General features: G+C 39.8%; 4 protein-coding genes across 5 annotated transcripts; 2 read left to right on the forward strand and 2 right to left on the reverse strand.

Annotated features, from left to right (window-relative positions):
- Nucleotides 1-21,027: 21,027 nt before the first annotated feature.
- noxo1b (NADPH oxidase organizer 1b) lies at nt 21,028-24,588 on the reverse strand. The gene is made up of 8 exons (XM_006801087.3): nt 24,443-24,588; nt 24,259-24,339; nt 24,047-24,119; nt 23,618-23,801; nt 23,323-23,534; nt 23,106-23,216; nt 22,698-22,815; nt 21,028-22,550 (listed from the first exon to the last, which is right to left on the reverse strand). Exons 1-8 carry the CDS (start codon nt 24,515-24,517, stop codon nt 21,872-21,874), a joined length of 1,533 nt encoding a protein of 510 aa, XP_006801150.2. The 5' UTR covers nt 24,518-24,588; the 3' UTR covers nt 21,028-21,871.
- Nucleotides 24,589-32,533: 7,945 nt separating this feature from the next.
- LOC102781195 (glucose-induced degradation protein 4 homolog) lies at nt 32,534-37,636 on the reverse strand. The gene is made up of 6 exons (XM_006800926.3): nt 37,248-37,636; nt 36,800-36,859; nt 35,221-35,328; nt 35,024-35,125; nt 34,804-34,934; nt 32,534-34,068 (listed from the first exon to the last, which is right to left on the reverse strand). Exons 1-6 carry the CDS (start codon nt 37,437-37,439, stop codon nt 34,005-34,007), a joined length of 657 nt encoding a protein of 218 aa, XP_006800989.1. The 5' UTR covers nt 37,440-37,636; the 3' UTR covers nt 32,534-34,004.
- A 93-nt stretch (nt 37,637-37,729) lies between these two features.
- atpaf2 (ATP synthase mitochondrial F1 complex assembly factor 2) lies at nt 37,730-45,053 on the forward strand. Its single transcript, XM_006800927.3, has 8 exons — nt 37,730-38,171; nt 38,264-38,308; nt 38,428-38,576; nt 38,815-38,912; nt 39,680-39,760; nt 43,467-43,579; nt 43,815-43,930; nt 44,271-45,053. The coding sequence occupies exons 1-8, from the start codon at nt 38,054-38,056 to the stop codon at nt 44,406-44,408; spliced, it is 858 nt and encodes a 285-aa protein (XP_006800990.2). The 5' UTR covers nt 37,730-38,053; the 3' UTR covers nt 44,409-45,053.
- A 452-nt stretch (nt 45,054-45,505) lies between these two features.
- On the forward strand, nt 45,506-59,658 carry tom1l2b (target of myb1 like 2 membrane trafficking protein b). 2 transcript variants are annotated; one of them, XM_006800929.3, is made up of 15 exons: nt 45,506-45,608; nt 46,005-46,089; nt 46,815-46,893; nt 47,211-47,360; nt 48,659-48,793; nt 48,923-49,069; nt 49,922-50,038; nt 50,232-50,365; nt 50,534-50,585; nt 52,760-52,928; nt 54,325-54,451; nt 54,561-54,636; nt 55,385-55,444; nt 56,841-56,877; nt 56,975-59,658. In XM_006800929.3, exons 1-15 carry the CDS (start codon nt 45,557-45,559, stop codon nt 57,121-57,123), a joined length of 1,569 nt encoding a protein of 522 aa, XP_006800992.1. In that variant the 5' UTR covers nt 45,506-45,556; the 3' UTR covers nt 57,124-59,658. The 2 variants fall into 2 exon arrangements, with proteins under 2 accessions (XP_006800992.1, XP_087701494.1); XM_087845368.1 differs by lacking the exon at nt 55,385-55,444 and having other exon boundaries at nt 45,509-45,608.
- Nucleotides 59,659-60,948: the final 1,290 nt, after the last annotated feature.

Genomic DNA, 60,948 nt, shown 5'->3' on the forward strand with positions numbered 1-60,948 from the left:
AAGCCAGGAAGTATCAACAACCGGATTTGGTGTGTGGTAGTAACAGGTAAATGAACTTTTTTTTAAAAATTTTTTTGAATAAATATGAGTGCTTGTCTATAAATACACAAACAATACACACATGTTTTCAATTGTGTAATTTAAGTGATCTGGGTAGCTCTGTTTTGGAAGTTCAGTAAACGCTAGAAATGTGTTTTGGAGTTTGTACGTGCTTTTTGGAGTTTGTATATGCTTTAGAGTTTGTACGTGCTTTGTCTCTAGGGGACATATATAAACATATATAAATAAAACCACTTTTTTTACATTAGTAATTCCTTTTCTGCATAATTTTATATTATTGTTAATGATTAAATAATTAAAGCAACAAAACAACCTGAAGAGCTGGTTTGAAGCCGAAAGAGCCGGCTCTTTTTAGTGAGCCGAGCCGAAAGAGCCGGATCTCTAAAAAGAGCCGGAAATCCCATCACTAGTGGGATTATACGGTGTGAAACTTGACAGTACAGCTGTTGAGTTATGTGGGATTTTAACCCTCGATATAGTGGATTGCCCGCCAATGTGTGTATGTGTTTGTGTATTGCCAGGAGCGGAGTGCGTTTTCTCACTGGAGTGGAGTCACGGTGTGGGAAGAGGAGTTTTGGAGTTGCTTTTTCACCTTTTGGACATTCTGCACTGTGTGGGATTCTGGGGAGGAATGACCACATGGTCCACAGTGCCTGGGACTGTACATTGTGTAATTAGGCTTAGCATATGTGACAGTACATGGCACAAAATGAACAAGAGGTTTCCATTTACTGAGTTAGTTTGATCAGCCTCAGAATCACAAAACAACCACAATGGACCAAAGTGCTGAAAAGAAGATTAAATACATAAAAACAGATACAAACGAAAACCACATAAAAGAAGAAGGATTAAAACAACAAAAAACTTTATGAAAATAAATAAATAATAAAATAAAATCTCACATGGTGTCAAAGGCCAATAATCATCATAACAAAACCTGAAAGTTGTCCCTGAAATAATAACATACCATCCATTCATTCTCTAATCTTTTTCAGGGTTGCTTTATTTGCCAAACAACTTAACAAAAGCTGGAGAATTTATTGCTGTACTATGTATATAATGTGCCTCTCAAGTCACGAGTAGAGAACTTGTTTTAGTTACAAGGAAATCATTTCTCTTTTAACACATAAACACAGCGTGGATGCTGAAGAGCTGCATCTGCATTAGGGCTGGGTATCGTCACTGATTTTTAGAATCGATTCAATTCCGATTCACAAGGTCCAGAATCGATTCGATCCACGATTCGATTTAATTCGATTCGATTCGATTCACTTCGATTTGAATATGGGAAATTTTGACAGTCAGAAATATTATAATTCTGATTAGTACGTTTACATATTTTTGTATCTATAAAAAGGAAGCTGACACACGCAAGACTTTATCAGAGGTGTGAGCGTCACAGCAGATGCCTTTGTGTCAAAGTAGCTGAAGATAAAACACAGAAACACATGAAGGTGATTTTTCCTGGCCTGGATTTTATAAAAATATTCTGCAGAACATCAAAAACGAAAGAAAACCATTAATCAACACATGAACATTACCTCTGAAGTTACAGCGGTTTTATTAGAGACACGGCTAAGCATTTTGCATTTTGCATAATTTTAAAAAGTTTAAATTTGTTCAGCATTGAACGGCAGAAATTAGGTTTTCTTTTCGGAAGTATATAAAACAGAAAAAAAAAAAGTCGGCCGATAGCGCTGTAAACAACGGTAGACTTGTGTAACAAGCAAGCGAATGAGAGAGAGAGAGAGAGAGAGAGAGAGAGAGAGAGAGAGAGAAAGTAAGAGTGAATACTTGACGATGTTTTTGTGAAGCTAGTTTGGATCCTCTTTTGCTGCTGGTTCGGTCAATATTGTTTGGAGAGACATCAAACTAACAGCTTTACAATCAGCGCATAAAGGGCGTGAACACAAAGCGCAGACCCGCCGTCAGATCAGAATCAGCGGGCTGTCGGCTTTCAGCCCAAACTGTGAGAAATTCGACATCTAACTGATTCTGATCTGCGGGCTGCGCTGTGTGTTTAAGTCTTTGTGCAGAATCCGTGTTCCTGCTCTCACTTACTGTTTTAGCTGTTTGGTGGTTGTTGAAATTTTGTGAGATTTCACCTGAGATTCTGGCATTTCGGGCAAAATAAATTTATATTAAAAAATCGATTCAGGATTTTAATGAATCGATTTTACGTAATCCAAGCCAGAATCGATTTTAATCGATAAATCGATTATAAAAACCCACCCCTAATCTGCATCACAGCAAAAATTGTAACAGTTCCATTACTGCATGCAAAAGTTGCAGTAGCAGCAGGGGGAGATAACTTTTTAAAGCTAAGAAGTCAGTAGTAAACCAAAAAACTTACATTTCAAGGTCCTTAATCATCAGAAACGATTAAGCTAGACAGCCAATATTTATATATATGCAAATGTATTAGAAATGTCTGTTTAAACACTTATTATTATTATCCATTAACTATTATCATTTTCACTTTGGCTTAAAAAATATCTCCCTCTGCTGTTATTGTAGATTACTGCAACTTCTGCATGAGTGTTCTTTCCACGCTATGGAGAGACTTGAGCTGCGTCCCAATTCAGGGTCTGCACGCTTGAAGTACGCATTTTAAGTGCGATTACGTCACCGCCACGCGACAACAGCTGTCCCAATTCGAAGTGTACTTCAAATGCATACTCCAAATGCGCCGTCGATTTCCCCAAATATCAAGCGTGGTCCGGTGCACGCTTCGTGGTCCCATATATCCCACAATTCATAGCGCTGCGGTGGGTGTGGATAATTTTGCCGCAAACTACGGCAGAAGGGAGCGGCCGAAGAGTGAACTGTCAAAAGTAAGTACTGAATATGATGTCACTTATTTATGTGCGATTGTTTAATAACGAAGAACATTAAAACATTGTTGTTGGCCACATGTCGGCAAAGTTGTGTGACATTAGTGATGTTTGTACTTTCAGTGTTAACTTGGTTTTAAAGCCTCTACATATATATATTATAATAATCATAATAATCTGACAATACTATAATATTGGCCATGTTGTATTTACATTACCACAGTGAGATGATTTTAGTCTCATGAACAACATTAGCTAATTGTTATTTACTAACTAATCTTGAAATGGCTGTTCAGCACAGAAATGAAGCCCAACAATCAAGTTTTACAGTCCTGTGGTCTCAGCCTCAGATACTCAACTAATCAAAGTGATGTCATGATAAAAATGAATGACCAACAAAACATTTTCTCCTTCATTTCTGTCAAACAAAGCTGTATGAAACGTTTCTCGCTGTTAGTATCATGGTTGCTAGGCAACCTGAACAGCGCTACGAAGGCTAGACCGTCCCATTTCACAAGCCTCTCACTTCCGCACTTCTCGTACTTATAGTACGCACCTAGTACGTGTACTTCAAGCGTGCAGACCCTGAATTGGGACACAGCCAAAGAGTGAAATGGACACGGTAGATCAGTATGTCGATTACGCATTTTGCCAATCAAGTTGGAAGGTCCCAGGGAGCACAGTGCATGTGTGTTTTCAAACTGCTCCTCAGATGGGCAGGATATCACTACTGGACTGTCCAACCTGCCAGCTTCAAGAAAGGACAGAGACAAGAACAGAGCAGCATTCAGGGACCACCACACATGAGCCTGTTCCTGCAACATTCAGCATCTGATCCTTGTTCGTCTGTGTGCTTCTGCGTTTGGTAAGTATAGTTACCTAACTACACAAACTATAACGCAGTCCCTCTAAACACATCCTGCCATCCATTTCTAACTACCTGGTTACGTCCTGTCAGTTATTTTACAAACCATGTGGTCACCTGACCTAACTCTGCTTCTTCTTGTTCCCTTTAACGTTAAAGTGTCAAATGTCAAACTACACCAGTGCACTGGGATGTTTCCCCAACTCGTGCCAGACGCTGTTCCTGCCTGTGAAGGTAACATCACCAGAGACAGCCCGCCTACCTCAGGACCTCGCCAAGTCACGTATTGATCACAGTGATTATGAAGATGACAGCGAGCGGAAGACTGTAAAAATCCACCACCAGAATGTTTAGATGCTTTCTAATTATTAATGAATATCGTGTTTGTGTGGTTTGGGTTTTGTTTTTTTGGCCTCATTTGTTACTAACAAAGGTCTCCAAGCTCAGTTTACATTCTGTATGTGTTTTCATCTTTAGCAGCCACACTCTGACTGCAATTAAAAAAACACAAACTTTTAAATATTGAAGGGGTTCAGGTAGAGCCGGCTTATGAATTACTATGAGCACTTACCATACTCTACTTGTACAACATGTTTTTGTATGAGACAGATTTGTAACCGAGGCCTTAGTCTCAGTATGTTTGAAGTCCTTTCCTGATTTATTTGCAATCTCGTCTCTTTCATTGATGATAATTCAGTGCTGCTTCCCTTTGTCCCCTCCCACATCACCTTGTTAAAATTTTCAGTGTCCAGTTTTTTGTTTTTTACTTCTGTTTGAATTCATTGTGTGCTTGAGCCTGCAGACTGTTTGATGGGCTCCTTGTCTTGTAACCGCTGCCTGTTTTTGACCAAAGATTTGGACTTTGGACTTTAATACAGCCTCTGCATGTTCTCCCTTTGTGTCCTCTGTGAATGTGTTCCACATGTCACAGATGTTTTCATTTTAATAACACAGCTTTCCCACAGTGGGTTGCAGCAGCATTTATTCGCAGCACGTTCGAGAAAGTTGATTCAGATGACTACAGTGATATTAAAGATTTATCCTGACAGTTTGTCACTGTGAATTATTATCTTTCACCAGGTCAATTTTTAAACTTCAGTATTTCAAAGCAGGAGCTTTGAAGAATCATATTGGCATTAGGACTGTAACAATATGAGATTTTTACAAAGTCTCATTTTTCTAATTGGGTTCAAAAACTGGAAGAAACATATGCAATCAATAATGCTGTTATAACTTTGAGTGTTTTTTGCATATGAATTATACTCAAATAGTTTGCTTCTGTACTCTTATGGTCACAAACTGTAAGCCACTGACAATAATAATGGATTGGATTTATATAGCGCTTTTCAAGGCACCCAAAGCACTTTACAATGCCATTATTCATTCACTCTTGCATTCACACACTGGTGGAGGCAAGCTACGGTTGTAGCTTGAAGCGAGGCTGCCATATCGCACGTCTGGCGCTCTGGCCAACACCAGTAGGCGGTAGGGTAAAGTGTCTTGCCCAAGGACCGAACCGGCGACCTTCCGGTTACAGATACGCTTCCCAACCCCCTGAGCCACAGTCGCCCCCAATCTAACATACATTATTGGCTCTGAGTTATTCACAGCACGGCTCATTAGACAGACCCCGGGTCTCTGTGTGAAACTGCTGTAAGGTGCAAGAGACTTGTCCCGTGTCTGTTCATTGAAAGCATGAGGCAGGTTGTTGGAATTTGATCCAGTTTAATTAATAGGTTGTGCAATCGTCTCTGTAAGAGAACAGGGTTGAATTTTTGTCATATTAAACTGTGAGTATCGGCACCACGTAGCATCACCTGTGAAGACAATAGAGGGCAGCATTTGTTCATCATTTAGCATCATTTAAAACATGAAACTTAATAGACTGTACAGTGTAAAAATGTTTCAGTGGCCATTATAGATGAGAGAGACAACCACAACGCATGTATTGTGTATACTAGCAAGAGATTATTGTATTAAAAGAACTTGAAAAACTGGAACCAAGCCAGTTGTGTAACATGAGTGTGACACAGTGTGTCTATGTTTGTACAGATATGCTGTACTGTACTTTATTATACTGCACTGTACTCGCATTAGAAATTATTATTGAGTTTAATTGTTTTTAATCATATAAACTGTTTGAGCTTGTTTTGCTGTTGTTGTTTTCTCAGAATAAAACCAATTACATTTCATTTTTCCAGTCACCATCAAATCCTGACAGCACACACTATCCATCGGTCATAGCTCTACAAACCAGTAAGTTTGCAGAGCTACTATCAGAAGAACGACTAGCAGGAAGAATCTTTGTGAATGAAAATACCTTTAAGAAACATTACAAACCACATGAGTTAATAAATGAGCTAATAAATTATTGACTGTTGTTGTTTGTTTTTTCTACAGGGTCCTTGCAGCTTTCTGTATGAGTGTTTTTTAACATGGATATAGGGAGAGTCCTCGGGCATGTCTGTTAGCTGCTAACTCATACATCTGCTCCATCAAAGACACTGAAAGAAAAGTAGGTAAAAGGTTATTGCTGAATTGGCACATTTTATTCATGAGGTTTGATAGGATACTTTTCATTACAGCACTTATAATCGACTTGTTTACTATCAGTTATGCGTTGCGCTCCTTCCATGCAGTTTCATGTGGGCTGGGCATCCCATCGCTCTTACATAACATAGGAAACAGCATAACCAGTTTAACTATATTTGTTATATAAATCTGCTATTCTGGTAAGTAAAAACATTTCCTTAAAAAATTCCCTCAAACAATGATCTCGTTTGGTGTGGCGCTGAGTCATATGCTCAACAGGAGGACAATGCTCCTGATTATGATGCCCAGACAAGTAACAGTGACACACTGCAGTGACCTAACAAGAAGATGAGACAGACTGCAACACAAATGAAAACATCTGAACCTATCACAGACTGAGTCAGAATCGTGGCATACTTTTTGACTTATTATATAATATGTTTCTCATATGACGTGTCAGTTTAAATACCTGCCATTGTTTTGTCAAGAATGTCAGATAGAGATGCTTAGATAAACTGCTGTGAGTAAACTACGTGCAAATACAAGATTAGCATTTTGTTTCTCTGACATGCGAATAGAATTTAAAGGTGGTTTCTGCTGGCGTTTGTTGTCAGTTACTCCAAACCCAGAAGATTAAAAACGTCCCGTCGGAGCTACTCTCTAGTCTGACAGTAACACGAAACATTCTTGAGTTTCTGGGTAAACTCTGTTAAAACCTCCCAATTCTTTTGATCTTTGGGCTGAAGGAAGGACAATACTCGGTGTATAAATGCTCAATCAACATTCTTTTATTCTATACAATTCAACACTTTATGAGCATAAACCATCCGAAGGGGAGATGAGCGTGGGTGGGTGTCCGCCTGTTCTTGAAGTGTCTGAGCATTCCTCCCATTCTTATAGCTTCGGCCCCTCCACCTAGTCATAAAACTCACTTAAGTCACTTAACCTCATCATGTATCCAAACTCAGAGCTTTGACTTTGAAGTGCCAGAACAAGAGATCATTTTAGCAATTCCCTGATAACAAAGAGCTTGTATGAAAAAGCATGAAGTCAGGAACACTGATGAAAATGCTCTGTAGCAGATGCTCAATGCAGAAAAGACAAATATCTAAATGAAGAAATGCATATGAATAACAAAAAAGCTTCCACAAAAACAATGCATGAAATGAAAGAATCACAGTGAGAAAGCAGTGTGATAAATCTGAGAGACTGTGTATGCAGCTGCTGAATTATTCGCAGCACGGCTCATCAGACAGACCCCGGGTCTGTGTGTGAAACTGCTATAAGGTGCAAATTCATTTCTGCAGTGAATGAAATTATAAAATATAATATAGTGAAATTATATAAAATTGTATAAAAGACAACTCCTAATGTCCTTTGTTGAGTTGTCCTGTTTCAGTTCATTGAAAGCACGAGGCAGGCTGTTGGAATTTGATCCAGTTTAATTAATTAGGTTGTGCAATCGTCTCTGTAAGAGAACAGAGTTGAATTTTTATCATATTAAACTGTGAGTATCGGCACCACATCTGTGAAGACAATAGAGGGCAGCATTTGTTCATCATTTAGCAACGAGCACAGAAGCCAGGCAGACTTTTTTTTTTTTTTTTTTTACCATGTCTTATCATCTCACAATTAAAAGATAACCTCTGATTTTGTTATCTTAATACAGGCCAATTAAAAGTATTACAGATTTTTTTATGGTGTACAACTGTGTATCAACACAAAAGCAAACAAAAAAAAAACAGTTAATTGAATAATATGTTATAAAAATGATTATAATTTACCTGAAGCTCACATAGTTTTTTAGTTTGTTTTCATTTATCTAACAACAGCATGGCCTTGATTGTTTCTTTGTATTTCTATTTTAAGTTTTAGTTTGACTGATAGAGAAACAAAGTTCTGTTCTTGGTTTCACTTTTGTTTCTGTTTCAGTCTTTCACCCAAAAATCAAAGAAACAAAAAGAAAAAACAAACAAAACCAAATAAATGAATAAATCATCCTAAAATTATGACTTTAACTAAATATATATATAAATGTAAAATGAAATGTACTTGACTGATATAAATTGAGTTTATCCAAAGCACATTATAATTAATGATGATTTAACTGAGTAATAAATTGATTTAATGAATTTAAGTTGCATTTTACTTTGAATTATTGCTTCCCAGGCACGTGCAGAGGGGGGGGGGGGGGGGGGGGCTAGAGGGGCTTGAGCACCCGCCCCTTTCCTGATGGGTGCCCAAAGAGCCCTTTTGTTGAGGCAACTTTTTTAAAAAAATTGGCTGGCTCAATGTGCCCCTTTTTAACTTTGAGCACCCGCCCCTTTAAACCTCTCTGCACGGCCCTGCAGAGAACAACGCTTTTTAAACAAAACAGGAGGAGAGACAATCAGGAGACACAAAAAGACCCAAAGACAAACACAGAGACTAAACAAGACACTAAACACAAGGCATGAACACACACAGTCTCCGCCCTAAACAAAACAAAAGGTTTTTAAGCCTCAATAAACATGAAGCAACAGGGCCGTGCAGAGAGGTTTATAGGGGCGGGTGCTCAAAGTTAAAAAGGGGCACATTGAGCCAGGCTGAATAACAACAACACACATTCATCAAGAATCTAATATGGGAAGGGCATGGCTGTGTTGATCTGAGACTGTAGACAGTAAAAAGTCCATAGGAGAGATGGTAGCTGATTAAACAAGTGTCATGAGATAATAACAAAATGCAAAGATTGGTGACAGCGCTTGGAACCATAAGGCAACAAAAAACTGAGAAATAATTTAGGCTCTGCCTGTGAATCACTCTTTGCTTCTCTTCTTCCTTCCAACCCATCATTTCATATATCACTCTCCACTTGCTGTCTATCTGAGAACAAGGCACAACTTGCTATTGCAATAAACTACACCCAACAACTCTTGCACTTAATCTATAATAAAATGATGACAGAAAAATGTTATAGCACTGCCTTTAGTAGCCTCACACAGCTCCTACTGTTTCCTCCTCATGTCCTTACCAGGCATGTCTGGACAATGTTATATCATGAGTAATATTTTTTTTAAAAATCCATCTAAATAAAACACACACATGCACGCACACACAGTGACGTTTTAGACCTTTTTCAGAATACTGTATATACTATGGGCATCATGGTGCTGATTCAGAATCCTTACATTATTATTTATTACTAGAGCTACAATAATAAAACAATGAGGAGGGGGAAGTAATAAATATGAAATAATGTATTTATGATGATTCCATTTGTTTCACTATCCACTCTGTGCAGGGGCAAAGCTTATTACATTTTCAAACTGTAGAGATACAATAATTTTACTGCTGTAAAATCCAAATTTTGTCTTATTTAAAATATAAATCTAATATAATCTGCTTCTTAATGTATGTTCTTTAAAATACAGCGTGTGTTTTTTAATATATTATAATTATAATAATGCATAATCATGTGGACATGCATATTAGATCGTTTTTTAGTGAAATATAATCCCTCCAGAAAGGCAGGAAAAGCCCGGAAACTTACTTTAAAACTAAATATGCTCTAAATACTTTAAAACTAAATATGTTCCCTAAAACGGTGACAGAGCTACTGACCCATGGCAGCCTTACACAGGTAGCCAGCAGCTATGACCAGCACTACTTGTGCAGTTAATAAAAGGACAGGTAATGTTTGTCGCGCTGTTAGACACACAACACGCTCGTTTGTTTCAGTTCGTCAGTTGCCACAAGACAGCTTACCAACGTGTACGTAATAAGCTAATACTCCTGTGTGCTATACACTACAGTGTACGCTGTACACCTACTTACTGGTTTTGTCGCATCAGTCTGTGTCTCTGAGTTAACTTGTGTTTCTCCTACAGCTCCGGACCGCTAAAAATGTGCGTGCTCTTTGTGAGCTCGTTTCCGGCTCGTAACCAGCGCGTTCTGCCGTCAAGGGCGATCATTGGTTAAATGTGATCATGTGACTGATGCAAGCCAGATCCTTTTATTTAGCAAAACTGTGATTAATAGTTAAATATTATTGTTGAGGGGCACAGACAGGACTCCGCACGCCCACACACATAAAAAAAAAAAAAAAAAATTTTTTTTTTAAAAAGTTGCCTCAACAAAAGGGCTCTTTGGGCACCCATCAGGAAAGGGGCGGGTGCTCAAGCCCCTCTAGCCCCCCCCCCCTGCACGTGCCTGGTTCTCTGCGTTAAGTTTTATTTCCCCGTCTTTTCGGTTGAGTGCCTTCAGCTGTGTTTCTCACCTGTTCCTACTTCCCTCAGTAGATTTTCTGTACATGGTCTCCGTCTCCTCTCGCCCTTTGTTGAGTTGTCCTGTTTAGGTGTGCGCTCCCTTGCTCTGTAGTCTAATGAGTTCTTCGACTTGTCTGCCTTTTGAATTCCTTTTGAATTGTTTTGGATGATGTGCTTTGGTGAGCAATCAGCATTAAAGCTGCATTGTTGACTTTACATCTTGCTTTCTCAATCCTGCGTTTGGGTCCACAATCCTGCCACACATCAGTTTTGTGACACACACAGACAAATCATCTTCAAAGTTCTGATCTTTTATAACATCTTCATTCTGGACCTTCTGCCGCAGATGAGCAAGTCTTAGACTACACTAATTAATTCTGTATTTGTCACTCAGGAAATGTATACATCAAGGGCGTAGATTTGGCATGGACGGAAGGGACATGTCCCCATCAATATCCAGCAATTATTGAATTGTCCCCACCAATAATTTGATCTCTTTGAGTAAAGAAAAACAAAACTACGGAACCCCGCAGGGAACATGGGAGAAAAAAAAATTAAGACGGACTTTTGCGAGATCTCGCAAAACTAACTCGGGATCTCGCAAAACAAACTCGGGATCTCGCAAAACTTTTGCGAGATCTCGCAAAACAAACTCGGGATCTCGCAAAACTTTTGCCGCCCGAAGAATGCGGCTAAAACGTTCGCGAGATCTCGCAAAACTTTTGCGAGATCTCGCAAACGTTTTGCGAGATCTCGCAAACGTTTTAGCCGCATTCTTCAGACGCTGGCTCGAAGCCGACCGGGCGGTCGAGGCACGATGTCCTGGGAAAGCGGTGTTCCTCCCGGCTGTAGTAGGTCTCGACCTCCCATTAGCTAGAAGCTAACGGGAGGTCTCGCAAAACTTTTGCGAGATCTTGCAAAAGTCCGTCTTAATTTTTTTTTCTCCCATGTCCCCTGCGGGGCTCCGTACAAAACCGATAGAAATTTAAAAAAAAAAAAAAAAAGCGATCTGTCAACGTCTCATTCACCCAGCGGTGCAGAAAGAGTTAAATTACGTTCTCTACTGGAGTCCTATATCATGTGACAAATATGGCCAATGTGATTGGCTGTGCCTTCCAGGGAGCTCTGTTTAGTTTTAGCAGCGGCAAGCCTGCGCTGCGAGGACCTGCAAGGAGGAGAGGAGGACGGCAGCAAAAAGAACCTGGATATAAGAAAGTGTTTTTCAAAGAAACCTGTAAGTCACTTAAAGTCAAGTTCACTCATAAAATCTGTCCATCATAATAACGTTACAGGCTATGCAAGGCAATACATGCCAACCCTCCCGTTTTTTCTCGGACAATCCCGAATTTCAGTGCCCCTCTTATTACTCTTTCTGGGTTGCAAAATAAACTTTTTAAAAAATTTCAGGCGAGAATGTAGCTGTTCAAACTTCAAATATCTGAACCGGGGAGAACAGTAAACTCCCGGCACATCGTTTTAGGCTTTGGCCCACATCAGTCAAAAATTGTATGTAACCATGAATAACGTGTTGCCATGTCTACCAGGAGAGACTGGACAGTATAGATGTAAAACAAATATGCCAGCAGTTTATCTCAGTTAATGAGAGGAGCAGGCATGTGTTTGGCTCCTTCACATAGTGGACATTGAGTTGTTGTGTGGGACACCAGTAGTCCATGTCTGTTGCTGTAACAGTAGTTCAGAGTAAAACATCCCAGCTCACTGATTTGATCGGGGCAGTAGTGCCTAAAATGTTGCATAATGTTGCTGAGAGATCTTTTACTTTGTGGTAATCTTAGATGAGTAGTTTTATGGACAAAAACCACCAGGTCATTCAGTGTTCCCTTAGTGCTAATGTATAACAGATGTTGGTGTACTATAACTGAAATAATGATGTTAAGTCCTTAAAGTCATATTATTTTATTGTCATGACTGTATTTGAAGCTATTTTTATTTTTGTATGATATCTGATTTATATGGATTATGGTTGAAGTAAACTAAAGCCTAAAATACTTAGTCATTTGTTTAATAGTAACTTAACATTATATAATTCACATATAAAACTATGAATTGTAATTTTAAATAGTTTAAAAGCATGTAGAATAGCATATGTAGGCAATTATATTTCTCCTTTTTTTTATCAAGAAGCAAAGACAAAAAGGAAAAAAAAGAAACAAGGCAGGGTTCGATGGTTGAATCATCCGTCCCCACCAATGCCAAAACCAAATCTACGCCCTTGGTATACATGCTTTTCTAATTACTGTGCGTTCACATAGAATAAGCTGTCCTAACATGGTCATCTGAAGTAAAGTAGACTCAGCCAAAGACAACAATATTGCATATTCTTTTAAAACATGAAACTTAATAGACTGTACAGTGTACAAATGTCTCAGTGGCCATTATAGATGAGAGAGACAACCACAACGCATGTATTGTGTATACTAGCAAGAGATTATTGTATTAAAAGAACTTGAAAAACTGGAACTGAGCCAGTTGTTTAACATGCGTGTGACACAGTGTGTCTATGTTTGTACAGATATGCTGTACTGTACTTTATTATACTGCACTGTACTTTTTTTATTATTATTATTGAGTTCAATAGTTTTTGACCTTTTAAACTGTTTGAACTTGTTTTTGTTTTTGTTGGTTTCTCAGAATAAAACAGATTACATTTCATTTTCCAGTCACCATCAAATCCTGACAGCATCACTATCCATCGGTCATAGCTCTACAAACCAGTAAGTTTGCAGAGCTACTATCAGAAGAACGACTAGCAGGAAGAATCTTTGTGAATGAAAATACCTTTAAGAAACATTACAAACCACATGAGTTAATAAATGAGCTAATAAATTATTGACTGTTGTTGTTTGTTTTTTCTACAGGGTCGGGGTGGCTGTAGCTCAGGTGGTAGAGCAGGTCATCTACTGATCGGAAGGTTGGTGGTTCGATTCCTGGCTTCCCCTAGTCTGCATGCCAAATACCCTTGGGCAAGATACTAACCCCAAATTGCTCTCCGATGCATCCATCGGAGTATGAATGTGTGGCACACAAATACATGAGGCATAAAAAGGGGTGTGTGTGAGAAATGCTCAGCTGTCAGAACAAATTTTTTCACCTAAGCAAAATGAAATTTCTCAATAAACTTCAAGTATTTATTTAAAAAAATGTTAAAGTAAAGCTAATCTAAATTTTAATTTAGTCGTCATAATGGAAGGTTTAAATTGCACCTGACTCTCTTAGTGCTTGTAGCTGAGATTATGTTGCACCTCGCACACACAAGATTTATGATGAGGAAGAAGAAGGAATGTTATTTCCCATCCTGGGGAACAAAGAAAAGAACATATAAATCTTTCTGCACTTAGTTGACTCCAAGAACAACAAGATCCGTGTAGCTGTAAGGAAGGAAACCCGATCAACTTAATGAGTGGTCATGGTGAAATTTCAGTGTAAAATAAAACCTGTAAAATACATATTTGCACTATTCTGCGGTTTCATGCGAGGCATACCGCATACTAGAGATTGAAACGCTTGAAGTTAATGATTACCGCTTAACAGTCAGCACATCAAAAACCAACAATACAGCTCAGAAATCAAAGACTCTTTCCAAGATGTTTGGATCTGGCTTGTGAAACAGTGCGTCGGTTGATTAGGCAGTAGACTCTGATCCTTGGCCACCAGTCTAATTTTACACTGCGTGTCTGGAGATAAGAGACAACACTGCACTACCTTCCCTGCAAACGTCATATTATTTCTACACATTAAAGCCAATGCGCATGTCAGATTTGTGCATATCAGAAAAGTCACAAAATCTGTGAAAGCATCCCTGCAAGGATTGGATCACATTGATATATGCATCAAAATATCCATTTGAAAACCTGCACAGATGCAGTACGTGCACCAGATAATGTATTACTAAATGTAGTTCTGAGTCAAAAAGCACATTGAAATTATAGGATTTAATGTAGGCTAGCATGTTATGAGGACACAATAAAAAGTAGGGATTTTATTTTTAATATGCAACATGAGCTTATGATATCCTCTGAGCAGCAAACTGACTTAATTTACTTTGCAAAGTGTCAATGAAAAAACTAATCTACCATAATTAAGTGCTAGGAGTGTGTCTTTTAACAACAGTACTGAGAATTGATTAAAGCAGCTCAACACGGATAATCCTCGTGGCATACTTTTTGACTCATTATATAATCCCGTTCTGTTTCTCATACGACGTCTCAGTTTCAATACCTGCCATTGTTTTGTCAAGAATGTCAGATAGAGATGCTTAGATAAACTGCTGTGAGTAAACTACCTGTAAATACAAGGTCAGCATTTTGTTTCTCTGACATGCGAATAGAATTTAAAGGTGGTTTCTGCTGGCAATTGTTGTCAGTTACTCCAAACCCAGAAGATTAAAAACGTCCCGTCGGAGCTACTCTCAAGTCTGACAGCAACACTAAACATTCTTGAGTTTCTGGGTAAACTCCAAGCCTTGAGACTCATCCTCGTAACATTTTACTGGTCATGGTTCGAAGAGCGTGAAACTGAAGCGTGATGATAAACTGTGATGAAGTCCTGTAAGTTACCTCTGCAAAGCTGCAGTAATGCTGGCATCAAAACTGCAATAGGAAGACAGGCCTGTAGCTGATCGTTGTTGCGATCAGTTAAGTTTTAATTGACTGATCGTGACTGAAGAAGTCACTTGGATGAGTGACGAAACGTTTCTCCCAGAAAACGCTACGTCCAGATGAACAGAATCAACTTTTGGAGATCAGTTAAGTTGTTTCAAATACTTATATTTATATAATTGAATGAAGTCAATAAGTAATAGTGCCCCCAACTGCTGCCTAAGCAAAAACCTGTAGTGTTCCCGTACGTATCGGAACAGCTGAGACGCATTTTTTGTAATGACCACATCTCGGTGCCTTTTAAATGCTGTGCCAAAAATTAGTCCACCACAAGGATCAGGTCCTCCAACACAAACAGAATAATATAGTGTATGTTGTTAAGTTCCAGGAGGATTGCCTGATTGATGATGTATACATTGGGGGAACCAAACAACCTCTGGCTAAGCGGACAACACAGAAGAGCTACTTCGTCAGGCCAGTCTATTCACACCTACAGGCCAGTGGACCCTCCTTCAGTGATGAGGATGTACACATCCTGGATGGGGAGGAGCGGGGTGTGAGCGCGGAGTCAAGGAGGCCATTTACGTGAAAAGAGAAAGACCATCTCTGAATCGAGGAGGGGGCCTAAGGGTACATCTTTAGCCATGTTACAATGCTGTGATTGCAGCCGTTCCCCAACTCTCTGTGAATGGGACTCACGGCCATTGATCAGTGGTCTTTGATCAATGGTCATGAGAATTTGCATATTAATCATCAAGAACTGACCTCACAGCCCATTTTTCATTCAGGGGGCTTGTTTCAGTTTTTGGGGCGACCGTGGCTCAGGGGGTTGGGAATCGCATCTGTAACCGGAAGGTCGCCGGTTCGATCCCTGGGCTGTCTGTCCTGGTCGTTGTGTCCTTGGGCAAGACACTTTACACCGCCTACTGGTGTTGGCCAGATGGTGCGATATGGCAGCCTCGCTTCTGTCAGTCTGTCCCAGGGCAGCTGTGGCTACAATTGTAGCTTGCCTCCACCAGTGTGTGAATGAATAGTGGTATTGTAAAGCGCTTTGGGTGCTTTGAAAAGCGCTATATAAATCCAATCCATTATTATTGTGCAAATGTACTGTTTATAAGGTTGGAGAAACCTGCAGTCAGCTGAGACTGAAGAAGTCACTTGGATGAGGGATGGAACGTTTCTCTCACTGAAAACGCTACGTGTTGGGATTTATTTACCTGGATGATTGAGCGTGCATCAAGACAGCAAGTCATAGTGGTCCACATTTATTTATTCTTTTTTTCTTGATGTACAGCAGTGCCTGCTGCCTCAGCTTCATTACCCAGACAAGCACTGTGTTTGTGTAGGTGTGTGTGTGTGTGTGAGAGAGAGAGAAAGCGAAAGATCCTAGAAGTATTATTTGTAATGGGTACAGATCAAGTTTTACAGGTGTAACAGATCCGACAGATGACTACTAAGTTGAGGTTTTCCATCTGTAACGCCCCCATACAAGCTTTCTTTTTACTATCTGTCAACATTGCCATTAAATCTGAAGTGATCACATTGCCAGACGGTCTGAGGCTTTGTCTTCTACACTGAAACTTGATTATGTTGGACGTGCTGCAGTATATTCTCAGGTTACAGGGTAATGATCAGGAAATGGAGCTCTATAGCTGGGAAACTGCTGTCGTTTGTTATTTGTCAATGACACACAATATTCACACCCATTGTTGCCTCACTGCCAAAGCTGATGGGATGCTTTGTGCATTTGTAAAGTTGGTGCATTGTTGTCAAGTACCAGTCTTTTACGCATTTTACAGGGTTGCTGGCAGCATATCCTTGTGGGAAATGATAACTTGGATACATTTACTACTTTGAATCACAATAAAAAGACACTAAATGAGACTTTGATTTTATAGGAGTCTGCAGGGTTTTACTGTGTTTCTCACAACAAAGCACAAACTGAAAATGAGCATGAATATAAATGAAGATTCATGATTTTGAAAGCACAAATTAAACCCGCAGAATTTACGTTTATTGAAAAGTTGTATAATATTTAATTGAAAAACATGAGTATGTTTTGGGGTGGCTGTAGCTCAGGAGGTAGAGCAGGTCACCTACTGATCGGAAGGTTGGTGGTTCGATCCTTGGCTCCTCCAGTCTGCATGTCAAGTATCCTTGGGCAAGATACTAACCCCAAGTTGCTCTCCGATGCGTCCATCGGAGTTTGAATGTGTGTGAATGTAATTAGATAGCACTAAGTATAGATAAAGTGCTTGTGAAAATGTGTGTGATTGGGTGAATGTGGCATGTTGTATAGAGCGCTTTGAGTGCTCCGAGAGAGTAGAAAAGCGCTATATAAGAATCAGTCCATTTACCATTCAATAAGTGTAATGCAATACACTTCAAATTTCTCTACCGATTTGTTTTTTATCTCATATTTCTGCAAATTATGCAAAGAATTTGCTTTACGTGCAAAAAGATCCCCCAGTTTAAGACCAGGAGGACAGCACAAACGGAACCTGTGAAGGTAAAATCTGTATCAAAATGCTGATCCGTCTGCTGTGGTGACCCACTGGGAACGGTGGAAAGTACCAAGCATCTCAAAATGTGGAAATTCTTTTTTTTTTGCATCACCTTTATCAACACTGTAAGCATTTGGAAAGTGCTCAGAGCATTTACTGGAGCCTTAAAAAGTGAAATGTTTTTCATTCATTTTTAATGTAGGTATAGATTTGAGAAGCTCACCAGCTTAAGGCTTCTTATCATTTGTTTCAGTTGCTTGATAATTCTGGACTGCAATTGGGCCAGTTAAGCCAGTTTAGACTTCAGTTAAGCCAGTTTAGACTGATTACAGATCCGTGCTGGTGCATGCTCAGAATGTGGCTGGATCTCTTTTGTTGCCTTCCTGGAAAATGAAATCATCTGCATGGCAGCACATGTTGCTCCGTGTGCCACACATCATCACAGATGCTGGTTTTTGAGCCGTGCCCTGCTTGTTCCTGAAGGTTATTCAGTTACAAATCGAACACATTGCTCTGGGGTTTCCAAGCTTTCATAAATGATACGCTGTTCTTAAGCAAATGCACCCACATCCAAAAAATGCATCACGTTCACAAGTGGTCACGTAGACTCCTTGTGCAAACTGAACAGCGCAAAATAAATACTCAAGGATGACAATTATTTCTTGAGACTTCCTTTTACTGCGGCTTCATGAGCCGCTTCATTTGCCCCATGAAACAAATGCCATAAAAACACAACGTCGATGCCGTTTTTCATGTAGTGCACTCAAAAGGAAATAGAGCCTTCTGCTGTGTTTACCTTAGAGTCACTTATCAACCAAGGGTTAAGTGTTTACTGACACGGGCAAGGAAACCTGGGGTGAATAATTAGCCGGAAGTGGGCTGCTGATGGGAAGATGTGCCACGTGGTTGACACACTTTTATCGAAAAGATTTTTAGTTTTCTTCTGTCATTGAGGCAGCTTCATGACCAAAATGGCAGTGTGTGTGTGTGTCTGTTAATATGTCTGTGTATGTGTGTGTGTGTGTGCGTGTATGTATGTGTGTGTGTGTGTGTGTGTTTGTTTTGTCTTTACAGGAACCTTAAGGAAGTAACAGCAGTTTTTGTTTAGATTTCCTCTTACGATTGCTCACTTATGTTGAAAATGGTGCAATAGATACCCTATTACATAAAAATCACATTCAGCTGGGGTAAGACTCCCAACACATATGTGGTTCACATTTGAGTGTACTTCCTAGTTCTTGAAATGACTGATAAGTAAAACTTTATCTGTGGCTACAAACCTGAAGGAACTGAAAAAAGAAAAAAAAAGGCAACAAAAGGAGTCAAAAGAGTGAGTCATAAACGGATTCTTCCTTAAAGGAAACCTGTTCACATTGATTAACTTCCAAGAATCAAAGGTGGAAAAGCTGCAGTCTGGGAATGCAACTGATATTGGGGAGAGGTGCAGCTTCACTTTTGTTCTTAAATAAAGAGTCATGTGAGAAGAACTATTTCACTAAGTTAATAAAAAAGAGTAAATAAAAGTAAACAATATTAATTAGATTACAATTAGATAAATACAGTATTTTGCAAAAATCTCGAGCCATTCCTCATTTCTTTATATTTTCATAATAAAACATCAAATAGGAGAAGCAATTTTTGTAAATACAGATTTTAAGGTGAAAACAAAGTCTATGTAATTGTAAGAGCTCTTCTTTGGATGTTGGTTGTTCCTTTTGGTTCCTGTTAAAATGATCCCACATTGCTTTAATAATGCTGAGGCTTCAGCCTTTTCTTATCGTTGTCCTTCCTTAAGAATGGCTTCCTGACAGCCAGCCTTCCACTGAGACATTCCCGATGAGTCTTTAGTGAACAGTGGATGGATCAACTGAAGGGCCCGATCTCAAGTCTCTTCTTCTGTCTGCTGTAGATCATTTTTTGTTTATTAGTTTGTTTGTTTTTACAGCTGCCATTTCTGTTGTGCCAGGTCTTTGGCTAATACCTCTTTGGGAATCAACTTGTTGGTGCCAAAATATATTTTTATGTCTGTTGAATGGTTTGACATTTGGTATTTTTCACAGATTCAGCTTAAGAAATAGGGCCAAATTGTATGTTTTGATCAAAGGCTGCTTAAAATTGGCCATCAGCTAAATTAGCCACTGAACACAACCCTGGTTCATCTCTTGAGTTAAGACCCTTTTTATGCTTGAATGTCCTTCACTCCATATAAAACAAATATGCAGGACTGTTTTTTTTCCATTTGCACAATATTTCTAAAACTAGAAACATCCTGTCTTGGAATGATGCTGAAATGCTACTTGTGAAATGATCAGGACCCACGCAGCGTTTGAGTGTCAGTCGTAGCACCTTTATTTTAAAACAGTGTTTTCCACTGCTTCGACACCTTATGCTCAAACAGGAAGCCAGCTTTCCAGCTCCTTCCCACAACACACACTGCTCCTTCCACACTAAAAAGGGAGAGAGTTCATTAGTTGCAGTCCCTCTCACCTGTCCACCACCCTGTAAGCTTACTGTACCACCCTTCCACTGCAGCAGAGCTAGGGACCGCAATCCCCATCACACAACTTTATAAATGTATTATTTCTAGGCTGGACCATTGCAGTGCATTATTATCAGGCTGTCCTAAAACTCCCTGAAAAGCTTTCAGCTGATCCAAAATGTTGCAGCGTGACTGCTGACAGAGAATAAAATGAGAGAGCAAATTTCTCTTGAGTTTCCTTCATTGACTTGAATTTGAAATCCTTTTCCTCACATACAAGTTCTTGAATAATAAAGCCCCAGCTTATCTTAAAGACCTCATAGTACTATATTACCCCAATAGAGAACTTTACTCAGACTGCTGGTATTTAAAAGTGGAATGTGAGTAAAATTCAGGTCCCTCTTCAGGGGAACCAGCTCCCAGTTTGGCCACCCCTCTCTACTTATAACCCATAAGAGCCCAGAGACATTTTTATTGTCAGGGAAACTAAGTCAATGTTGAAACTTTAACAGGAACTTTCTTCAATATGTAAAGGGGCACCTATTTCACCGTGGGTTCTTAGAAGTTAATATTATGCTTCAAACTTTAGTTAGGACTGGGTCAGGCAACCCTGAATCCTCCCTTAGATAGCAATAGGTCAAGGCAGCTGGGGGCTTCCCATGATGCACTGTATATTTAATCAGTCATCAAAAGAGACTGTGATCTGAGAAGTACAAGCCCGCATGGTTGCCCTTTTTGTTTTTTTGCACTCAGAATCTTTTGACACCCAAATTTGTCAAACACACGAGAAACGAACAGACATTGGTGCACATTCAATTTTATTGACCTATTTTATGCAGGATATAAGGTACATAGTGAAGCAGCAGCACATTCATACAAGAGGCTGCTTTAAAAACAAACAAAAATGAAAAAAAAAAAAAAACACCCACAAAAACAACACATCATGGCAGGAGACCCACAAGCCCCCCGACAGCTTCTTTACCACGCCCATGACGTTTCAGTGCAGTCATTCAAAAGGCCTTTGCGTCAGCATTCAGCCTGTTCACTGATGGTGCCTTGCTGCTCTTTTTTTTTTTTTTTGCAACAGCTGCTTCACATATATTAGTTTTTCAAATCTGTCAAGCACAAGCACTCCAGTAAATAATGAGGAAATAATCATTTAACCATATTCACAATCTTTTACAATATTTTTAAACCCACAGCTGATTTGATTGATTTCTACATGTTAAAACAGCCATAAAGCCCCTGTACATTCACAACCACTTCAAGGCCACCGAAATTTCCCCAAAACACTCTTCAAAGCTAGAAAACAAACTTTATTATTATTCTTTTATTTATTTTTATTGTGACTATAGGTCACATACGTAGTCTTACTTACTGCTCCTCATAATGCTTCACTGAAGCTACATTAGTCTTATACTTACACTGAAATGTTCAAAATTAAGATGCCAAGCTCCATTTGATAAAATGGGAATCAACAGCATTTTATGAAAGTTTAGTCTGCGGCTGCCTTGTCCAAGCTGCTTTCCCTTTAACCTTTCACATAAGAAGGAAGCAAGCAAAAAGTTAAGCAATGCCTCTTAAACTCAACTAAATGTGGCTTTGAACAAGTTACATTTTCTTCTTATAAACACATAATGAGTCTAAAAGGTTTGCAGAAACAAGTGAGTATCATTAAGAATACAACTTATTGTCGGATTTGTAATGTATAGCACTGGTGCCGTGGTTTCCTTAACGGCTGTGAATGGACTCGGGCTGAATCTGGAGCCGAGCCTTGGTGGCCAGGGCTGCCTTGCGCGTCATGGTGGTGCAGCGGGTCAGGATCTCCTCTGTTTTGGGTCGGGGAGGTACCCTGGGGGCGACTGAGGCGTTGCTGCTGCCTTTGGACTTGACAGACCCAGAACTCTCTGAGCCGCTGTTGAAGCTGACGCCGTCTAAGAGGCTGGGATCGGGGCTGCTGCGCGAGCTGTTGGGCTGTTGCGAGGCTGCAGGGTGGTCTGCGTGGCTCTGTGCCTCCTCCCTCAGACTGGAGGCCGAGTCGCTGCTTGAGGAGAATTCAGAGAGAATGGAATCAGAGCTGATTTGGCTCATGATGCTCGGGTGACTGTTTGAGGCTGGGGCTTCCCTCTCCTCCTCCCCCTGAGGCCAGGGATTGGAGAGGACATCAAGAGATCGAGCCTTGTGGAGACGTGCAGGCTCAAACATTTGTCTGGAGGGGCCAGCAGAATTCTGGTGTAGGTCATCTTCTTCGTGGATACTGAGAGGGTAGGGAGCCTGGCGATCCCTGCTGGCTGTTGCCAGATTCAGAGAGGAGCTATGCAGCCTGTTGTGCAGCCCATAAAGGCCTGCCCTTGGGTTGTTGTATGGCTTCAGGTACATGGTTGGGATGTAGCCTACTCTGCCATTGAATCTGTAGAGAACAAAACATGATGTAATTCAAACCTGTTAAAAATAATTTAATTGTCTACAAACTGCTATACTATTAAATCTGGACTTTCTAGTTTTCTAAGTAGAAGATGACAAGTTTATCATTTGCAAACAGACAAGACCGACATACCTAATGAGCCACCAGCCGTTGTCAGACTTCCTCAGCACCTCAACCACAGAGCCAATGGGCACGGAGATCTCATCAACCTTCTTAGACGTGTAACTTCTTACAGCACAGTACAGAGCACCTAAAAGTCACAGGCAAGAGAAAAAAAGCTTGAGCAACAAAGCAGAGCTGAAAAGTGGTCAAATAAGTCGCCTAAAACGCAAAAACAGCATCTGGATTTTTATTAAAAGGAAACATGCACTGATGAAAATGGCTGAAGACAGCTCCCTAGTGTTGGCTATTTGTAACAACAAGGCAAAGCTTCATCAGCACATATGTGGAACCTGCTCACAGGCATGCTCATTCATGTTGTAAATGTGTATCCAGTGCACTCTTTGAAGTGAAACTTTCCAGCGCAACACAAGTACACACCTCTCAGCTGAAGCTCATCTTCATCGTCGTCGTCGTCGCCTTCCGACAGCTCCAGATACGGAGCGGGAAACCAAGCCAGGCGCTTATCTTCATTCTCCACAAGCCACCAGCCTGGAGATGAATTTAAAAAAAAATAGCATGAGACTCTCTTGTTTAGTAGAAAGATAAGAGTCTATAATAATCTTCAATAAAAATGTGTAAATCTGAAAGCACTGACCTGCAGGGTCTTTGATCAGGACGTCCAGCTTCTCGTCCTTGGCCACCTTGAACGGGCGGTTCTTGGTGTCCTTTGTCTCATAGGCAGCCACGCAGTGGTATGTCTGGGTCACAAAAGGGTTAGTGATGCTGCCTCCATGGTGAAAGTGGTGGGCAGATCTGCCTCCTTCACCTGACTCGTCATTCTGATCATCAGAAAGCAGCATCATGACACTGTATAGAAGAAAATTTATGTTACCAAAAATGGTCAGAGCTCTTATTTGCCCCTCACAGTTTCCACTGAGCTGGGAGCATACCTGTTCTTGGTGTAGTCTGGCTGCAGGTCGTGGTCTTTGGGGGTGAAGAAGCGGGTGACCTCGATGCTCCGGGTCACGCTTTGGTCGCACTTCAGCAGTTTTTCGAGGTAGCTTTCCAAGAACTTCATCCGTCGGACTGACTTCTTGGAGCCTTTCTTTTGCACGCTGCTCCTCCTGGCCTTCCCTGGAAAGAAGATGAGACAAAAAAAAAAAAAAAAAAACTATCAAGACATGATTTGCAAAAAGAGCTAAATGACAGCTCCACTAGTGTTTTACTCAAATTCTGAGAGACCGAGCTGCTAAATTAACCCAGTTTTGGAGACATGCTTAACTAACTTTACTCGAACCTTCCTCTAGTTGGAAGAGGGCTTCTGAATTTCATCCGATTAACTCAACACACATCAACAACAGCAGGTGAATCAGTCTCACCTGTGAACTTTGGGATCATTCTGTCGTCTTTCCGCAAAGGGTTCAGATGAGGAAATCTCCTTTTTAGTTGTTTCTGTTGAAAATTTTAAAAAATTAATTAAATACACATTTAGCCTCAATTATTTCAAAAGATCCAATACAAAGCAGCCATATAATAATAATAATAAGAAGAAGAACAGATGAGCTGATATATATATATTTTTGTTCCTTACATGAAATTCCTTGAAATCCTGGAATGATCTGTAGATAATAATTTCATTCTGGTCAGACCAGAGCACAGACAGCATGAACATCTGTGGAGGGGGATTAAAAAATCAAAATCAGCCCAAACTGTCAATTTTTACCCGTTTATTCATTTTATTGTATTTTTAAAGCTAATGTCTGGTCTTAGCTCACCTTGAGTTTCGGTGCGTCCCTGTGAACACCTCCAATGATGCGGGCGCTGAAAACAAAGCGGTGTTCGTCAGCCATCGTTTGGCACTTCGCGTCTCAGATCAAAGGATGAGTAGCTGCTTCTTTTCTGACCTCAGGTATGCCGGTAAACCTCCCTCCGCTACTCTGTCTGCAAGGCGAGCCAACTGCTGCTTAATATACATTCAAGGTGCGGGGACGGGGCGGGGCGGGGGCGTGGTCTGAGAGGAAGGACGCCAGCATCCCAGCGCGTGAACAGAAACAGCTGTAAGAATCACAAACGGTGTAGGAGAATGCAGTGGAACCGGAAGCCCAAATGGAGTACGTGGTGCATGAAATGGGAATGAAAAGAAAGTCAAAACAGCCACTAAAAAAAGTTTATTTTTATTTTATTTTTAAAAAAATGAGATAAGTGAAGAGTCGGTGGATATGAAGGCATGATACAAATAGCTCACATATTTGAACTCTTTTCATGTTTTTGCCCTTGAAGCAGGTTTATTGACAATATTATGATTATTATTACATTTCCAGCTGCTCCGCCCCGTCTTCCTTATTCTTCCTGGAATCCTTTACATCCTCAGCTCTCATAATTACAACATTTTTGCACGTGCAGCTGCTTCACGTTTATCACCTGGCAGTAATATCCCCTTATCAGTAACAAGTGCAGAGAGCTGCAGGGCTAGGTGTGTGTGTGTGTGTGTTTGTTGAGGCTGACTGAACAGGTAAAGGTGTGTGTGTGTGTGTGTGTGTGTGTGTGTGTGTGTGTGTGTGTTGTGGGGAACAGGTGTTTCTTCAAAGTGAAGATAGCATGAAAGGGCTGGAGTCAGAGGGGGTTACCCCGACCAGTCTTGAGACAGTGCAGTACTGGTATGAAGCAATGCCAGTCCTTTGTCTCAAACACACACACACACACACACACACACACACACACACACACACACACACACACACACACACACACACACACACACACACACACTGCTTTATGATCTGAAAGGTCAGGACTGTCCAGCTTTGTGAGTGACCTGTGAGGATGTCAACACCTGAGGGTAAAGCCACATTGGGATTTTCAACAATAAGTATAAACAACCGTGACTCGGATTTTTTCTTGTCTTTCTTTTTTTTTCTTTCATTTTTTTTTGGACTACTCAACCAAGTGCAGGCAATCGCATCCAGTAATTGAGACACGTGTGCAAGTGTGTACAAATGAAATATGTTTGCACAGGAAATCAAGCACACATGCCCGCACCCAAAAGCACACATTAATGCACACTATCACCTAACCGCATCCACAAATCACGTGCACATTGGTTCTTCTCACCTGTCAGTCGAATAGGCAGCACTTTTTTTTTTTTATCTATTTATATTAAAGGCTTGTTTGCTTTCTTAAAGGTTTCTCAGGTATTTCACTTGATTTGAATGCCAAAAAAAGCACCAGTGAAGTCATGTGTGTGTGAGCCGTGCGCTTTTTGCAGTGTTTGCATAGCTGTGCTGAATGCAGTGGAGCGGGTTAGTGTGTCGCCCTGTGTGACAGCTTTAAAACATGGATGTAATAATCAAAACAAAACAGAAAGAAAGAAAAAGGAATACACATTTGAGCTCCGTTCAGCTTTTGAGCATCACGCCCTGCTGCTGGGTGCTGTGACCGTTGGCTATGTTCTATTTTTCTTTATGCACTCTCTGTTTTTATGTTGGCCTTTCTAAAGCTATACAGTCTGTTAAACAATATGCTAAACAGTAGACAGAAGAAAGCTAAGAGAGAGGAGAAAGCTAAAGGCAATGACCTCCAAAGGCTGGTCGCAGAATTGCAAAGAAAAGAGAGTGCATGAAAAAGAGAAAGCTAGGCTCATGTTTGCTTTCTTATTCACATAAATGAGGCATTATGAGCAACAGCAGGACTTCCCTAAAGTGGAATGCAGCACCATTATTGCGGCGAACAAGGAAAAATGTTTGTGTAAGAAAACGGCCTATGATTGAACAATAGCTCTTTGACTGATGATGACATAAAGCGATCACCTATTGTCTTTGGAACCTCCCACTTATCTGGAGGCTTGTAGAAAAACTTCCCACTTTTAATGCATTCCTCAGGACAGAGGCAGAGGTTAGTCATCACCTAATAATACCCATCGGCTTACAGGTGATGAGTATTTTTGCAAGAGTCAGTTCATAGTTCAGCAGTGCCATCATCGTCATTATCAGCAATTATCGGTGTGCCAGGATTCTGAAAATGAGACGAACAGCCCATTCTCAGAAAAAGTGTTTTTTTTTTTTAGCCAGGATTTTCCACACTGCGTCACACATCAGCATTTCCTATGAATTCGATTGGCGTCACAATCCTCTTTTTGTTTGGTTTTACTCTAAAACAGAGAATTGAAAGGAGAGAGCAAATAACCAGGTGCACGGCTCATACCTTTTGCTTTCCCCTAACTTACTGGAAGACGTTTATCACCATGGTTTTTATATGTGTGTGTTTTTAACCTGAGACATTCTTTCAATTTCAAACCTGTCAAATGTATCTTCACTTTAGTTTCAGATAGTTTCCAGAGGGAAACATCTTATTTGAGTTTAGTTTTTATTGTTTGAAAAGTATTTGTTTTGGTTTAGCTTTTATTAGTTTTTTTTAGGTTTGATATGTCAGACGCAAGATTTAAGAAAATAGATACAAGTATTACAGTATAAAAACAAATAATTTTTCTGTAGAAGTTTCATAAAATCTCATGAAACATGTCCATCAAGGCAAGTTAAAATGAAAATCCCCCCCAAAACTAACAAACACTGAATTAAGCACATTTTTATTTCATTTTAGTTCACAAAATCATTTCAGTTGGTTTAAATTTTCCTCAAAAGTCCATTTTTTTATTTTTATTTTTATTCTTATGTTGTTTTTGTTTACCTCTCATTTCAGTTCAGTTTCCATTAACTACAGTACTGTAATAAAATGCAGCACAAACTGAAATGCATGAAGAAATACATCACCTGTCACACAGACAGGAAACAAAGTGTGGACGTGACAGTTGTCATGCTTTTATGACTTGCAGCACAACCGCTAACAAACACTGCCAAATTCTTCACGCAGAATAAACATGTCAGCAGAGCGAGGCATAAGAATGTAAACACAACCTCAGCAAACAGCTCGACCTGAAATCTTTTTCATCAACACTCAGACAGGACTTATCACTGCGTACCGAATCATAATCAGTTCAGTACTCGCTGAGAAGCGATGAGATGTGACTAAATGTGAAAGCTAAATGTGAAAGCTGCTAAATGAAGAGCCTGAAACATGTTCGTGATGTGCAGCAGATGCTTTGTCGCTTACATTCAACATAAGAAGGCAAAGTTGGTTCATAAAAGCTTTTGGAAGTTCCTTACAATTGTTAATAGAGGAAGCTGCGCTACTGTAATTATATACCCACTGCCGAGAAGTCACAGGTACGCCCACATAAGGCACTGTACGTAATATATGCTCTTAGGATAATGACTCCTCAAATGTAAGGCAATGCTGGCATTACCCATGGAACTCACTGCTCCCGCATCATATCTGTCTACGTCTGTCTCCAAGCAGAGTCATTTGTGAACGCAAATCCTCTGGTACAGTAACACATTACTCATCAACCCCACCTTGTTTTTGTTTGACAGGCCAAAGGCTAAACCCTTCTTGTCTCAGGAGGAGTTATTTTAAACCACTTTTATCTCCATTGTTGTAGTCATTTGGTTTAAGCTGAGAGTGCAGATGCTCTATTTATGGTGCATTTATGTCCCTCTGCTAAAAGGAGATCATGCTTACTTGCAAAGCTGCTGCTCTGAATGCAAAAGAGTAACACAGAAATCCATGATATACTAATACATCATGCAGTTTGCCTGCAGACATTTCATTTGAACATTTCATTTGTAAAATTTTAACCATTGTGAGCTCATAAAGGTGACAGGCAATAAAAAAAAGTCCTTCTTTATTTATTGTTAAAGACACCTCCGCTAATCTGGATTGTCAGTGCAAGTAGAGACATTATAACATAATAGGGCTTGTGTCACTTGTGGTTGTGCAAAGCAAAAATCATCAGTTGTCGTTTTATGAGGACGGCAACGTTGCCTCGTATTGTTGACCCAGATGCTGATAATCACAGATGATTGAGTGCTTGGGTGTGGCTGTTGATTTGAATGTTAGATTTGGGAAAAAAAAGAAGTAGAGTTACTTAGACAAAGTTTGGGTTCAAAGCCACAGATTGGAACTTTTGTGGATTAGTATGGAACTGTCCAGACGATGCTCACATTCCTGCCCTAAGACAGTTTTTTTAAAATGCCAGGTAGGTCCAATCAGAGATGTCCTGGACTCTTAATTATACAGAGGAGTGACACTTTTCATAATCATCGTTATCTTCTCCTGCTGCCAACTTTAAGGCAGACTTTATGTCTGAGTGAGTGGGAAAAATCTAAGAATAATAAGCCAGTGTCACTGGCTCACATCCACCTACAGCATTTGTTGTTCCTGTCTTTGTAGGCGCTTCTTTTCCCAGTGTCACAACCACAATTGCGCAAAAGTCATTCAATATTTAGTTTAACAATACGCACAATCCTAAAGCCACTTCTTATCTCTGCATACATCACCTTTAACTTTTTACCCATTCAGTGTTTACATTTTTAATGGTCTTTTTGAAGATACTTTGAAGAGACTTAGCCCTACTGCTTTAAACCAGTGAGGCCTTCCAGGAACAATAAAATCTGAACCTGCTGCTCCCCATGAGAATGTCAGCTGCTAATAAACAACCAGCTACACTTTAAATCATGTCACCATGTACAAAAAGTGGCAAAAATGTGTAATGTGCAACCCGACTTGCAGAATTTTATCTACAGAGCAGAGCAAGATCGTAAGTCACAATTATTCCAGCTAGCAACAGGAATAAAGAAGTATTTATTTATTTTTGCTTCCAAACAACCAGGCATTCATATACATTTTTAAAAATGCACTTATGTGGCAATTCTTGAGGCTTGTTTCCTCATTTTGGATCCAGTTCTTGTACCTAACCTCTTTTTTTTCCATTTAAAATCAATCAAGCATAAAAAAGTCACCTACCTAACTCAGGGGATGAGCCAGTTTTAAATTGTACATTAAGGCACTTTGTTAAAGCAGGCTGTCCATCCATACATCCATACATCCATGCATCCATGCATCCATCCATCCATGCATCCATCCATGCATCCATCCACGCATCCATCCATCCATCCACGCATCCATCCATCCATCCATCCATCCATCCACGCATCCATCCATCCATCCACGCATCCATCCATCCATGCATCCATCCACGCATCCATCCATCCATCCACGCATCCATCCACGCATCCATCCATCCATCCACGCATCCATCCATCCATCCATCCATCCATGCATCCATCCACGCATCCATCCATCCATCCACGCATCCATCCACGCATCCATCCATCCATCCACGCATCCATCCATCCATCCATCCATCCATGCATCCATCCATCCTATCAAAAAATGCACATTTTGTCCTTTAGTTGATTCTGTGCAAAATGCAAAAAAATTGAAAAAAAAAAATTGGCAAAGATAACATAGAGTGACAGCTATAACATTGTATTTTATAGTATTTTTGCACCATCAAATAAAATAATTCCTTGTTGTCTATCTTGGCATAGTTCTGCTTAAAAAACTGGGATGTAGCATGACTAAAAAGTTATCTAAACTATCTACAGCAGAAAACAGTGTCCGAATGTCCTTAAAAAAAGGGGGGGGGGGGGGGGGGGGAATCCACTAAAGACCTGGAACTTTTTATTAATGAATCTAAAGAAGAATTAGCAGGTATCGCGTCTTACAGCGACTGCAATAAAGGCGCAAACAGCAAAATCAAGCTCCCAAACTTCAAATAGGCCCTTTTATTTGGCACTGGTTATGGAAATTTTAATAATCTGTTTTTTTGACCTTGTTATGTAATTAACAGTGGTTTCCATTGTCCATTGTAGTGGCTTTATCCATTGCTGGTGATGCTTAAGGCGAAGGAGCAACAATAACTGTACTGGGTACATAATAAATCACAGAATGTAACGAATGTCATGCCGTGGAAGAAGAAGCAACAAAACTGGATCATCTGAGGTTATGAAAACAAAAAAGGTCCCAGCTTCCGGATGACCAGAATTGGAACATTGCCAAAAAATGTAACATTGTCTACATTATTCTGAAAAACTGAAAGTTCAAAGCAGTGTGTTGTTTGGCAGTAGTTTGTAAGTATCCAAGGGCAATAATTAAAAGGTAATAATGCATTTTTTTTTATTGCTTTTTGCCTATTGACATGTAACAGCGATCGTATTCAGCATTTCTTTTGCATGGCTTTTAGCACCACCCAGTGGTAGCTGTAATTAACAGGATGGGAGAGGAGTCGAGCTGGTGGTAAGGCGGTCAATACAGGGAAGGGTCTCTGAGGAAGCTTTGTTTGTGCTCGTGTGTTGATAGAGGAAGCATCACAGTACAACAATCCTTTGAATCTGTGCTCAAAACACCACAAAAATGGCTTCATCTGTATTCTCAGTTGCATTAACATGTTAGTTTATCCATTTTTTGGGCTTGAGTGCCTCTGATGGTGGTGGTCATTTGTATTATAAATATTTGACTGTTGTAATAACACTTATCTTTTTTCATACTTATGCTTCTGTTGACAGTTTGACAAGTGTTCGTATTTTTCTCATCTATTCTTTGAAGGATGCAATGCTGAAGAATATAATGTTTAAATCAGGTGCACTACATTACCTGTAACAACACCTTTAGCGAAAGCAAATCTTTTAGATTGATGATACTACTCATCAATCTAAAAGAGAACCTAAAACATGGTGTTGGGGGATAACACTACAAAGTGCTGATAGGTTAGCTATCTTTCACCATTTCTAGTTTATTCCAATGAGCACCTGCTTCTCACTACAGTCACGTAGTGAAAATGATTTTGTTTATTCTGGGATGCTGCGGCCTCTAAACTAAACAGAGGATAAACTGGAAAATGCAGTCCAGCCTGAGCTTAACACAACTACTCAGTTTCCCCATTTCTTAACCATCCGTAAGGTTTTCCTCTGTGTGTACTAACTGGATTGTTACATTGCAAGAATTCAGGCCAGCAGACAAGAAAAACAAACAATAATAATAATGAAAGGTGGGTAAATGATAGCTAACAAATATATGTAATTAAAGCAGCTGCTTGATTCTCCTTAGGTGAGTAGAGCATCTCTTTCTTACTTTTCAAACAATACTTTAATTTCTTTTTCAATAAAGGATGTGTGTTTGTGTCTCAGTCGTCTGAAAGCTGGTTTCTTTGCTGGGAAAATAAGAAATGAATACAGAAATGCATTCAAACATTTGCAAACATACAAGGAATTCTTCAACATGGTGTGAACTCACTGAGACAGGTTTTCTGGTACTTTCTTTACTAATCTTGAGGAACAGTTCTCCAGGCTGTGTGTTCTTCATCCAGATGATCTCACACTGTTTCTCAAATGTTGAAGTACACACACTGAGGAGGCCCATCCACAACCGACAGTGTTTGTTCTATTGTGTGTTTTTCTATCCAAGCATGATTATACTGTGGAAAAGTTTGGGATCATTGTCACGCTAAAATCTATCATTCCTCCGTTTTTCCTACCTGCTTTCCTTTCATTGAGAATGGCTTCTTCCACTGAGACCATTTCTGATGAGGCTTCGGTAGATCTCTCAGGTCCTGCATCAGGTCTTTGCTGGATTGTTTTTTCCTGTTACTTACAGACATGACATTCAGATACTGTTCATCATCTGCAGATCTTTAACTTAAGTGCCTTCTTTGTGCTTATGATTCATAGGCCAGTGGCTAAACAAACAAAAACAACCTTCTCTTAAAAATGTGTTAAAAGTACAAGGACCGGCCTTTGAAAAAGCAGCCAATGCCCCCCCCCAAAAAAAAAAAAACTTTAAAAGACCTTTGCAAGTGGGTCAAAACCTTTGCACAATGCTGCAAAACAAAGTCATGGTCAATAAATCCTCAGGAAGGCTGCAACAAGTGTTTAGCGACACTAGAGGGCACCAGAGGGCAAGATGATCTTCCAGTTTATCACACCTTTCATCAGTCTTTGAAATGAACACATACCACAGCTTATTGTAAAGAGGTCAAACACATAAGACAGAACAAAGGGTGTTTTGAAATGATTTTTTTAAAATCCATATTCCACTCTTTATAGTCACACCACCAATCAAATCCAATGTTAGTCTCAAACAAACACGTTTTGTTATAATACAACTCTAATAAGCTTTAAAAAGATGGCACCATCAAATAGAAGGGGAACATGATTAGGCAGGAGAGTGTTGTCACATATATTTATAACAAAAATATTTCCTTTTAATTAAGATAGTTCTATTTCATATACTCTAAGGATAGAATCAAATTTTCCCTCTCACATATCAGGGCCTTACTTTTGGGGAGTGCTATCTTGAAAGTGTTGCATAGTTGAGGAGACAAATGTAGGGTGGTGGGAGGGGGGGGGTCTTAATTTAAAACGACACACGGGGAGTAAAAAGCTTTTCGTTTGATGCAGAGTGCGGGATAAAAAAATACTCTCTTCTGAATACTGTTATGGGATTGTAGTGGCTCTAAAGCCACATGTAGTAAAGAAAATGAAAAGTGTGAAACCTGCGGCCTTGAAGCTTGTGTACTGGGATGTAGGTGTAGAACGCTAACTGCAAGCATTTTAGTAACAAAAACAAAACCTGTGCAAACATAACTCAAAAGAATAAGATCCACAGCAATCCTATGTGATGATCTCCCACGCGGTTTTATAAACACAGGGGAAAAGCTTGTGTCTCTCAGATTGTATCCATTTTTAAAAAAAGAAAGAAAGAAAAAGTGCCGCTCAGTGACCATCATTCAGAGTAAAACAACAACATATACTCTTGGCAGGCAAACGAAGAACCAGCTTAGCTTAAAAATACTGACTTTCTAGCTTATGAGCTTATTAAAGCTCCAATTGTAAAACCTGATAAACCTAACCTTCTGTGTTGGCTTTCCTCCACCGACATGGTGATTTACTTCTTTAGAGATTGTGTTTATAAGAACAGAGTCCTGCAAGGAATCCTTGTCCGACGGTCGCCGAACCTGTTTATTCTGCTCATTCCGAGTGAATGAAAGCTGGATACGTTTTGATTTGCAAAATAAGAAGGGGAATTCCCAACTCAGCTTAAAGTGTCTCAAGATATTGTGCCAAGCATTTTTAAAGCCAGACATTAAAAGAAATGAAGAAAGGGGCACACTATATGAACCGCACCCAGTCTTTGCTGCTGGTTCTGACTTTACAAGCTCCAACCAGGGAGCACACCTGCACTTTCTTCCTTTCCAGCGTTTCCATGCGTACATTCATTTGTCCCTTATATCCTGTATACTCATCTTCATCTGTCCACCCACTGGTTGAGAACATGTAAAAGTTTGTACTGCTCCAAGTCCAAATCCCTAGTAGCGTCTGCAGACCTCTGCTTTGCTTTTAAGTCTTAGTCCAACAAAAGAAAGATCCACAACGCCGACCAGGGTCACCGGAACTCGTAGATTGCTGCACTGTGCTCAGGAACATGGGTGAGGTTCAAAGACTGGTACCTGGTAGGAGATAGTATATGTCAGCATGTATATACATTAGCACCATGTGAGAAATACAGACATAAGAGTGAGAAGGCACATTTTTGTAGGTACAGGCTACAGAGCAGTGCTGCACTTCTGCGACTGCAATATTACAGCCAGACCTATATCAATCACCTATCTGATATTGGCTGGTCGCAAATATATTGGTATTGGCTTCAATTCTGTATAATATTAGGCAATATGAACATTTTTGTATAGGTACAACATACAGAAAGACTGTAAGGCAATGGTGCCAACAACCACACCTCAAAGACTTGGATGTTAGTTTAATTGGTGGCTGTAAATTGACTGTAGGTGTGAATTTGGTGAGATAAAAATGGCTTTGAGACTATTTTGAACAGCAACAGTTAAACTACCACAGAATGCACAAAAACACTAGAGATGGAGTAAAAGTGGGGCTAAGTTTGCTTATAACCAGGCAGCATAACCACATAAATTAAACAGACCAAACTGGGGGTTGGACTGTTCTGCTTTGTGTATATAAAATTACACATTTTAAACTGGAGCTGTCTGCTAATTATCTGAGGAGCCACAATTGAGAAAACTTGAGAGAAGCTGACTGAATGAGTTTTCCCCAACCGTTCATTTTCAGCTAGTCTAGGATAAAGCAACTTTTCAGAGGCGAGCCAGCTGGTTAAAGCTCCTAATGCAAGTCAACCTTCAATCACAATAACTTTTAGTGTGCTGCATCACCATTCGGAGCTCCTGTGGTAGTAGTAGCCCTCAATTGTTGCTGTGGATTTCTGGAAGCAGATGTAGTAGAATCCCGCAAAGGAAGCGCCGCTGATGTCCTTAATTGTGTGGTCAGGGACTAAAAACTGTTCCTAAGGCAGACAGGTGAGAAAAACCAACAAAAAATATAAGAGGCAACCTACTGCAGAATATAGTTAAGTTCACTGTTCGGTAATCGTACCTTCCACCTCATGAAAATATAGTCAGAGTTCTTCAGATCCTCGTAGTCAAAATCGTCAGAGTTGAATGTCTTTGCATACTGGTAGAAGGCCTGGAACTTGCCCTGGACACAAAAAATGTTTACAGAATAGGTCAGAATAAATCAGTCTGATGGAGAATAATTTTTGTAATTTACAAATAAAAGCGGTTTCACCATACCCAGTGCTTACGATCCACATCCTCATCCGCATCCCATTTCCGAGTGAGAAATGGCCGTTTCCTACTGATGATCTCTCCAGCAAAGAAAGTGGTCAGTGTTGGATATTCCTAAAACAACAACGAGAAGCAACTGAAGACACATCTGGTCACTTCTACTCTTTGTAATTAAAAAGAAAGTAACATTAAATGATAACAAACACATCTGTCTACTTAATGTTCAATTATATAAAAGACACTTCTATTCTAAAACACTACAGAAAGTGATCATTTAGAGACTGACAAATAAGAGGTATGTGTAATAAGCCAACACAATGTCACAGCTAGTTCACCACTGCATTCATACAGTGGGAATGTTCTGGATGCTCTGTACAGCAGGAACACAAAGACGTGAGCTGTTACCTAGTAATTACTTCTGTAATAACCGAGGAGACTAATTATAGCATGTACTGCGTTAGCTGTAATTTACTCTGTGAAATAGATTTTAACACACCTCCTGCAGAGATAGTGTTATGGCCATTTTGCTGATAACATCTTATTCACACTATCTTTAAACGTTGCTATTAAGCCATGATTAGTAGTATAACATCCAACAATCAGAAGAAAGTTGAATTAAAATGAACGTGGCCTTCAAGGAAGAAGCAGAGGATGAACTAAAAGCCTAAATATAAGTTTTCAGGAAGTCATTTAACTTGTAACTACAGTCTTGTTTTGACTGTTTGTTTCCTTCTGGTTACGTGTGGCCATTCAAGTTCAACCTGTGATAAACGTTGCCTTTCCCGACACCTAGTGCACACAGCCTCAACACAAACTCAAACTGTCTGTTTGTGAGCTCAAAATGTAGCCTACTGAATAACACATGTTGGGTGTCTTATATCTTCTCTACCATTGCCATGAATCTGTCTGTGGCCGATCCCGACTACCCGCTCATTTCTATAGGTATTAAGGTGTCTTTAAGCTGTTAACAAATTAAAACCTACAGGATTTTAAGAACCTGTGTGACAATCTCAAAACTACTTCTAAGTATTAACCTAACGACATTTTTTATTGATGAGACATGCATGTTAGAACAATGTGTTCGCGACAGGCCAATCAAAAAGGAGCTGCACGGCCACAATAACTGGTGTGATCTGCCTCAGGGGGAGAGTGCAGTCACTGATTCAACTATTTCAAAGAGCACTCAAAGAAAAGGTTCAACAGTTGAAATTAAACTAGAAATGTATATTTTATAGTGACCAGCAAATAAATTAGTAGATGTTTAATGGAAAGTGTGGACAGTATGTGCAAGAAAACCTTTAAAAAATGCAAAAAGCCTTCAAGAAGTAAGCCCTTCTACTCCTTTTGCTAAACAGCTGTACTTACGTTTCCCACTCTGATTTTTTTTTTTTAAACATCAACTGATACTTTGGTTGAAAAGCCCAATAGTCTTTGTGTTGTCTTATGTTATTGCCTTTTTCTCTTGGCACTGTTAGACATGTTTGCTACTACAAAAATAGTCACAACAATTTCCATGACAGCTGTGGCCAGACATGGTATAAATTATTTATGCTCATGCTTTAATGAAGGGAATCACCTCTCTCACCTCTGTTAGTCCTTTTATCTTCAGGTAGCCACATAAGTAGGAATCCTCCATGGTCACATGCTTTAAAAAGAAAGCAAGACATACAATAAACTACATCACATTGACATCAGTTCAGATCAAGTTATGGTTTTACAAAGCCAATGCTAAATATTTAATTTCTAACAGCAACCCCAAATACAAATAATTTTCTACTGAGGTAAATGTTTGTGTAGGCCTTTACACCAATTCTGAATGTCCTTATTAGTATTTATAGTAATAAATTACTTCAGCTTCATTAAAACATTGACAACAAATTTAAAATGTTTGTTTGTATTCAGTCGTGGGCACTGCTACGGGACAGGACAGGCTGATTTTACCACCTGTCAATCATCATGCCGCCCGTTTGACAGATGACCAAATGCCTCTGACATCTCGACTGAATAACGAAATAGCCGCTTCACTGTCCCACCTGCAAAACAACCTCCACATCATAAGAGTTTCCTTTGCTTTTCTGGTGGCCTCTGAATTTGGAACCGCTGTACAGAAGCGAAGTGACAACACCGGGCTGCTGCGTGTTTATCGGGGGCGGCGGGATAAGTGAGGCCGAGGATGTGAAGGCCGCGGCGGTGGAGTCGCTGAGGTATCCAGCGGGGACAGGCATGGCTCCTGCTTCGCTGACCGGGCACCGACCACGGGCAATTGCCGTCGAGGAGAGGTACTCTGTCGGCGTCTACGAGGAGGTGGCAGAGAGCCGAAGAGGTCCAACAACATTCAAATTCCACTTAATTCCGCTACAGTTCAGTTTACCAGCAATCAAGCTCCCAAAGAAGTGGACTTCGACGCGGTGTTTTAGCGAGAAGTATCCGCCGCTCTTATTGGTCAACTGAGTCTGGCTTTCGAACATCTTCAAAGCTCATTGGTTCGACATGCGGAAGGTTTCGTGGAAATATTTGGGTGTAGTTTTCCAACTGTTGTGTAAGGGTGTGTAGCGCACGTATAGAAGCGCTTTTTAAACTACATTTCCCAAAGAAACTAGAAGCCTCTACGCTGCTGTCAAGCGCCGAAGGTCACACGCGTGTTTTTGAACACAAGAGATGCTTAAGAATTGAGCAGCTGATAAATGGATTAAAAATAAGACTTGATGCTAATAGGAAACTATGCGTGCAGTGCTAACTCTTATTAAATGAGGACGTTTCAGACACAGACATCTCGCAGGTGTGTTTTCTTCTCAGTCAGCCTTACTTAAAAGCATCACATCTTCACATACTTTCCGCTATGCTTAGGTGTATAGTTAGACTTCAGAGTCAGGTTGGGAATGCTTTTTCTCTCAGTAAAGTGTGCCTGAGAAATCAGTACTACGAATGTGTTGCGAGATACTCCGCAGCCACAGCAGGTAAGAGCAATATCCACATTGAATGAAAGCTCCCGTCATCTGCAGAAGATTTGTGTCATTTCACCCTGATGTGGCGTTTTTCTGTTCACCAGAAAGGAAGAGATTTTATCAAGATGTCAGCATATCTCAAAGTGAAGGTATCTGTAGTTTTGTCATTAGTAATCCAGTCAAGTATAGTATTGTAGTAGCAGATTTTCCTGCCCCATCTTTATGATTGTGTCATTCTGGATATCTTTTGAAAAATATCTCTATATAGGTGGTTTATATGAAATAAACCTGGACCAAAGGAAGCTGAAAACTCCAGGAGGGAAGCTGTTCACGGTGCCAAATGAAGCCTTGGCCATCGCTGTTGCAACTGAGTGGGATGCTCAAAGGGACACACTCAAGTTCTACACTATGCACTTGGTAAAGCATTTGACATGGAGTTGTAGCAAAGTACTGGTGGCACCTACGTTACATAAAATAATGTTCAAAGAAAAGGAAAATTTGACAGGAGTTTTATGATTTGGTCCTATTTATAAAAGGAATGTTACCCAGATCTTCCAACAACTTGCAGGATGTGTACCTTTATTAAAATAACCTTGCCATGATATTTATACAAAAATTTCACTCTAATATTAATTTTGGGAAACTCTTTCCTCAGACTACCCTATGCAACACGGCTCTCGACAATCCCACCCAACGCAGCAAAGATCAAATGATCACCGCTGCTCTCAAGTTTCTGGAGACTGACACCATCTGGTATGGCACTTGTTTATTTCTATTTATTTTAGGTTTGTTTAATTTTCTGAAACTTCAAACATAAACTCATATGCAAATGCATGTACATAGTCCATATATCCTGTGAACGCCCATGTGCATTCACAGATCCACGTATGCATCTGATAATTATTTAAATTTGAATTTATACAAAATAAGACAGGAAATAAACTATTTTATGGTATTAATATCCAGTAACACTTATACTCGCCTTGTTCACCTTGGGAAAAAATGTCCCTTTGCAGAGTGCTATGATACTTTAAGAACAGTTTGATTTGCACTACAGTTAATTGTTGTTTCTTTATAGCTTTAAATATGTATGCTTTCCTGATCATAATTATGATGCTATTCAGGTATTTTCCTTAAACAGCGTCACTTAAATCACAATTAAAGCCAACATTGTGTTGAAAGACAAATATGAAAAATTCTACAATTTAACTTAAAAAGAAAATTATTTTGTTACAGTAGCAGAATAAATGGATAGCTAACTCCTGTACTTGCTTATAAAATCTACTTGTGTTACACTGTTAAATATCACATTTTTAAAGCATTTTCCTCATAGGAGCTACTCATTTGTTCATTTTATTAATAAAAAAATCAGTGTTTTAACACCTATAAAGAGACATTGACACACTGTAGACAAACTTAGCTGGTTATTTTCTGAATTGATGTTTTTTATGTTGCTTAGTTGCCACCAATTGATTGGAGTTATTGTGACTTTAATGTTGTAGGATTGGTGTTTTGTGTAGTTACAGAGTAGATGAGCCCCATGGTTTAGTCGAGCTGCAGAGGAATGAATGGGACCCTGTGCTGCAGTGGATTGAAAAAAGGTAAGAACAGCTTTAGCTCTTGTTGTACATGCTGCAGTTTTGAAGGTAAAATTTTCGTGTTCTTTTCGGGGTATCCTTTCTTTTCCTAATAACAATAATTAGGTGTAAAAGGCCTCATCTGTGGTGTTCACATTGCTGTACTTAATTCAAAATAGTTAAAGAAAATCTTGTGTATGTTCTCCTTATTTGAATAGTGATTTTTGTAGAAATACAGGCATATAAAGATTTTGTGTAATATTATTAACAGAATGTTACACAGAGGATGTTGTGCAATAACATAAGCCTTAAAATGAGCAGCGTATCTGATTCACATCAGTTCAGTTGTATTTATATAGCTCAATTTGTAACAGTTACCATAAGACACTGTTGTAAGATAAAGACCTTGCAATATTAGAAAGAAACCCCAATGATCATGCCCATTGACTCTTGGCGACCATGGGAAGGAAAAACTCAGTTTAACAGGAAAAAACCTCCTGCAGAACCAGGCTCAGGGTGGAGCAGCCATCTGTCATGTCACTACTCTGGTTGTGATATTCAGCAACTGAATGACTTTTCAAGGAACTTTTAAGGCAACCTTATGATAATAATGAGTACAGTATCAATAATAAATAATAATAAATTTGTTGGGATGTTTCTAATTTTAGGAATATTGCACAAATAAATGAAGTCATTCCTACATTTTTGTTTAATGTGCTCACTGAAGCACATGCTGTGATCAACAATGACTCCAAGATTCCTCACAGTGTTACCGAAGGCCAAGTTAAAAACATCTCAAGTAAATATCTGGTTACATGTAATGCTTCTAGGACAAAGTAAAAAAAAAAAAAACCACTTCAGTTTTGTCTGAATTTAGAAGCAGGAAATTAGAGTTTGTAATTTAGTAGTTACTTCTTGTCTGTAGTTTAACTACTTGATCTGTATCACTAGGGATGGGTATCGTTTAGGTTTTATCCGATACCAGTACCAAACCGGTACTTTTGAAACGGTGCCGGTGCTTAAACGCTGCTCGAACCGGTGCTCAAAGAATGGAGAACACAAAATTGGTACAAAAACCTCTCATGTTCAGCTGTTTTTTTTTTGTAAAAAGGTAACAATGTTAGCCTTTTCTGCAGCTATGGGGCATATATGGTATCACTCTTGGCTGGAAGCAGTCAATGGAATCAATGGAAAGGGTGAAGGGAGTATCTGCCATCAAACAAGAAGACAGCCGCATGTAACTACGACGTGTTTGCTAGTTCACCTTACATGCATTAATGTAATAACGTGGTTAGCCTACTCAAGTAAATTACACACGAACAACATTAAGCTACTCACGCAGAGAAGAACGGCTGCTGCTGCCATCATCATCCGTCATCATTTCTGCTACACTGGCAGGGCTAGGGGCCAGGACTCTCCTCTTCGGGTTCTTGGGGGATGTTGATAACTCCGGGTCCGATAACAGGCACCACACCCGCAGTAGATGTTAGATGCTCGGTGTGAGGTCTCGCAGCAAGCTATCAAATACGGCACATTTCTCGGCTTTTAAAAAAACGCTATGCGTCGCCAGGTGTTTCATCAGATTTGAGGTGTTACCTCCTTTGCACAGTATCACCTTAAAGCACTTGTTGCAGGCTGCTGAGTTTGCATCTTTTGCTGTGAAGTACAGCCAGACTTTTGACCGCTTCACCTTGGGCATTTTTAATCTGTAGCTCTGTTCTAAAAGAACGTACGTACCTGGGCCCGCCTACTACGCTTGCAAAGGTAAAATGATTGGCTAGAATCTAAAGTGTGTGACATCTCAGGAAAAAAAAAGCACTGAAATAAAGCACCGAAATGTGCGCTGCTTCTCGGTCTGGTTACTACCGTTTATGTCAGAACCGGTGCCATAATGGCACCGGATACTAGTACCCATCCCTATGTATCACCTGTATAGATAAATGAATTACTTGCTGTGGGGAGTAAATAAGTAAAGTAATGCAAAAAAGTCAACAGCAATTTCTAGTAATTATTTATTTATTTGAATACCAACCTGGACACTGGCCAGATTTGTTTCATGTTTCTTGACAGGTCTGGACTGTAGCCTGGCCAATTAACCAGTTTACAATCTTGCTACGGAGCCAGGCTGTTAGAGAGTTGATGGTGGTTTCTGAGCGTTTCATTCATAACATGTTTAGTGCTGTGATTTCTGGGAACTTTAAGCCATTTTATGTTGTTCTTTAGCCTTGCGCCATATATGCAGGTATTTCTTCTCTTCTAAGCAGAAAGTTATTTGTGAGAATGTGATATCTTTAGATACTGTAAATCTTTTAAATATGCTATATAACTGAGAAGAAATCCCCCAGCTTCTGAGGTAGGTTGGCACGTTCGTCTGCTCTCTTATCTCCCAATGGCACACCACACCAGATGTTAATTTGGCACAGATCTTAAATGGATGCTGTGATGACACAATACTCCCATTTGTCTGGTGTTGGGAGTGACACTAGGAGTATATTAAGGGTCTCCTTCTGGTCTCGAAGCGGGGATCTTTTGCATGTAAGGCAAATGTGTTAACCACTAGAAAAATTACAACATGTTAAAAGTAGAAATTTGAAAATGAGTGCTGTTTTTTTTGTTGTTTTTTTTTAAAGAACAATATTTTTTAACTCATGTTCAACACTTGATACTTTGTATTTGTTGTATATTTCAGTTAAATCTAAGGAGAAGTGATTCATATTTTACATTCTTTCCAACTTTTTAGCTTTTTCACCAAAGGGCCGATGAGCTTATGCTATGATGAGGTCTGTTCGTCTGTACAGTCATCTACTCACAGTTCACAAGAATCACTATTCCTCCCAGAGTGCTTGTTAGCATTTAATTGCTTGTAATGTTCATAAAATGAGTTTTGTCATCTGTAAATACCCTTCTTCTTCTTCTTCTTCTTCTTCTTCTTCTTCTTCTTTTTTTTTCAAAAATGTAGTCTTCTGAGCATGCTCAGACCACAAAATCATTGCAATTATGTTTTAAAATGATAAATTATAAAAAACAAGCGTGATGATTGAAAACAAGAACTAATAGGATGCCATTTGGCAAATTTCAGATGCTCAATTTTGGATTTCTCCAGTGTAACCTTCATGCACAGTGCTTACAGTTTCACTAAAATCTCACTCCTGATGTGCTGAACAATATTCTGTTCGAACCATTTAGCGAAGCTGTTAACTTAATATTAAAGAAAGGACTACATGAAACACACTGTGATGTAATAGCTTGAAATATTTCTTAGTTGTGCACCACTTGTATCTTTTTAGGTGGTGCTGATCATGATCTTGTTGGTCATGATCAGGGAGGGAGTTGGTCCTGTTGGCTGACTCTACTCGAAGGTGTGGCTGGAACCTTTATAACACCATAAACTCAGCATTATGATTAAATCTATGACATGCTGATATTTAATCATGCTTTTTGTGGCCATAGTTACTACTGACCATGTAGTCATGGTACTCTTGAGCTCAAACACACACATTTGGTGCAGAATGAAATTAATTTTCCCTGGATATGACTTTTAAAATCTCATTAGTTTGTGCAATAAAACCAACCAGTGATACAAAAACGGCATCACTTTCTCACACATTACACTGACCTATGACATGTGATGGCGCGTGAGCTTGATGAGCTCCTACATCATCGACGTTCTCGTTTGGAAACAGTTGAACGTGCTTTACTAATTTTTATTTTCCCCACAACTTCGCTGCAGGTATAACGTCACTATTGGCTCCTCAGCCAGTATTTTGGGCCCTGAGATTCCAGAGGCAACCAAAGACACCTTACGGCAACATCTCAAGTCTCACAACTTCTGGTCTCTGACAGGTAACACACACCTATATGCTTTTTTTGTTTTGTTTTTTCACTCTTTCCACCTTGTTTTAGATGGGATTTGCCTGTATCTAACATGTTTTGCTTGTTTGGTAACTGTAAATAGCACAGCTGATGATGAGGAAGGGAAATGCTGTTTGAAGTGGAGATGGTGTGATGTTTAAATCACACGGTTTGGTTGATATGTGATTTGACTAAATTTTACATGCGTGTTGTTGTTCCTGTGCAGGACTTGAATATGTGATCACCCAACTCAAGTCCATTGTATTGTCACTGGGCATGATTGACAGGCACCTGAGCGTGGAGCAGGCGGTGTTGCTCTCCAGACTGGAGGAGGAATACCAGGTAGGGAATTGCTGAGTCATATGCTTTATTTTATATTACTTGCATGAGGATTTTTGCCTTTTTCAGTCAGTTTATGTATTGGCTTAACTGAGGAGTTGGACAAAACTGGTTTTGTACTGGATTTGTCATTACGAGAAACTTCTAAGATTTGTTGTTTTAGCTTTACTGATGCTCTTACATAACACCTACCCTGGCAGTACATAATGTATAAAACGTGAAAGTTTCGCTTGTTTTTTTGCAAATGTCTTGATTTATAATGCTCTTCTGGCCAACACTCTTAACATTTTCTCTATCTAATCCTATTAACGTATTTCTTTCTTTCTTCCCCCCCCCTTCACAGATTCGACGCTGGGGAAACGTGGAGTGGGCCCATGACTACGACATGTATGAGCTGAGGGCACGGACTGCTGCTGGTGCCCTTTTTGTTCACCTCACATCCGAGAGTTCGACTGTCAAACATAAACTTCTGCAGGACTGAAAAGGATTAGGATCAACTACTGAGAACATCCCCAGCACCTATGTTGTATAAATGTCTCTGCATTCATAAAAAGGCTGCATATTCTGTCTGTTCTGTTTAGCAGTGACAGCTGCTCTGTTGTGATCTGTTATGCAGTCATCTCACTCCAGTAAAACATGCTGGCTCTCCTTTTTGCAGTGTTTACATGTAGCAGCTGCCAAGTGTGACACCCTTCAGAGTTTCCAGTGGGTTCTCAATCACCCGTGACATTTTGGACAGCGACACATTGCCTCAGAAGAATAGTGAAGGTTTTTGTTGTCTCTGGCAGTGGAGTGATAATTCCACATTTGATTTTGTTTTGGTTTTTTTGCTTTCTTTGAGCCACAATGTCACTACTGCAAAGCAGATATGCTCATCTTAACTGCACACTATTCAGTCTGTACTGACTGCACGGTGTGCTGTCTGGCTCTGGCAATTACATGTGAAAAATATCAACTTCATTAAATTCTGAATTCTAATTATTTTTTGCTAATGAATTAACTATGTTCTGTATGTCACAGTATTTTTCTTTGCTGGTGAAGTGTAAAACTGAAAATGTAGAGAGAACGCCATAATTAGTAAAGCTTCTCTGCAAAGAGCAGTCTTCACAGGAATTGTTGTTATTACACTTGATATAAATCAAGGAATGACATCATGCTTGTGGATATGATTCATATTCTTTTTTTCACAAAACATTTTCCCTTATGTCATATTTATCTGATAATAAACTTTATATAACACTTTTATAGTGATAAAGATAACTAAAGACATATTTTCTATAGTTAACTAATAATCATCATCATAATAAATTAAAATAAATATATAGATATATATTTTTTAAAAATACCAGGAATGGGTAAAAACGTAAAATAACAATTCAAAGTTTGCATTAACCAACAGAAGCGCTAATGCTACTTCCATAAGATATCAGTTTGGTTTATAAAGGGAATTAAAGGTTCCCTTTATTTACAATCGCCCAACTCTCATAATGGTTGTTCTTGCTGTCCAATCACACTGGAGCATAGGATTTTTTCACCCAATTACGTTGATGCGTAGGCGGGACTTGCTGGACGTTTCCTCAAGTATCATCGTTATCAACCCATGGACTGACTTGTTTGTTGTCGAGCAAGATGGAGTTCATTTTGGGAAATCCTTACACTACGCCAGTGGGACATTGCATTGGTACGTAAATAATTATTTAGGGGAGGACATTGTGGAGAGATGTATGTGTATATCTTAGAGAGGTGTCTATTTTATGTCATTTACGGGTTTGCTACCTTTAGCATGCTAATGTCCCTGAATGAGTTCTCTACAGCTGGAAAGCCACCGTTAGCCGCCTAGCTAACTATTACAACATTTGCTGTCACTGTTTAAGCTCTCTCGTTAACAAATTTAATATGTGCTTTGTTCCATTACGCCATTACCTGTGTCGCACAAGCCGTTTACGTGTGCATCTGTAATAATGACAAGCAGCTAAATTAGCTAACAGCTAGCCAACAGCCATCGTCATATATTCGGGGCGCAGTTTTTAAGACGTTATTAAGATGATTTCCTTATGTAAGTACATGTGTGTTTTAGAGAGAGCCACTGATGGATCCCTACAAAGTGAAGACTGGACTCTCAATATGGAAATATGTGACATCATCAATGAAACAGAGGATGGGTGAGTACCTTGTGAAAATCAATGAATAACCACATAGGTGTTGATTAAATTCTGTTTAAACTGTGCACTGGTTTGGTTTTACCGGCCTGTGATTTTTACATTGTGGAGTGCTGCAAACACGATCAAGTACTTCATCTTTTCCCCTTTTCTCTACTATCGAATCATAAGTGAGCCAGTCTAGCCCTAGCTGCATGAGGAAGATTTATGCGAGGCCTCACTTCTTATCTCTTTGCTTCATTAACCTTGTACAGAACGTGTGCAACTGGTGTGTGAAGTCCACGTTTGATCAGTGGATTGCACTTAAGATTAGGTGGCTCTAACCTACAGAAGTGTACTGTAATAAGAAGTCTGCTTGTCTTTTGTCTATGAGGAATGCAATGGGTGTAACACATCCACTTATGCAAGGCGTGTTTGCTCTGTTGGAAATGGAGACAAAGTTAATAATTTACTTCTTAGAGCAGAACAGCTACAGCGTCAAAGAATTATTGGCGCATGCTTCTGATATTCAACTTTCTAATGTTTGTCACAGTGTCTGACATCTTGTCAGTGCCACTGAAAATGGCAGCTAAAGCTTTAATTTATCAGCTTATTAGAAATCATGTGTCCCTCCCTGTGGGACATGTTTTTGTAGTCCATTTAAAAGTACACCAGGCAGGCATGCTATAATGTGGTATTTTTGTGTGTTTAATGTGGGTTTTGACTTGTGTCTGGATGTGCGTATGCAGGCCAAAGGATGCCATTAGAGCAATGAAGAAAAGGCTAAATGGCAATCGGAACTATAGGGAAGTAATGCTGGCTTTAACGGTAAGTTCACATGAGCAGGAGGAGAGCAGCTAATGTATGCTTTTTATACAATATATTAGCATATAACTTTGATATCAGTTTTCCTTATATAACAGTCAAATTAATTGCTCAAAGGTGCTTTGTTTTGGCATTTATTGGTAACATAAATAAAAGTATTATGATTGCATTTATCAGTACTAAGTTGATTGCATAACAGAATTTGCATTTGCATTTTTTTTAGTCCAACACATTATGTCCACTTTGTATCTTGGCTCCAAAACTTCTGAACCTCTCTGTAAGAGGAGCTATTTCAATGATGGCATCTGTGCATCTGTCAGGTTCTGGAGACGTGTGTGAAGAACTGTGGCCATCGTTTCCACGCTTTAGTGACTAGCAGAGACTTCGTTGATGGCGTGCTTGTTAAAATTATCTCTCCCAAGAACAACCCACCTACCATTGTTCAAGATAAAGTACTCGCCCTGATTCAGGTAAGAACGGCAGAACTGAATGCACAAAGTTTGCATTCTCGTGCATTTGTTTTTTCCCCTGTTTTTATGATAATATATAACTTCCAGAGAGAGTGCACAGTGTATGTGGAGCTCTGCACAAAGGGAAAGTAGCATGTGTATATATGGGGGAGGACCAAATTATGTTTAACCTTGTTTAAATATTGCATTTTAATAAGGTGACCTAGTAAATTCCCAACAAATATTGAGATTCACCTCAGCTGTGTTATATATGTAGACGCTATGTGGTAGAAACCCTTAAAGAAAACTAAATGAGCATCAAATTATTATTTAAAACATCTGTATCATAAGGGCCCAAAATTTCACAAACCACACATCCTTAATATATTTGCTTCTGCAACGATGTACGTCACTGTGAGAGACCTAGTCATTTGTGACTCAGTCGGTTTGTGGATTTTGTTGCGACTGTGGTGGCTGCCCAGGTGGTCTTTCATCCCCAGGCACAGTCTCAGGTAAGGCACACTGTCTCCAGGGCTTCAGCCAGTAGCAGCTCTAGTTACCTGTCAGAGCTCAGATTACCCAGCAAGGTTTGTGGGTGTTGCTGTTATTTCCATCATGGATGCTGTATGACCACAGCTCACAGCATGGAGGAGGAGCACGAGCATACAGTAGTTGTGAGAGAGAAGCTTGATGATTTTTTATTTTATTTTTTTTGTATTTTTTTGTTTATTTAGTAGTCAGAGAAACCAGTTTGACTTGAAGGTCAACTGGGGAAAGTGCATGGGAAACATTTATAGCGTAACACTCCCTTCATGCAGCAGCTGGAGTGTTGTTGACATTTTCATTAGTAAGAGAGGTAAAACCCAGCTGGGCAGCAGACTGCGGTTGTGCTGGTGCAGCTCCCTTAGCCACCTGTTTCATCTCTCAGGGATGAATGTGTGCACTTTGGAGTTGATAAAAGTTGGCAAGTGTGCACATTTCATAGCTTTTACAAGTTTAAAGTCAAAAGCTCTATGATTATTTTGGTAACCTGCATTTATTTCGGGCTTTTGTGTTGTCTTGTATTTAAGCTGTTGTAATGGCTCGAGCCCAATTTCCCCTCTGGTAACGCTTTGTAGTTTGTTTGCTGAATGTATTCAGGGAAGACAAACAAATATCATCAGAGAACAGACTCCTTTTACTGTCTGCGCATCATTTGCTTTGTTTGCCTTGTCAGCCTTCCCTTTTATCCATTGTTTAAATTTATTTTTTTCAGTCGGTCACGCTCATTTCTCTTTTCTTTTTTTAAATTCTTTTTACTCTCTGTTATCTTTATCCAGGCATGGGCCGATGCATTCAGGAGCAGTCCTGACCTCACGGGTGTGGTTCAAATCTACGAGGAGCTAAAGAGAAAAGGCATCGAGTTCCCAACGTCAGAGCTGGAGACGCTGTCACCTATACATACACCTCAGCGTGTAGGAGAGCTCATGCTTGGCAGCCTAGTTTGCTAAAGTTTCTTTGCCAGAACTATTTGGTGTGATTACGTTCCCAGGTAACATGTTGCCTAATAATATGTTTGTTATCACCTTCTCTGTTGTTTCTAGTCAGCCACTGCTCCGGAGGGTGACTCTACCTTACACAAGCACAGCAGCACTACTCAGCCCACACAACACTCTGTGCCACCAGTCTACACCACCCCTCAAGTCCCCAACATTCATGCCTCCGGAGCCATTAATCCCACACCCGAACAGGTACAGTGGTAATCCTATGACCACATTTTCTACAACCGTCCTACAAAACAACGATATTCTACGGTTTTCCCTTTCCTTTTAATATCCGCTCTCAAGTGTACGCCATGAAGATTCCAAGAATCTGCCCAATTAACGATCTTTCTGTAATTTTGAATTGCCTCACCTCCAGTTTTCGAGGTCATCTTCTTATGCACCTCTGGACTGGTTTCAGTGCAGGTGATAAATATAGATTACTTCCTAGAAGTCCTGTTGTGTCCCTTTGACTTTAAGCCTCTGCTGGGCTTCTCCTTCACTGTGTCGCAGTGTTCATTCTTAAGCTTGATTGTTAATCACATGGAGGTATATCTGGTGAGTGATGAGTCATGAGTATGTGTGTATCCAAAGGTCCCCCCACCCAACTTGAAAGCACGTTCATCATCATTGCTGTTCAGCCTGTTTCAGCTGAAGGTTACTATGCAAGGAATCCCCAGTTTACAATCTGATGAATGTCAGAAAAACAAGCACGTGTGCTGCCCTTCAAATGACAACCACTCGCTCTTGAAACAGAGGTTGGTGTTTGCTTTCAAAGTCCAAGAGTGAACAGTGGAAGCTGAAAGCAGTCCAAATGTGCACAAAGAGATGATCTTGAAGGGGACACACCTTTATACTTTCGCAATTATCATTCTCTGGTGGTTTTCCTCGCTACCACAGTAATACTTGTGTTTTTAAATTAAAATGTATAGAAATAATATAAAATTGACTTATACTTAAGGTGATTTATGCTTTACTTTTTTAGTTTTTTGTTTTGTTTTTTTTTAATCACCCAGTTTCCAAGTGCTAGCATTTAGGTGTACTTGCACTGTTATCATGTAGATTTCCCGGCTACGCAGTGAGTTGGACATTGTTCGTGGAAACACTAAAGTGATGTCAGAGATGCTGACAGAAATGGTGCCCGGACAGGAGGATGCTTCAGACTACGAGTTGCTACAGGCAAGACACCACTTACATTTTTATTTGGGTGTTATGTGAGTATCTGTAAATTAACAAATGTAAAAACGTTGTTTATTTAATTATTTTTAGGCCGGCATGTACAAATGTGACCCAAAAGCAGACTGGGATCCGTTTGCATACGTGTGTTTTTTTTTTTGTAAGCATTTGTATTGTGTACATTTGTTTTGTGCAGGAGCTCAACAGGACTTGTAGAGCTATGCAGCAGAGAATAGTGGAGCTCATCTCCTGTGTTTCTAATGAGGCAGTAACGGAGGAGCTGCTGCATGTCAATGACGACCTCAACAACATTTTCCTCCGCTATGAAAGGTTAGAAAACGCAGGCAAACACGTTGCGCAAATGCAGGTGTAAACTTGTCTTTGGGTGCAAGAACGTGCACGTAGCCAAACTTGTTTTTACCCTCTCAGCACAAATTGAGTTTGGTAAACTCAGGTGTTTTGTTCCTTCCTTTCATGCTATCTCTTTGTTGCTTTTAGGTATGAGAGGTTCAGGTCTGGAAGGTCCTCAGCTCAGGGTGTAAACAATGGGGTGAGTCAGCTGATAGTGTGATCGCATCACACTTAAAATTCCTGGATTTCCTCTCCGAATGTTTTGAGCTAATTTGCACTGTTTATTTTGTGCCTTCTTGGACATCCACACCTTTCATTGTCTGCAGTGTGGATTTGCATGTTAACATTACCAGTCAGGCTTTCCTGTGCCGTCTCTATATGTCAAAACCTGTCAGCTGTACCAGATGTACATGCCTAATTAAATGGAAACCCAACAAAGACACGTGCAGTTGGTTTCACAATAAAATATAGAGACATCTTTGAAGACATTTATATTTAGTTTAGATTTTCTGTTCTTATTCGAGTGTCAGATTGCATTTCTACACTATAGTTCAAGCAGACCTGTTGTATTTAAGTTCTGCGGAGTAAGTGAAACAAAGACCATGATTATACAGCAGAGAATGCAAATTGAATTGCTGTTGCGCTGGAGCTGGGCTGCTTGTATTTTATTCATTGCACATTACAATAAAACAAGCAGCCCAGTCATTGCTTTGCAAGATGCAAAGCAGTATGCTCCAGAACAATATCTAACAGCAGTGTGTTGTTTATTTAAAGCTTGCATATGTCTATAAATTACTGCCTTGCAGTGTTTCAAACCTCTCAGTAAAAAAAAACAAAAAACCTGTTTAAATAGCAAATTTATTTTCTGCTGCTTCCTTAACTTAATATGCCATCGATCACATGACTGGACCTGCTTATAGTAGAATGTAGGGTTGGGCAAGTATTGACACGATTGCACATTACGTTTAGAAACATCATCAATTTGTTCAGTTAAAACATTAAAAATACATCAAAGTGAATTAATAGACGTTATAAATGAACTGAATTAAACATAGAGCGAGTTTAGGCTTTTAAGGAGGGACACAAACAGTTGTAAAGGTGCATTTTTGGGGCACAGTGAGTTAGAACACTATTGTGAAACAGAATAACAGGGGTTTTTTTTTCTTCATTAATTATAATCAATGGGATTCAAAATGAGAGCAGTGTGAGGCTGTAAACCGCTGCCAAAGCTGGAAATTTCCTGCATAGAAGAAATAATTAAATTTGGATTTGTTTATGTTTTCTGGAGAATTTCACATGATGTGACTTGAAATATCAAGTTGTTAAAAAGTCCTTTTGAATTTCCTGGATCCTGATTTATCCCAAACCTTTATTACCTCTAAGTTTGGCCAAGCTACCCTCTAACTTCCACGCAATCCTACTACAGTAACTAACTGACAGATCTGATAACGTAATATTTTGTGCTAAAAAAGGGAATCTTCTGTTGGAGAAGTATCACCACCTTAGTGGGTTTCAGATCGTTTAGGCATGATATATCTCCCACAGCTATCATGCCCTTACAGTCTGTCCATACACAGGCATGTTAATGGTATTCACTGTGTCTTCCTTTCTGTTCTTTTCTGTTCTTCTGTTACTTTGGCTAGCTGAAACAGGCAAGTATGAAAATATTGTCACCTCCCCCCTTTAAATGATCAGTCACCCAACTGTGACATTCAATACATGACTAAAGAACATGGGGCCAGCATTCAGCGGTACCTTTTTAACCATATGGTATGTTTTCAGTCTGCAGCCCCCAGCAGCCAATGATATGTGAAACCTGGAGGCAGGCAGCGACATGAGCTTAAGATGGCACCTAAATGAATGTATGCCCTAGAATCACTGTCATGTTGGCTTTCCGTCATCTCAGACCGTCAGGGTTTGAGATCTGCAAATTGGTCTTAACAGAGAAAGTTTCACAGAGCCCAAAGATTCAGTCTATCCTCCTCCCTGCCCGCTGTATTTCTGCCTTCTTAAGGGGGTTGTTTTCATCACTCTACGTTCATGATAAATGGCCTGATTGGCATATGAAGTGGAATTGAAGCATAACTATTTCTCTAGAATAAAACTGTATTATTTGACCCCCTTAAGAAACTGTTTTGCAGAAATTGAGTTGATTTGCTGCTGCCCCGAGTCACAGACATTTTTCATGCTCTCCTGAAGCTAAACACTTTCGTTTTTTTCCCCACATTTGTTCTGTTAAACTAAAAAGCTAAGTACTGAATAACCCTGACTTTAATAGCCTCCTCCCAAAAATTATTTTGCTCCTCATATACGAAAAATCATAAATCCTTTGATTTTTACCTGAAACTGTTTCATCATTTCTCCTTCATCCAGGTCCTCAGTGAGGCTACAGAAGACAACCTGATAGATCTCGGCCCAGGCTCCCCTGCTGTGGTGAGCAATATGCCAAATGCAGCCCCAACCAGCTTGCCTCCCACTGTCACAGCCCCTGCAGGAAGGCCCTCCTCCCCAGCTACTCTGGCCTCCCGCTTGGCTGGTCTCGGTATGCACTAAATCCCTCAAAACAGTCAATAGTTACATTTTTTGCTACAGCATTACACTGTATATTCAAATACAAACCTGTTCAGAACATATTGCTGAATTCATGTCAGGTAGTCATATGGGCTTGGATTGGAGCAAAACTCAGAAACTTAATTTCCAAGTCAGTGATTGGTAGGTGGTTCAGCATCTAAAGCTGGAAGTATGGGGGGGGGGCGGGTGTCTGGATCTGTTAGAGTTAATGTTGTTCTTCAGATAAGTGCTGTTGATTAACAAACTCCCGGCTCTCTTGTAATAATTTACACAACCAAATACAGGCCAGCCTCCGAACAAAGAACAGGTAAAGACATCAGTCTAAGGGCGATCGTGGCTCAAGAGTTGGCAGTTCGTCTTGTAATTGGAAGGTTGTCGGTTCGAGCCCCCGGCTCGGACAGTCTCGGTCGTTGTGTCCTTGGGCAAGACACTTCACGCGTTGCCTACTGGTGGTGGTCAGAGGGCCCGGTGGCGCCAGTGTCCAGCAGCCTCGCCTCTGTCAGTGCGCCCCAGGGCAGCTGTGGCTACAGTGTAGCTTTGTGTGAATGGGTGAATGACTAAATGTAGTGTAAAGCGCTTTGGGGTCCTTAGGGACTAAGTAAAGTGCTATACAAATACAGGCCATTTACCATATAGTTATTTTTCTCATGTTGTGCTTTATTTATATTCACGTTAGCCTAGTGAAGTTGTGACACTGTGGGTACTATACCCAGGGTTCCTTCATTGTGTGTGCAGAGTACTTCAAGCTGTCTCAGTAATCTCTCTCTGGAAAGACTTGCAGCTCACCACAATGTTAACAGTGTAATTCAAGGAAAAGCCCATTGTGTAAACCACTATAATATGGACCCATTAACAGTGAAATTCAGTAACTCACAAAATTCGAGTTATCACTAATGTACCATATAACTCTTGTTCACTGTCAGTTGTTTTCCTGTACCTGCTGCTGTCAGTGCCACCACTCAGTCATGTGGGTGTCACTGAAGGCATCACTGCTGAGTCCACACACTCTGCTCTCCTATCTGCCTCGAAACAGAGGCAACTTTCTCCTTTATATCTTCTGCAGCTTTTACTGTGTATACAAACTAAAGCTTAATTTCTCCCATAGCACAAAGGGATCTGTGTGGTCTGATGCGATGGTACATGCACACACAGAACAGACAGCTAGTTTGATGTAAGACTGTCAAAAATACATCAACATAGTGCAACAGATAACTTTAGTTCTCGATTGTTCAGATCCAAACTGTTCTTAAAATGAATCTAAGTAGAAACAACCTTTTTCTCTTTACTTTTATTTTGGTAAAGTCTGATTCTCTTCTGTGCAGTTTGTTAGCTTGATGTTAAGGTGGTTTTTGTTTTGTCTCTTCCAGACATGGGAGCAGACAGTGTGAGCAGTACTCTGAGCTCCCTGTCCAGCTGTAAGCCTCCACCTGCCCAGGATGACTTTGATGTGTTTGCTCAAACCAGAACTGGAACCATGTCAGAGCCACCGAAGGTGTAAGAATCCAATGAGGAGTGGCAAATTTAGTTTGGCATTTAACCTACTTCCTTTTTATTTCTGTTAAAAGTGGGCAAATAACATTTGCTTGTATGTGTTTTGTCTCAGTACTGCATCAGAAAACACCCAGGCCGCCGAAGGCCTTCCTCCCACTCTGGATGTTCTACAGACAGCTGCTGGAGGGGTGAGTCTCAGTGACAATTTGGGTCTTAATTCAATTCAAAGTCGGTGTTGTCATAGTCCGTCGGAGAATTTTGATACTGAATATTTGTGTTTGTGCGCTTTCTGACCCTGAGATGCTTTTTCATCCTTGCGCTGTTGCTGCTAGATGCGACTAATCCCTTGATTAAAAAAATAAATAAATTGAGAAATATAGTTTCTTTGTTTATTTACATCTTACAGCTTAAGGGTTTGAACACTGGAGCTGTGCATCGTCTGCTTAATTTCTTTGATAAAATGAATAAATTTTTAAGATGGATCTTGTCTTTCATGCAGTACTAACTAGAGTTGTAAGTTGTTTTCAGCTTTGTCATCTTCTGAGAAAAAGGAAAGAAATCCTATGCTAGCTGTATTAATCGCTATGCTATAGAGCTTCCAGTAGGATTTTATTATTATTATTTAGTTATTTTATGATGGGGTTTTTTTGGCCATGGCGTCTCTGCACCGCGGCTTGCTTTATTCATTTTCACTAGCATGGCTCTGTCTTCCCAGCTTAACCTGCACTTAGATTTGTTTTTGTATGACTTGTGCACTCATACCTTTATCACAAACACTGATTTCGGTTTATTCATTTGTTTTTCTCATAACTGTATTGAGCTGCATTTGAGTTACCACTGACGTTCACTTAAGTCATTTTCTGTTGTGTTTGGGGCGGGATTTCATTTCTGTTTTTGTTCTGGCCACCTGTGGCGGTCTCGATGCTGCCCCCATAGGGTGTCGGAGGCCAGTCCTCTGTCATGGATGACATAGAGGAGTGGCTGAGTACTGACGTGGTGAGCCCATCATGATTTTTTTTTTTTTTTTGTTTGGTTTTTTTTTGGTTCGTTTATGCTTGCTTCTTTACTTTTTTCACTCTGTCGTATCCCTTTTTAAAAATTTCATACTGGCTTTTGAAGCCTGAAATTAACACATTTACTCGATGGTGTTTTCCTGACTGATCAATCACATTTTAATTTAGTTCACTGAAATTTTACTAACAGTGTTGTGTGAGGGGTGACTGATATAATTATGGGAGACTGTGGCAAAATGGCATGAGGTCTTGAATGCAAATAATGTATGCAACATTTTGTTTATTTTGAGCTAAAGTGGACCTATTATGCATTGTTTTTCTTCAGCATTGTTACTACACTTTAGTAGCTTTGCATTAGTTACAGTCACAAAATCCTTACTTAGCTTGAACTGGCTTATAGATATCCCCTTAGTTAATCTACTGTCCCTGAAAGCCCATCACCCGGCAGTGTGGTCAGTTCAGAAAAAAAACTGATATAAAAACAATTTCTCATCTTTTAAAGCAAAAGTCATGCTGTAATAAACATACTGCAGTCAACACAGAGCCTTTTCCACCTTACTGAAGGTCCACTAGTGACATAAAAGGCTGCTTAGATATAAGCTCAAGCTTTTGAAACCTAAAATAGACACACTAACAATACTGTTTAACTGCCTGAACAGTGATTTAAGCTACGTTGTGTATATGCCCAATTCAAATATTATTTAAAGTTTGTGGTTCTGTTTCCTCATCGTTGCCCAATCTTTGAGTCTAGCCGGTTGAAAACGTTTGTCAGGCCCGTCAGGTGTTTGGAGGGTGCTGAGCTCAAAGCTTATTCTTTGACCATATGAGGAAAACTGCATTTGTTATAGTGCAATCTGAAGAGTGAGCATTTTGCTCCAAGGATGGCCTGTTTGTATGTTAACCTCATGATTTAAAAAACTTTTGCTATGCTGTATATGACAAGCCATCAGAATAGGTCTACTTTAGCCAAAACATCTAAACTGCCAGAGCTGTTATAGAGCTATTTTATTGATTTATCTAATCTGGGCGAGTGTTTGTGACCCAGAATGAGTAATAATGCATTCCAAGACTTTAGTGCTTATTTTGTGCAAATTTGTGCTTATGTTGCACAAATTTATCAGATTGTGTGCCGAGTGTTTTGGTTGGGGAGCAATGAGAGTGTATTAGCTGCACAACCTTTGGTCCGTGCTAATGATGGGTAAGTGGCTCTTGTTATGAGTGACATTTGACGGGTAAGTCAGTTTTGGGGTTTTGTGTTTTGTTTGTTTCTTAATGTGGTTTGAATCAGATTATTGGTCAAGGGGTCATCATTTGGCTTTTGGTTTGCAGTGGGTAATGTTTGTCACAGCGTGACATGGTGGCTTTTCCTTTTTCAACAGAAGGGAGATGAAGGTGAGGAAGGCGTCACAAGTGAAGGTATGACACTGTGATTCTTCTCTTCTAACACTTCCAGCTCCCCCCAGCTATATTTTGAACACTTTTTTTTTTTTTCCTTTTATGTCTCTGCCCCCAGAATTTGACAAGTTCCTTGAGGAGAGAGCCAAAGCTGTTGAGAGGGTCCCCAGCCTACCGTCGCCCCCGAGTGGTAACCCAGGAGCAGTGCAAGGAACCCCTAGCCGCAAAAAGCCAGAAAGACCTGAGGACACTTTGTTTGCCGCGTAGATCTCCTAGCTTTGACCTCCGATTTCCCCTCCAGCCTTAGACCCGACCAGCTATGCAGCTTCACCTTAGGAGAGACCGACCCGACACTGAATCACACCCACCTCTGCTAACGATTGATCGCAGCGCTACTCGACCCACACAACAGGAAATTGCGCATGAAATCAGTAGAATTATGTTAAGGCTCTCCGCTAATTTCTCACGCAAAGGGAAAAGAAAATGTCCTATTTTCATACGCCAAAATGAGATGATCCCACTCGATGAGCAGTGTTAGAGACGGTGAGGCAGCAGGTCCCCCCCCTACCCCCCTTTGGTGTAAATTATCTCCTTCAGCCTGGTGTGGACTGCAGATGTAGATTTGTATTTAAAAAAAAAAAAAAGGGCAAAAAAAGAATCCTTGTCATAGGTAGGAATTCGTTTCCTATCCAATCCCTCAACTCAAGACAAAGTTTGTACTGTTAAAGAAACCGCTGCAGAAACATTATGGATGTTGTTGCAGACTTATCCCCCTTAATTGCAGAAGCACTGATCATACCTACGAGGCTCTGGTTTTGGTGTTTGTATCGGTCCCTTTGCAAGTCTGTCTTAAGTTGAATTGTATATCTGTAAATGACAAATGTCGGGTTTATTAGTTGTGTGTATATTTTAGCTTACACAAGTATGTAAGAGATGGTAATTTAATGTAGTTTTTTGTTTGTTTTTTGAGAAAGGATATATGTTGCCCTTGCTTTGACAGTAGGGATGTACCTCATTGGGCTGAGCTTTTTCAAGAGAAGGGACAAAAATTGTACACATGTGATTATTTACAAAAGCTAGAAGAGACGAGGGTTAAGAAGGGATGTCGTTTTTTGCGGATTGGCGTCGCTGCGCACCGTACCCAGATGCGTGTAGTCTTACCTTGCCTTCTCATTCCCCGTGACAGACGTACGTGCAGTTTTTCGGTGATTTGCTGGTCACAACAGATTTATTGAGATTATTTTGCTGAGATTCATTAGCCTGAAAGCTGCTATAGTTTTGTAAACTATAAAGTTTAATTTTCATGGATTCTTAAGGTAGTGTCATGGAGTTGTGGATGGGAGTGGTTTTCTGATGAGTGCTGTCCAAGGTGCACGTTGGGAGCTGAAGAGACGTTTGCTGTCGTTCAGGAGTTTTTACTCGCTGTAGGTTTTAACCGCGTTTTGAGGGAAGATTGTGCTGTATGTGTTTTTAATTTTAATTTTATTTTTTTAAGTTGGAGCTTAGAGGACCAAGTTTGCGATCTCATTTGGGATGTGGAAGGAAGAATGTCCTAATAATTGTGTTCGTGTGTTTCATTAATTTTTAAAATCCAGGTTTTTCTTTTTTTCTTTTTTCTAAATTCACAGATGTCCTAAAGAATAAAAACAGAAGCAGTTTGCACATTATTTTTGTGCATTTCTCCTTTTTATTTCTTAACGCTGCCATCTTTAAAGGCCTGACCTTTCAAGCGTGATTTGTTTTTTCAGAAATGAGCTCGCTGCAGACGTCAGGCTACAAATTAGACTTTTTGCTCTCGACAATAACAAATGCAACATTTTACACAATCGTAACAAGTGTGCACTTTGATGGCCGCGTTTCAACTCGTACTGTAAATCAGCTGAATCTTAGCCTAATTTAATTAATGAGCATATGAATAATTTATTCAGCACTATTTCTTTTCCTTTGTGTTTTTTTTTTCCTTAAAGATCAGTATTTTAAATCACTTTATTGTGAAAATTTTAAACGGGAAATGAGCTGTGTTAAGGGATGAGATGGGAAATTGTGTATGTTTTAGTGTTTCTGGCTTCTGTTTATGTAGTTTGTTTGTTTTTTTTCTTGGTTTGTTTTATACGTTGTTGCTGGCTTGTGTATTTAATTTGTCATGATTGGGTTTATTGGGTATGTGAATATCCTCAGTGGCTGAAAGTGGAGGATGGTAAACACATGGAGGTGTTTCATCACTGGTCTGTAGCCGTTAAAGAATTACACTACTTGTCTCATTTTGTTTCATGAAGGATACATATTGAATAGATTTTATGTATTGACCAGCACGTGGGGGAAAAAAAAACTGACACAAAGTAACTTAGTTTGGACACTTTGAACAAAGCATCATCATTGCACATTTTGAAAGGGAAGCTTCCTTTCTCCCTCCTTTATGTCTCCTTGTTTTAGTGTTATGTGTCTGTTGTGTGACGCTGAAACATTTTAATCTCAGTTAATTTTTTTTTTTTTTAAATTAAACTAAGAAAGCTCCAAATGTGAGCTCAATGAATACATGTTATTCTCCTGTTTTGGTTTTTTTTCAGTGTGAGCTCTGTCAGTGATTTGTAACTGAACCCCAGCGTACTGATAACGTTGCCAGAGAGTCATCTCAGACCTGCTTTGCAGAAGAACAACGTGTTTCTTAGTCACTGGAATATACAAAAAGCAATGCCGATAATGGAGGCTGTGCTGTACGACTGCTAATTTTCCTCAGTTGCCTCATTTCTCTTTGTGTTGTTTGACTTATGCATGATCTCTAATAAAAGATTAGCAGTGTGATCTGCTGTGTGGTTTTTGTGTCTGCTGAAAATCCAGCACCTCGATCTCTTCCTAGAGTGCAATCGGCCCCACACCAATGGGGCTTTACCGCTGATCATAGGGAATCCCCTCATCCCAAAACATGGCCCCTCATATTCTGCTTCAGTCACTGGAGCATTTCCGGGTCAACAAACAAGGGTGTGTCTGTCACACAGTACACTGAAATATACAGGATGTCTTTGTAGCATTTTTACAGTGAGTGGCTAACTAACAGTGGATTTCTCTCAGAAGCAAATGGATGTTCACTTCACGACAAATTCACTGAAAAAAATGTGGAAGACAGATATTCTAATATGGTTGAACTCAGTTATTTTTGTCAGTAGCACATACAACATGTGTTGGTCTCAGATGGTCATTTGTTTTGTGTGGAGGCATGTCACTACTTGATTATGTATTTGACTGCCTTTCGAATACAAACTAAGAGTTAATTATGCCAAATACCACATTCACTTACATTTTTCCCCACATGCGTTGCAGAGGCTCTGAGTGTGCACAGCCACTGGGTCGGAAAGGTGTTCTGAGGATCCAGTTTTCTTGGACTTAGCTGGCATTCAAATCTCCACAGACGGTTAGCTAGCACACCCTGGTGGCTGCACCGTGGAACCTCATGGCACACATGCTTGAGGTCACGGCACAGGCAAAACCACTAAACGTCCTCTTACCAAGAAAACAAACGCAAACGGTGGTCTGTTTAGCCGTATAAATTGCAGGAAGTGCTGACACAGTGCTGTGGCACGTTGTAGTTCCACTGCACGTTACAACAGTCTATCACAAACATGGTTATATGATAGCTTAGTCATTTTGCCAGCTTTATTTTAGTCCTCTTGGACCATCAGCTCAGCAGCACTTTTGCTTTATGCCCAACTCTGGTCCCTGCTGTGATGTTGCGTAAAGTTTATCTCGAGGACAAATTCAAAATAATGAACAACCTGTGTACTCTAGGTTCAGAATACATTGTATTCCAGTAAGCTGGTATTAATCCATTTTCTCTATACGGTTTTGTTTTGTTTCATAGACACTACATTAACAGTATTAAGTGGAAATATGATGTCATTTTCCATATTCTCAAATCCCATTAAAACAAAAGTTAATACTTATCTACAGCTATTAAAAAAAACATTAACAAACTACATTGTTGCTCCTTCATTATCTGAAAAAGTCTGTCCCAGATGCTGCTGCCTTAACAGTCATTAGAGACTACTGCTGCTGAATATGGGCTCCGTAAATGCACAATTTGCTCCCACTACAGTA

The sequence above is a fragment of the Neolamprologus brichardi genome, chromosome 8 (assembly GCF_056152115.1).
Source record: "Neolamprologus brichardi isolate AB-2024 chromosome 8, ASM5615211v1, whole genome shotgun sequence".
Lineage (NCBI taxonomy): Eukaryota > Metazoa > Chordata > Actinopteri > Cichliformes > Cichlidae > Neolamprologus > Neolamprologus brichardi.

Bases quoted from the DNA above. Each gene is read 5' to 3' on its own strand.
- atpaf2 (XM_006800927.3), top strand. From the start codon at position 38,054: ATGCTTAGGTGTATAGTTAGACTTCAGAGTCAGGTTGGGAATGCTTTT. The intron at 39,761-43,466 runs GTAAGAACAGCT...ACTTCGCTGCAG, and splicing joins CTGCAGTGGATTGAAAAAAG to GTATAACGTCACTATTGGCT. The intron at 43,580-43,814 runs GTAACACACACC...GTTCCTGTGCAG, and splicing joins CAACTTCTGGTCTCTGACAG to GACTTGAATATGTGATCACC.
- tom1l2b (XM_006800929.3), top strand. From the start codon at position 45,557: ATGGAGTTCATTTTGGGAAATCCTTACACTACGCCAGTGGGACATTGC. The intron at 48,794-48,922 runs GTAGGAGAGCTC...TGTTGTTTCTAG, and splicing joins CTATACATACACCTCAGCGT to TCAGCCACTGCTCCGGAGGG. The intron at 49,070-49,921 runs GTACAGTGGTAA...GTTATCATGTAG, and splicing joins TTAATCCCACACCCGAACAG to ATTTCCCGGCTACGCAGTGA.
- noxo1b (XM_006801087.3), bottom strand. From the start codon at position 24,517: ATGGCTGACGAACACCGCTTTGTTTTCAGCGCCCGCATCATTGGAGGT. The intron at 23,217-23,322 runs GTCAGTGCTTTC...ATTCATCTCCAG, and splicing joins CCTGATCAAAGACCCTGCAG to GCTGGTGGCTTGTGGAGAAT. The intron at 22,551-22,697 runs GTATGTCGGTCT...TGTTCTCTACAG, and splicing joins AACGGCTGGTGGCTCATTAG to ATTCAATGGCAGAGTAGGCT.
- LOC102781195 (XM_006800926.3), bottom strand. From the start codon at position 37,439: ATGCCTGTCCCCGCTGGATACCTCAGCGACTCCACCGCCGCGGCCTTC. The intron at 36,860-37,247 runs GTGGGACAGTGA...TTCTTTTTAAAG, and splicing joins ATGTGGAGGTTGTTTTGCAG to CATGTGACCATGGAGGATTC. The intron at 35,329-36,799 runs GTGAGAGAGGTG...TTGTTGTTTTAG, and splicing joins AGATAAAAGGACTAACAGAG to GAATATCCAACACTGACCAC.